The sequence below is a fragment of the Telopea speciosissima genome, chromosome 10 (assembly GCF_018873765.1).
Source record: "Telopea speciosissima isolate NSW1024214 ecotype Mountain lineage chromosome 10, Tspe_v1, whole genome shotgun sequence".
In the NCBI taxonomy this organism is placed as follows: Eukaryota; Viridiplantae; Streptophyta; class Magnoliopsida; order Proteales; family Proteaceae; genus Telopea; species Telopea speciosissima.
The window spans coordinates 58,764,932-58,836,407 of record NC_057925.1 but is presented as its reverse complement, the minus strand read 5'-3'; the positions used below and the strand labels follow the sequence as shown (position 1 = coordinate 58,836,407).

Below are 71,476 nucleotides of genomic sequence, written 5' to 3'. Positions count from 1 at the left end.
AAGCCTTTTTCCACTATTTACGGTAAATTCTATTCCTCTAAAACTATTTTTTTGAAAAGACTATGTACAAATTTTGTTGGATGGTGATGATATTAATATATGTTAGACACTGGAGGCCGATCTATATCCTCACGGTGTCGAAATTTTTTTTCCATATGTATTTTTTTTTTTTAATTTTCTGGTTTTAAAAATTCATTTTCCTACAATTAAAATAGGAAATAATTAGGGGTAATATGACTTAGATGGTAATGAATTAAATATATGTGGTAGGCCAGGAGGCCCAGGATACGGCGCCTGTAGAGCCACTCCGATTCACTGGAGAGACACAGTTTGATCATGCCACACAAGATACGGACCACGGAGCACGTGCCCCCGCACCCCCACCCTCGAGAGGCCCCCTACATACATACAACAGGAAGCGTAGGGATCGACAAACACAGTTGCAACCTGATCACATGGACATTGATAACCTATCTAGCTCTGTTGGTGGTTTGAGTATGGGTGATAGGGAGGGAGGACCGACTGGACATTGGCGTGCCCCATCTTTTGACGCACATACCACTCCATTGGCATCGGATTATGGTGCATCACAACCTTACGGTGGATATGGATATGGATCATCATCATATGGGCAGTTTAGTGGGGTAGGGGACTATGACTACCAGTCCCAGTCCCAGGGACATACTGGATCATCTTTTGTAGATAACATCTTTACATACCCTAGCGGACCTAGCTACCAACCTCACCAGCCATACATGCAGCCAATGCCATCGCCTCTTGCGTCGGCGCCAACATCATATCACAGTGGATCATCTTCTTCACGGACTGGATCGATTGGTAACCCTAGTTTATATCCTAGGATAGGTTACCTACAGTATGTTGATGATTCCATTTACGTGACACTTGTGGATGACTACACTCGTTTCTTCTCCGATTCTATACCGTGGTCCACATATGTCCTTCAAACAGAGAGCAATGGACGTCGACTCCAGCAAGGCATGAGTGGGATTGATCCAAGGAGGCACAGCAACTACTATTAGCAGTTTAGCACTTGTAATTTGTAACTTAAGTTGTGATTTCATTGATCTATGAACTTGTGAGTTGTGACTTGCGAGTTGCGAGTCTTGTGACTTACTAACTTTGACACTTAGTGTATTGCCTTTAAGGCTTTAAGCGAGTTATTGAATATTATGGAGTTTATGAGAATCATGGTACTCATCAATGTGTATTGGCTTTAACTTGATATGTGATGAAGTTAAACACTATTATTAAATATTAACTGCCTAATCTATGTGTATTTAACTATTTATACATTAGGGTCGGCGACCGTATGTCAATCAAGGGTGCAAGCCCAAAACACCAATTTGAATTCACATTTTTATAATTTTATGGTTTAAATGTGTTTATTAAGCTTAAATATGGTTGTCCATGAAGTTTCAGGCCTAGATATGGCCAAATACCCCCCGAGATGGACCCCCGAAATATTGCAGAAAAAATGCAATATTTCGGTCATATTTCGCGATATCTCGGATATTTCAGATATCTCGGTAGGCCCGAGATACCGATATATCGCGAGATATAGTACTATGACCAGTACAGGGTTAATGAGGAGACATACAGGGGGATCAACCAGGGGGGGTTTTCATTTTGTAGGGGGCAGGACAGTCATTTCACGGGGGCTGCGTCTGGGTGCAGGCTGCATGCGACATGCGACATGCGACATGCGACCAGGCAGTGTTCGTTTTCTAGTAAAATTAATACAAATTCCAGCCCTTACTCAAAGCCCAGGCCTAACCCAGCCTGGCTCGGAATCCAGTGGGCCAGGCTCAAGCCCACAAATCCCAGCCCGAGGTTAGGCCAGGCCCAACCCAGGGGATTGCACCTCATACGATAAGTAGGAGAAAAATGGAATAACCAGGCGAGGGGAGTGATGCAGATACATCACCAAAAGAGGCTTATTTTAATAGGAATAAGTCTAAGGTTAGGTTATAAACATGTTGGGTTTCCAATGTAATAGGTCACTTTTATCTTTTATGGACCTAAAATATGGGTACTAGGGTTGCATACGGGATTAGCTGTTTAATTCCTTAATTTTATTGTATGTAATTAGTGGTCATGCGATCACTTAAGTGATCATATGACTTGGTTTTATGTAATTAGTAGTCATGCGTTCACATAAGTGATCATATGACTTGGTTAAGTGGTCATGTGACAACTTATTAGTCACCCATAGAGAATCGGCTAGGCTAGTTTTAATTTATTTAGTAATTGTTGAAATAGGCTGCTTACCCGATTGGGGTAAGCAGTCCTAGTTGGATTGGGATTAGTCCTACTAGTCCTAGCTGATTAGGATTAGTCCTAGTCATGTTAGGAGTAGTACTAGTCAGATTGGATTCTTTTCTTTTATTTTATTTTTATTGTTTTATCCTCAGCTGAGTCCTATTCTGGCATTCCTAGTTGTATTAGGAATTCCTAGTAGGACTAGGACTGAGGTGTTATTATTCCTATTTGTACTTTGATCAGTTTACTTCAAGTTAATATAAATAAAGGGGCTTGGGTGATCGATAGAATCACTCAAGCATTCAGTTCTAAGGGCTGTTAACATGGTATCAGAGCCAATTCTGATCTAAAGAGCAGCTTTCTCAGTTTTTTGTTTTTTATTTTTCCCTTTCCCCTCCCCACGATTTCTGGTTTTCTCTTCTCCACCACTCTCGGCTCCTCTCTCTCATTCAGGGCAGCAACTATGAGGTGATCTGATGAAGATTTAGATGCTGCCCTCAATCCTACCTCATTGAAGACTGAAGATTATTGGTATGACCTAATTCTGCCGGCAGATCTCCTCCATTCTTGAAGATCAAGTTCTTCCTACACTTGAAGATTGATCTTTCCTTTTTTTTGGAGATTATTTTCTGCTATTATTGGTGCATACCTTCCCTATTTGAAGACTGCAGGTGGATCAAGTATAATTCAGATCCGGACTGCGGATTCTCCAAACACAGTTTTTTACCTAATTTCATCAAATTAGGATTTCTTATTGGCTCATCGAAAGAGCTATTTTTTGGAGGACTTCTTCCCCACTCTGGAGGATCACTCGATCTATCTTTCAGCCTATTGAAGGCTGAAATTGCTGCCACTTCAAAACCCATACTTGATCTGATTCAGTTTTTTGAAGATTTGTGTTTTTTTCAATTTTGTGGATCGGTTTCTACCTGAACTATGGGTGATTCAGAGACAACTACTGCTACTTTTGGAGGGGATGGTCAGACTAGGAATGACTTCCTTCCCTATGCTGCTGCCATCAAGCTTGATGGTACGAATTATTTAATCTGGGCTAGATCACTATCCTTGACTGTGGCTGGTAGGGGATTCACTGGCCATCTCATTGGCACCACCAAACAACCAGCTGAAGAAGGTGCTGCCCGTACTAAATGGCCTGCCAATGATGCAATGGTAATGTCCTTTGTTCTGAACTCTATGACCACTGACCTCTCTAGTCGTATCTTCTCCTTGACACTGCTACGAGATATGGACAGTGTCAAGGGCACTTATGGTCGTTCGGAAGTGGTGCTCAGGTTTATGAAATCAGGAAGACACTCCAAACCACTACTCAGAAGGAGATGTCTGTCACCAAATACTATGCTGCCCTCAAATGTTTATGGCAGCAATTGGATCACTATGCTCGGTTTCAGCCTACTACTACTGCTGATATTACTGCCTACCACACCTATGTAGACCAATTCCGTGTCTATGATTTCCTGACTGGCCTCAATGATGACTATGATCCTATTAGGGTGCAAGTCCTTGGACGGGTTCCTTTCCCCACTTTAGAGGAGACTTTTTCTTATGTTCACAGTGAAGAGACACGACGGGCTGCCATGATGATTACTCCCAAAGTTGAGAGATCAGCCTTACAGACTGCTGGCCCCACTCTTGTTGCTTCTTCTGACAGTGTTGCTGCTTCTACTACCAAAGAGCCTGTTAAGTGTGAGCATTGTCACAAACCATATCACACTAAGGCTCAGTGTTGGAAATTATATGGAAAGCCAGCTGATTTTGAGGCCAAACGTGGTCGTGCTAAGTCTAAAAACAAAGCCAATCATACTGAAAGTGTAGCTCCAACTCCCACTACTGACATTGGTTTCTCCCAGGAAGAACTCCAGGCTTTGCGTCGTATGTTGAACACATCAACTGCCTCTACTATGTCTGCTGCCAATTCAGGTTCCTTCTTTGCCCATACAGGTATTTCTTTTGTTGGTCATTGTGCATCAGTAGTATCCACTCCATGGATCATTGACTCCGGTGCTACTGATCACATGACAGGTTCTTCTAGCCTTTTTCATACATATTCTCCTACCTCTGGTAAGGATAAAGTCAAAATTGCTGATGGGTCCCTCTCCTCCATCTCAGGGAAAGGATCCATTGGTTGTTCTCCTTCCCTTACACTGTCATCTGTGTTGCATATTCCCAAATTTACAACTAACCTTCTTTCCATTAGCAGTATCACTAAATCCCTAAATTGTAAAGTGACCTTTTTTCCCACTCACTGTGTTTTTCAGGACCTGGACTCGGGGAAGACGATTGGATCGGGTAAAGTGCATGGCGGATTGTACCTGCTTGATGGCGATCCTACTCCGGCTTTGCCTTCGGCATCTTTCTCTTCTGATTTACATAAATGGCACTCTAGACTAGGCCATCCCCCCTTAGGTACTTTATCCAATTTATTTCCAGCATTAGTTAAAGACTGTAATAAGGAAGATTTTTTTTGTGAGCCTTGTGTCTTGGCTAAACAGACGCGTTCAACTTATCCTATTTCTAATAAACGATCCTCTTCCTTATTTCATATTGTTCATACTGATGTGTGGGGGCCTAGTAGGAAAGCTTCCCTGACTGGCCATCGGTGGTATGTCACTTTCATTGACTGCTATTCTAGGTTCACTTGGGTTTACCTTCTGCACACAAAGAGTGAAGTTTTTTTATGTTTTCAACACTTTCATCAAATGATTAAGACCCAGTTTAATGCCACTCTTCAAATTTTGAGGAGTGACAATGGGAAAGAGTATATGGAAGGTCAGTTCCAAAAATACCTTGCTGCACATGGAATCCTCCATCAGACCAGCTGTGTCGACACTCCAGCCCAAAATGGTGTGGCTGAGAGAAAAAACCGCCACCTCCTGGAGGTGGCTAGGGCCCTTATGTTTGCTCGCACTGTCCCTTCCCTTTATTGGGGGGATGCTGTCCTTACTGCAGCCTATTTAATTAATAGGCTGCCCAGTCGGGTTCTTCTTTCAAAAGCCCCTATTGAGCTATTACTTGGCTCTTTTTCCTTTATAGTCCCACCTAAGGTGTTTGGATGCGTTTGTTATGCTAGGGATACAAGGTCCCCTGGTAAACTTGACCCACGTAGCCTCCGCTGCATTTTCTTGGGTTATTCTGCTACCCAAAAGGGGTACAAATGTTACTACCCTCCATCCCGCAGGACTTTTGTCAGCATGGATGTTGTCTTTCATGAACATGTTCCATATTATGTGTCCCCACCTCTTCAGGGGGAGAGTGTTAGTGAAGATGTGCTGACTATTGACTCTCCACCTCCACTTCAGTCTGTTTACCATGAGTCTGAACCAGTTCGGCCTGCCCCTAGTACTCCCCCTGCGGCAGGGGAAGAGGTTCCTACACAGGGGGAGACCATTTCTATTCAGGGGGAGCAATCTACCCCGGTCCAGACTCCTATCCAAAGGACTATTAGTGATTTTCAGAGGAGGATTGATGCCAGTAATGTGAAGACCTATGCAAGGAAACATAAGCAGGTTCAATCAACTGTTGCTCCAGTACCCATCCAATTGCCGAACCCGGATCCAGAACCTACCTCTCCACCTGGTAATGATCCTGACTTACCTATTGCTCTTCGCAAAGGTGTCAGAACTTGCACTCAGCATCCCATATCTCATGTTGTTTCTTATGATTCCCTTTCCCCATCCTTTCGTGCCTTTATTTCCTCTCTTTCTTACATTCGTATTCCTAACAATTGGCGGAAGCTTTATCGACGGAAAGTGGAAGGCAGCTATGATGGAAGAAATGGACGCCTTGAAGAAAAATAACACATGGGAGCTTGTGGTTCTTCCACCTGGAAGAAAACCGTTGGATGTAAATGGGTGTTTGTAGTGAAACGAGAAGGTGGATGGCACTTGTGGATAGGTATAAAGCACGACTCGTGGCCAAGGGGTTCACTCGGACATACGGCATTGATTACCGGAAACTTTTGCACTGTTGCAAAGTTAAATACTGTTCGTGTGTTATTATCTTGTGCAGTCAACCTTGGATGGGATTTGCAACAGCTAGATGTAAAAAATGCCTTCCTAAATGGAACACTGGATGAGGAGGTGTATATGGACATTCCACCAGGGTTCTCTTGTGATGAAACCAAGGAAAAATATGCACGGCGACGCGCTTTATGGGCTGAAGCGATCACCTCGAGCATGGTTTGGCCGGTTCCACAAGGCCATGATTTCGTGGGCTATAAGCGGTAATGCTGATCACACACTCTTTATAAAGAGGGTTGGTGAAAAACTCACTGTTCTTATAGTCTACGTTGATGATATAGTGGTTCTTGCAATGATGGTGATGAGATCGGGCTTGAAGACCTTCCTTGGACAAGAATTTGAGATTAAAGATCTAGGAAAACTACGATACTTTCTTGGGATTGAAGTAGCGGATCTTCTAAAGGCATTTTTCTCTCCCAAAGGAAGTATGTCCTAGACTTATTGGCTGAGACCGGGTTGCTAGGCTGTCATCCTTCAGATACTCCTATGGACCCTCTTTTTCGACTCAAGGAGAAAGAGGGTGAGCTGTTGATAAAGGCCGGTACCAAAGACTTGTAGGGAAGCTGATTTATCTTTCACACACGCGTCCCGACATTGTTTGTCGCCGTAAGTCTGTGAGCCGCTTTATGTATGATCCCTACTCTTCTCATATGGAGGCTGTTCTTCGTATCTTGCACTATTTGAAGTCGGCTCCTGGAAAAGGAATTCTTTTGTCTACGCATGGTCATCTACGGATAGAAGCATACACCGATGCCGATTGGGCGGGTTCTGCGATCGGAAGTCTATTTCGGGTATTGCTCCTTTGTAGGTGGAAATCTTGTCACATGGCGTAGCAAGAAGCAAAATGTGGTTGCTCGTTCTAGTGCCGAAGCGAGTTTCGAGCTATGGCACAAGGTATTTGTGAGTTACTATGGCTTAAAGGTTTGCTACAAGATCTTGGTGTTCCTATTCGTCTTCCTATGATGTTGTACTGTGACAATAAGGCTGCCATCAGCATAGCACACAACCCAATACAGCATGATCGTACCAAGCATGTTGAGGTGGATAGGCATTTCATCAAAGAGAAGTTAGAAGCTGGGCTGATTTGTATTCCCTTTGTGACATCTGCGGATCAACTTGCTGATATTTTCACCAAGGGATTGTCTAGAAAATTGTTTCATCCTAATCTAGTCAAGTTGGGCATGATCGACATCTTTGCTCCAACTTGAGGGGGAGTGTTGAAATAGGCTGCTTACCCGATTGGGGTAAGCAGTCCTAGTTGGATTGGGATTAGTCCTAATAGTCCTAGCTGATTAGGATTAGTCCTAGTCATGTTAGGAGTAGTACTAGTCAGATTGGATTCTTTTCTTTTATTTTATTTTTATTGTTTTATCCTCAGCTGAGTCCTATTCTGGCATTCCTAGTTGTATTAGGAATTCCTAGTAGGACTAGGACTGAGGTGTTATTATTCCTATTTGTACTTTGATCAGTTTACTTCATGTTAATATAAATAAAGGGGCTTGGGTGATCGATAGAATCACTCAAGCATTCAGTTCTAAGGGCTGTTAACAGTAATCATGTGGCCACTTTAATTAGTCACACGACCTTTGGTTGGCTATGTAATAGGAATCGGCTAGGGGCTTTTTAGTCTCCTAGGCTGAATAAGAGTATGGCCTTTGGCCTTATAAATAAAAATAGAATTCGTGGGGCTCCTTTTTACCTCACAATTTTGAAAATTAAACTCTTAAGATGTTGCTGCAACTTGTCTTCTCCAAGTAGAATTCTCTTGTATTTGAACAAGGCTGGTGGGACTGGTGTTTGATCCGATTGACACTTTGCGGTGTGAAGCCCGGGTGGTTCGTTCTAGCTCTCTTTGTTCTTCAACATTGGTCAAGTTCTGATTTTTCAAGGATCTTTCATTCAAACAAGCTGCTGTCCAAGTACTGCTTCAACAACTAGTAAATTTGAATGATCCCAAACCCTAGCCTTTCTTCTTCAAATCCTCTAAACATCCAACCCTAGAGTCCCCTCCATTGTTTAACCTTTTCCCACACTCCACTCACTGCCCAGACCAATCCAACCATAGGAACAGCCCCAATAATTGGATCGAGTTCTCCCCTTTCCCTATAGGACACTCGATCCAAGTTGCAGCCTATTCTGACCATCAATCCCACTTGAACTCCTCACAGTTCCCTTGTCAAAACCCTAACCCTAACCACATTAATCACCATAAAACCTTGCTGCTGAACTTGTTACAGCCCCAAAATTTTGAGTTTTTCTTAACGTAATCTTCACTGGAAGACTCATAGTTACCTAACCCCTAAATCTAGACACCATCAAACCCTAACCCTAATTGGCCTATTTCACCTATTTTAACCTAGCCAATCCACCTTTGGAAGCAGATCCTGGTTTTGGCTTCTAGTTGGATTATATTCAATCTAGGACTACATTAGGGAGTTGTTTAATTAAATGCCCCATCAGTGGGAATTCGTTACACAACCAAACAGTAGTCATGAACCTGCACTATTAGGACCCTGTTTAACCCACAAAATGAAATTGCAGTTGTTGGGTACAAGAAGTCAAGAGTCATATAGATCAATGTACAAGGACAAGACCAAATAAACACTGCCTCGATACCATTGGATACTAGCCATGTCATATAACATATACAGGTTAATGTTTGATTATAGAGGAAAGACACTGACGTCATAACCCAAGTTGTTAGTTAGTATAATACCTTAACGAGTGCCACAGGGTATTTTATATAATTACACCAAACCTATTTATGGCATAATTATCGCCATGTCTAATGGCTTGTCATGAGATGTCTCCATAATTATTTTTAGAAAGTAATGGTTACACTAAGAAATAGTTCTGAAATATTTAACACTTTAAATATAACTGTTTACTGTCACACTCAGAAATAGTTCCGACATATTTATCACATTAAATATAGCTGTTTACTGCAAAGGGATTGGAAGCACAGTCTTAATTACACAAATGATCTCACCTTCTGTATTAGTGGAGTGCAACAAGGGCAAAATAGATATTTTAGGCACTCCAAGTTGTACATGTCTGCAATAAAAATTAAAAAACCTGCCCATACGGAGACAAGTCAGAAAAGCAGCTTTCTAAGACAAGCGCAATATATTTAAACAATAGTGAGGATACTGCAGATAAACTAAAGCAAATAAATCAGGCTAGGCCAAGACCAATTTGCAGCACCAATGATCTTAAAAAATCACCATCAACCATAACAAGGACCCAGATTACCATCATAAGTTCATGGCATACATACTGTGCCATCAGTTTTAAGTATACAAGAGTAGATTTGCCCTTCACATTCTGGCTAACACATTTGACAGACAAATGGAGAGAAAGAAACAGGCAAAGCAGAACACATACTAGATACAATACCTTGGAAGCTTTATTCGGTAGTTCTCTTCACCTTAGACGCAAATTACTAAGGAAATCAGAAAGCCTGGAATAACCATAAATTTCAGTAAAAAAGAAAGGACAACAGAGTAACAAAATCACCAGCGAACTAAGTGGAAAAGGGAGCATGAAGTAACACAGACCTTATATCTTTAGCAATTACAGTGTCTCCATCTTCAGCTCCAAGATGTCGCAGAACAACTTCTTCCAGGCGGCCATCACGATAAGCATGCTGCAGAAGAGAACATGAATGTATTAAATCATTAATTACATGATAATGTCTCCAAGACAAACCATGGCACAAGAAAGGGGGGGGGAAATAAACGATAAATGGACAAGGAGTCAGTAGAGGAACAACAAGGAATTCAAACGAGAAGAAAATTCAATAAAAATAAGAATCAGTTCTGATATCATTACTTCACAATGGGAAAAAAACATGATATTTAGTAAACAGCTAATATTTGCCACAGTTATTACATCCTTCTCATTCATTATCCTTACATAAACCCTGAAAGCTGTCTAGCGTAACAAAATGGAACAGTTGAACCGAATCATTTAACAGAAAATTTTCCTCCTAAAACTTTCCTTGTGCTTTGAACCCTGCTTGCAGCCAAGGAATTTCCAATATTCTAAACATATTTTGAAGCCTTAGCAAATATCTATAATCTATTCACGTGGACCTACACTAAAGAAGTTTATCCCAAGTATCTCCTGCATATAAAAGAAACCATGCTTTAATTATAATGTAATTTTCAATATTCCAATGAACGTAACAAATTTCCCCTACAGTCTTGACCTTGATCTCAGTTTTCCATCATTTTTAGTTTATCAATAGCAAATTCCATGAACATGGCATCAGACATCCATCGTATCAGTTGAACATGAAGTAACGTTGTCATCAGAAGATAGTCGAGAGAACTTCAACCACAACCAAAAACTGGGAAAGTAGATTCGCTCCCCCCCCTCCCCCAAACAGATCAATAATTCTCACTGCACTTCAGTTTTGCCAAACCACTGGACTATGTTTCAGTGGGATACAAACAAAAAAATCCAGTGCCTCATAGTATTTAATCCTCCTCAGTACTTGACGAGCCACGCATATCCAAATCCAGCTGCATTAGTAGAAAAGTCATCTCCTCTGGTGTCAAGCTGTAAAATTCTATATCAGCATCACCGTCATCGAGAGAGTTGAAATACTCCTCGCCAATATCAAATAAGTGTGGCCTGTGCATGTGCCCAAACAAAATAGTCACGGCATATGTTTTCACACAGCTTGAGCAGTATGAATGTGGCATATATTTGAAATGTCTGTTTGTGTCTGGCTTGTAAATGTGCTGGAACACAACAAACATGTCATCCATCAAAACCATAAAGCTTCTCCAAGAGTTAAACTAATTCAATCAAATATTCACTGATACACAAGATGCAAACTTCTGAGAGGTGTGCAAAAGTGACCTGGTTGGTCTTGTTTAGTATTTGGCCATCAGAAAATACCAAAAACTTAAAAGACACACATAAAGGTTATGCTCTTCCACAGGAATATAGCTACTAATGAAAAGTAACAAAATATGTTGGGTGTTGGACCCATAAAAAGGTGGATTGATAACTCCTATCGTGATGGACACCATAATATGTTAATTTTGGGTGTCCATTATGAGAGTAAAGCAATTCACAAAATAAATAAAAATATCCGAAGTAGAATACTGAACAGGGCTGAATTCTTTTCACACCAGATTGCTACTTTGACTATTCCAGGAACGGTGGAAATATATATGGGATTAGCCACCCAACTAAGAACACACCCAAATGCGGCACTCCTAAATGCGATGCTAATCCTATGTACAAAGAACCCTTCAAGCAATCAAGCATAGTCAAATGAAGCCATTGAAACTCCCAAAAGTCAAGTACCCTAATGGAATGTAAGTTATATGCATTCAAAACCATAAGGAATACCATATATTAAGCAGAGTCATAATTAATTATGAGAACTAACCAAGTTAAAATTGAAGTCTCATGGAGAAATGAGATTCATTAATGCATCCAATAGGATCAAAATTGTAGATTGAACATCGAAGGAAGGACAATAGTTATGTTCTGTTGCAACAAACCTTGTAGAAACAACTAGTCCCAAAGGGGCATGTCCCATTTCCGAAGTCAAAGTACCTGCAGTCAATAGACCTGCAAAAGAAAAGGCATATTAGTTCCAAACTTGATACCCAGTGATGCAGGTACACTACTTTGGATCTATCCAAACCCATTTGGGTATCCAGATGGAGATGAACTGGGTCCAATTGGGATTCGGGTCTAGAAGGATATTAGTAGTTTATTTACTTTGGTTTGTCTTGTAGAGGTTGAGTATGATTCTTTTTGTGGTTATCTTTTTTAATATTGAGTGGTACATTACAGTAGGAGTTATTAGGAAAAGATTGAATCACTTTTAAAGTCTGTTCAGTTTTAGATTTCAATTAGGATTATGGGTTGTTTGAGTCTTTAAATACATGGTTGTAAGTTTGTAACTAGCAAAGTTAGATAGAATGGAACGGAATGTTGAGTTTCTGTTTGAGTAGCCCGGGTGAGCTCCCCCCCCCCCTCTTCCTCCTTATTTGATTTCCTCTCCCCCCTGCAACTCTAAGTTCTTCTCAGATTTCTTCCCTCCCTAACTGGCCACCACCAATTTGGTATTAGAGCCAAAAAAAAAAAAAAAAAAAAAACACCAATCTCTTTCTTCCCTCAGGTAAGTTTCTTCTCTCCTACTAATTTTTTGGTAGAAAGAACGCTACCTGGGTGTGTGCAGTGCGCTGCCCCTGCGCCCAGACACAGGGGCACACGGAATGACCTGTTAGAGTTATGTGTGTAAAGGTAGTTCTGTCATTGTCTTATTATAAGACATGACTTAGTTGTTATTTACTCTTTCTTTTTATTTCTTCTTTCCTCCCTAGGGAGGCTTATGTAATTTCCAGAAGTTTATTAATGCAGTTATAATGTGTGTTGAGAATAACACAACACACATGGTCGCTTCTCTCCCAATCTCTCTTCTCTTCTTCTCTTCTCCTTCCCCTTCTCTTAGCTGTTAACCCTTTGATATCTCCTTAGAATCGTGCCCCCATGGAAAGGTCGAAATTCCCGGGGGCACGGAAATCATTCCGGACGCCCATGTCTAGGCGCAGGGGCAGCGCACCCAACGTGCCTAGGTAGCGTTCTCTTTCCCTTTTTTTTTTTCCTTTTTTTTTTTTTTTTGTTAATGTGTAGTAACATAACCCCCCCCGGGACTGTTGCAACACCTCCATCTTCCTGTTTCTGCCCAAAAAAAAACCCCAAAACCACCCTCTTCCATCTCCCGCAGAAACCCCAACCCCCCCCCCCCTTCGATCCCACAGGCAAAACCCCACTTCCCAACACCCATCTTCCTGTCTCCACCACCACCCCCCTCGTTGTGACTGCCATCTCCTTCTAGGGCTTCGCCAGAGTGGGGGAAAAAATAGAAGAATTTATTCCTGGTTTCAGATGACACCACTGCTGGTACAAACCTCTAACACTAGCAAACAGATTTATTAAGCCCAAATTACCTTTCCGTCGAACTGGACACTGCCCTTGTCAGTTCGTTGGACTGCAGTTGACTCCACTCCTCTCCTGCGACCAGAAATCCTTGGTCGATCAGGTTTTTCCGCATGGAAGAACTCTTCAAAGAAACCAAAACCACTTCTGCTGGTTTAGTGTCCAAGTAGAAGACGCCGCCCTTCCCATTACTTTCGCTTTGGTCAAAGGCAACCCAAAGTTCCAAGTGCACAATAAGTTTCCCGTTTTATCTCCCCATTTTCCAGAATTACCCCTCCCCTCCATTCTTATCCAACTTTGTCCCCTTTTTCTTACTTGCTTCCAAGTTTACCCAATTACCCCTTCCCCCATACATAGAGTTGCCCGTTTCCGACCTGTGCTTATTCAAAAAGGACTACCTTGTGGGCATAAACAGAGATATCTCCCATTGCAGAATTTTTTTAGAGAGAAGTATGCATAAATAGGTTCTGCTACAACTGTTTTCTATTTTTCAGCAGAAATAGAGAAGAATAGACAGAGATTTTCTTTGGGCTGCTATGAAGGAGAAAGTGCAGATTCGGGTTCCATTCCTTGGGCTGTTATGAAGTTCAAGTTGTTTATTAGTTGATGCTGCACTTTAATGGTTATATGTCACTGCCTATAGAGACAGAGATCTGAGAGGAGGGAGTCCTGACATCATGTGCATCATATTAAGAGAAGTTGCTGCCATGGTGTTTTGAAAAAAAAAGAACATCAATAGAAGGAAGTTGCTGGTACAGATCAAGTGCCGCTGCCATCCATTATTGTTGCAATCAAATAGAAGTTCTTATATCTGATGCAAAGAGTAGAGATCAGATTGAAGGAGAAACATCAGACCTGGGAGAGAGAGGGAAGAGGGAAGTCGAGTTCATTTCACTCGTCGGACGGGTAATATCTCAACCCAGGTTCTCTAAATGGGTATTTCATTTGAAATGTGCCAAAACAATCTGAAACGCACGATCTTCCAGCGCCACGTGGCGCTCTATGGAACCCGCACTGCAAGATTCACAAACAGCAGAGGATGTTTATCCATATGTTTGTTGATTTGAAGAGGATATTATCCAGCAGCATTACAAGTTAATTTATTTCCAGAATTAAAGTGGATTTATATCCAGAATTAAAGAGGAGATTCTTCAGTTATTTAAGGAGATATTTTCTATTCTATTTCCTCTTATATTGAGCAATTTATTTCCAGCACATTATGAGGCGAGATTAGCTTTATTTGAAGACTGTCATTAGCCATCGCCCAGCCTGTCATGAAGGTTTTCTCTTTCAGATTTGATGAGATATCGTTCAACTCTATTGGAAGGAGATTTCGCGATTTCGCGATAAAGAGGGCCCCAGAGCCAGTTAGCTATTGAATGCAAATTGAAGACTCAATTGCCAATACGTGGAGGACTCCTACAGCTGTTATAATTAGTTTTATTAGACTACGGAGTTTCTATTTTATAAGGTTACTTTATGTAATGGGTTTAATATAAAGTGTATGTGGCTGAACAGAAAAGGGACAAGATTGAAAGAAAAAAAGAGCTATGGTTGAAGCTGTGAGATGCAGTGACGGTGAGAGGCCCTGGGTGAGATCTCACCCAGGACTAAGAGAGTCCCTTATCCCCCTTCCATATCCCCTTCTTCTTCTTACTATCCTTTTATTTTCTTCTTTCATATGTAAACAGAAAAAGAGAAATTAAAATTTAAAAAAAAGGTCAGTTTTCAATTATGTTCTTCCTTATTTTATTGATCCTACTGCAATAGATCTCCCACTGGTTTTTCCCTGGTTCGAGGTCGACCTTGCATTAATATATATATGGAATCGAGAGGGAAGAAAGAGTCTGGTTTCAGAGGCTTGATCAACTTTGTAATCATGGATCATCAACAAATCCCTAAATGCTTCTATATACTGTCGCCACGGATAAGGTTCAGGTAAGGAAAACTCTTAGATTCTCAAGTTTTATATAGTCTTTATGAAAATCCATCTCCACCTATGCTGTGCCCTTCCTCCCAAAGCATTCCGTCTGATATACGAACTGGTATCACCCTGTGAAGCAAAGTCGGACAAGGGGTAAATACATGGAATTGATAGGGAACCGTAGCCAAGTGACTAAGGCATGAGTCTGCAAAACTTCTATTCATCGGTTCGAATCCAACTGGTTCCTACAGCACCGCACCATTCCACCCATAGCTAATTTCCATTCCAAGCTTGAGGGAAGAATCCGATATGGTCAGAGGCGAATTGAAAGCTAAGCAGTGGTAATTCTAAAGATCCCCTGGGGGAAAAATACAAATGTCTCCTACCGTAATATGTGGAAGTATTGATGTAATTTCATAGCCATTTGGTTTGAATGCTACATGAAGAACATAAGCCAGATGACGGAACGGGGAGACCTAAGATGTAGAAGATCATAATAGAGAGAGAGAGAGAGAGAGAGAGAGAGACAGGGTGCTAGCGAGCGTACTCTCCCCCAGCGGCCCAGAGAACCTTTTTCCCATAAAAAGAAAAAGAAGAAAAATTACAGACACCAAAACAATTCCCCCCCCCCCCTCTAGTATAGATAAAGACTATGCTATACCCCTATCAGCGGGACAGGAGTAAGGAACCACTAATCTCGACAATATTCATAAACTGGGTTCAACCAGCAAGTTGACAACTTGCTTCAAGTTCTTTACCATTTGAATTCTTGTTTTATTTGTTAAAGATTTGATTGTTAATGCTCACTTTCTTTTGTTATTCACTACTTTGTTAAACGACCTGTGTTCCTTCTTCTACATTATTGTCTCGTCTATCATTGTATGTACGATTTGATATTAGTGAAGACTGTCAATACTCATTACATCATCTCCTAGCCATCAACTAGTCAATGCTTCATCACAAGAGACCTAAACACCTAAGCATCTGAGTCACCACTAGACAATCTTGCAAGTGAGACATTCCATGGACAGTTACAAAATAGTCCTAATACAATAAGGGTTCAAGTAAACATTTGAAAGAATTCATTAACCATCAATATTCCTAAAGACTGTATAAGAGTCTACTCATATATTATGGATCCTTTCATAAGAGAAAAGGACTGGTTGGCTACTTCCAGATCGCAAATTACTCAAAGAAGTTCAAACCAACATAATGAGATTCAGGTTTTGGTGGACTCACACCCCACAAGCAAGTTTTCTGTATCGTTTGCATCTTGTAAAGGCTTTTCACAACCCTGCAGTCCCCAAATAAGGGTTGGACAGCCCAAATCTTGTGGTTGAGAGTCTTGAAAATTTTGGCCATAATTATAAAACTGAACGAGTTAAAGAAGTAGGCCAACAAGAACTAGCAAATCTAACCAGACACAGGGGTAAGGGGGAAGGTCTGACCCAATATCTCCTTCCCAAAAAACCACTTCTTTCAAGAGAATAATCGAGAAGACTGCAATCTACAGGCCACTGTGCTTTATATAAACCCTCCAAATCAAATCCTATCTTCCCTTTCTGGATTTCATCACAAAAAAATTCCTGTGAAAGATTTTTCATTCTTCACATATGACATGCTTTTTGGGATCAAGATTACGTTGAGTCTCTCTCTCAGGATGTGTTTGTTTGTGCAGTAGCTAAAATTATAGTAGAAAAAGTAAATAAAGAACCTAGTCTAACCAATGAAACATAGATACTAGTAGGAACATATGGTACCTGAGTTTTTCTTTATAGCTGTCAATGATCTCCTGCTTTTCTTCCTTTGTTGAATACCAAATTACACTTGGAATAACAAAGTATGAAAGCTTGCGGCATATTGGGCAGGCCCTCAGTGCAGTATTAACATCCATGCCAGAGGACGGGGAACTACTACGCCAATTTCTTATACAGGATATGCAGAAGGGATGATCACACTCTGATAGCAACCCAAACTTCCGTTCAGCAGCAGTAGGCTTTGAAAGCACACGATCTAAACACACATTGCACTCTATTTCTTGACTATGTTTCAATGCCTCAAGGTGTCTTTTCTTTCTTTCACATGTTATTATGTGCTCATCTCTTTCATCAGGTCTATATGGATTCAAGCAATGTTTTCCACACGTGGCACATAAGTCCCCATGAATATGTGGGCATTTTTCCCCACGAGGACAGATACCAGCAGCAGCAAATGAACATATAGGCCGATCAACAGGTTGAGTGATTGTGGAGTCCCCACCATTCCCATCATAAAAGAAGTTATGATCTCCAGTGTCTTGAATCCATGCAGGTCTATAGGGAGGAAAGAAAGGTCTGCTCAAAGCTGATAGCTCTGTTGGAACACTAGGGACTTTAGTTGTTTCCCCACTCAAGGAAGTTCTAGAAGGATGAGTCACTTCAACAAAATTGGAAGCTAGGTTCTGGCGAGAATTTGTTGACGATGATGAAACTGAAGTTTGCGGACGAGAAACTTTAACATGATCATACCTGCATCGACTACCATAAGAGCACACTCCTCTCTGATAGAAGGTGCATATCTGTGACGATAAACCATTATGAAACAATGGTCAGGACACTAAATACCATTCACCAAGAAAAGTTATCGAACGATGCAAACAGAATAAGAGAATTACATTGTTTGGTTGGTCCTTCCAGTCATGAGAAAATTCACAGTGTTCCCCTTTCAAACATGCTCCATGTGCATAGAACTTGCAAAGAATCCTGAAGGCATCAAAGACACAAACATCGATTGTAAGGAAACTATAAACTAATAAATGTAGATATCTGATAAGATGTACAAGAGAAAATATTAGGCCTTGTGGGGACCAATGGTGGCAAAGATCATAACTTTAGAAATCCTAATTAAATGAAACTCCTGAATATTTTACTACTTTACTTCTACAAAGGCTACACCCCCTCCCCCCCCCCCACCCAATAAAAAAAGGGAGAATTACTCAGATCCACTAGATAAGGAAATTAATTACAAGATAAGTAGGTTTAAACTTTGTTTCACATCCACTAGTTTCAATTTTGTAAAAATTTACTTAATCCCCAAAGTTAGTTATTGATTATGGATTCCAAAAAAAAATACAAGATTGAACTTCCTAAAATACCCCAACACTTCATCTTCTCTCTCAAATTTTTATTTAATTCTTTAGTTTTTAATCACACATATGTGGGACCCACCACCTCCTCCTTTCTTCTCTCCACATGGCCGCACCATCCAGCCACTGCAATGGTGTAACCCTGCAGCTCCTTCCCCACCTGGAACACATCCTACCTCTCCTGTTCTCAGTCTCCCCACCCCATCCCCTGCTTTCCTACCCTCCCTCAGCACCCCCGCCCCACTCCTTGTTAGTGGGATATATCGGATGTTGCAGAGCATGGTATGTCAATGGCTGCGAGAAGCTCCGCAATGTCTGATGTTTTGAAGCTTCTTCCAACGGAACAATAATCACCTCAGGTTAATGCGGGAAGATCATGTTCTTGCAGTCTGATCCCAACTATCTTTTCTTTCAATTCTCCAATGTGTTGCTAGCTACAATACAATCTCCTCCATGCATCTTATTTACTCTCTTTAATTAATTGCCTCTTCAGCTGTAAGTGGTTAAAAACCCTGAAACTTCTAAATTCTATAAATGATCAATTTTTGTTTCAGGAAAAAAAGAGTAAGACAGGAATGGCGGACCCCAAGGTTCGATCTTTGGCTCAAAGTGTTTCAGAATCCCATAACCTTAGGTGCTTAATCTCTAGAAATGGCGGACCCCACGATCCTCTTCTATACAACCCATAATCCCCAAAACATATCACGCTTGTTGGATCGTCTTCCAAAAACCAAGAACTGAGGAAGCTTTGATATTTACAAATGGGGAGGCATCTAGGACAACCTCTCTTTGTTAGAAGCTGCAACGGCCTTCCAAGTGCACTGTGAAACTCGTAATGATGATGTTACGAGGAACCCAAATTGCACAATTATATTACCAGATGGTATGTCAATGGCTGCGAGAAGCTCTGCAACGTCAGATATATCCCACTATTGTCCAGGTTATATCCCACTCGGATATATCCCTTTTTTTTTCCGTTAATACCCACTCGGATATATCCCACTAATGGGTGGAGCAATGGTGACGGGGAGGGTAGGAAAGCAGGGGATGGGGGGGTTGTAGGGGAGAGGAGTTGCAGGTGGCCGGAGGAGGAGTTGCGGGGTTCCAGCGGTAGGAAGGTGAGGTCTTGTGGGGAGAAGAAAGGAGGAGGTGGCAAATCCCACATGTGATTAAAAATTTGAGAGAGAAGAAGTGTAGGGGTATTTTAGGAAGTTCAATCTTGTTTTTTCTTGGAATCCATGAACAATAACTAACTTTGGGGATTAAGTAATTTTTTTCAAAAATTGAAACTAGTACATGTAGAATAAATTTTAAACCTACTTATCTTGTAATTAACTTTCTTATCTAGTGGATCTAGGCAACTTCCCCCAAAAAAAATCATCACAAGCCTAGATTTGGGAAGATTCAATCATAAGCCAAAACAAACAAAAACAAAAAAACGTCATCCTAGTATTTAAAGAGAGGTAGAACAGAACATCAGCCACAATTATACTACCAAACATTAGGAGCATGACATATTAATGCTTATGCATCTCTCTAAGAGAAAAGAAAACTTCGATTGAGAGTTTCCTTCTTCTCTTCAACTCAACTCAACTAAGCGTTTACCAACTAAACTAGGTCAGACACCCATATCCTGGTTTGTCATTCAATTCTATTTAAAACCATCCTTCTTTTCTTCAAGAACAAGGTAAATATTTTTTTCAGTTAACTGTTGCCATTGTTTCTTTCAAAACACATCGTATTAATCAAATAAAATTATGACCTGCACCTGCTCAAATTTACAATTAACCATAACATTATGTTGAGATAAAAAGAAAGAAAGCTCAGCATGCAAGTAGAAATCCAAGGTAAAAATATAATAAGATCATTAAGTAAAGGATAATCGGCTCGTATTGAATTTTCCATCAAAGACCACTTGGCATTCGTTTTGAGTTTTTAAAAAAAAATTATGCAGAAACAGTAATTAAATTGAATAATTAAGAGAAATGAACAAAAGATTTATAAGAAAACAAAAGAAATTAGCTCAATTGCACAAATCACAATAAACGTTAGAAATTCTCTTACCAGTTTAAGAAGATGAAAAAAGGACAAATTCATCCAGCAGATGCCGTTTAATTACTACCAGAAACTCAGGTAACACAATCGGTAAACAAAACGACACAAAGTTAAAGCAAAATTAAGAACCGAGAACCAGATTGAATCTCTCAAAAAGTGTCTCTCCGTAATAAATTTAGGCCACGTTTCAGCTACAAAGAATAATGAGAAATTATACCGAAATGTTTACCTCTTCGACATGGAGAGTATCTTGAAATCAAAGCTTCCAATCTTCCCACAGGTAAACGTATAACGAAATCAAACTGAAATGAAATGGAAACTGTAGGTGAATTGAGGGAAAGCAATTCATGGATTATTATTAGCTTCAAAAGAGAAACCACCGAACCACCTGCTTCTCCTGAATTTCTAGGGTTTTGGGAGGCTCATTAAAAAAAATTTTAAGGGGATTAATAAAGAATAAAAGAAGAAAATGGCCATTCATTTATTATACGTTAATACGAAATTACCCTTAACTAATGTACCGTTCAGAGTATAAAAGGGATATTTACGGTGGAGGGCTAATTTGTAATTAAGATGTGAAAACCGGGGTCATGGAGCTTCCGATATTCATGCCTTCCCGTCGGGGCCTGTAATGAGCGTGTACGGACTTACAGTGGGCGAGCGCCGTAGTCGTGAGTCGTGACCGGTCACCAACAGTCACCAGACACAACCCTTTTCTTTTTGGTTTTTTGGGTGGCTTTTGAGGAAACCAGCTTTGACCTTAGTCTTAAAACTTCGAGCCGTCCACCGAAATTCCACCGTTCGCAGCTTGGAAGTCCAAATGTGGGAAAGTTTTGGGTTAAGACTGTTTAGAGGGTCTTTGGATTTAGGAATGCCAAGCATGAGAATCGGCATCGTTCCTGGCGACGGATTGAGGTATCGGTATCAGTATCGCATCGGTTGGATTGTATTGATATTGGTATTGGTCGAGATTGATATTTCGTCGATCTTAAATCGAATATTAATATCGGACCAAAGATAAAATAAAAAAATAAAAAACTCATTTTTTAATGAAAAATAAAGGTAAAATTGACCGATGCGGGGCCATATCAATATCTCAATTCATGTTCCCTATTGGCTAGTGTTTAGGTTTTCTTTAACAAAGTTTTACTTCCGATTGCTATGCTTAGTGAGTAGTGAAGCACGATGCTTCATTATTTGTCTATGCATTTCAGGCAAGAACACTATTTATGTGGCAAATAGGGATTAAAATTCTCTCCAATTTCCTAAAAATGCAATTTGGGGCTCAGAACTCAACACATGGAAGATGCTAAATCCAACAGTGCCAAGCTCGATTGAACCTTTTTTGTTTTTTTGTATCTTCTCAAGCTCGGCACCATTGGATTTAACATCTTCTACATGTCGAACTCTCAGCCCTGAACTGCACCGGGATGTTTTTTCGGCAAATAGTGAAACATATTCTTTGTGAAGAGAGTGTTTCCCAATAATGTGGGAATCTCTTTTCTTTTACCAATCATGGTGTGGGAAATAGTTTCGTCCAATAAAGACCTACATGATTAGGATGACAGAAGACGTGGTAAAATCTCCCCATATTTTAACGAGGAGATTTTTTTCCCTACTCTGTAAATTGTAAGTCTATTTTTTATTCGATGGAGTTTTATCTTTTTTTCGTCCTAGGAACATGAGACCACATAAAATTTTACATCGGGTCCACTATTTTACAAATTTTGTTATGTAAAAATTTACGCTCAAATAGAATTGTACTAATGAGATGTTTGTCTAGTCATCTATCAGATAGACTAATCTATGTACTGTCATGTAGAAAATAGTAACATTATTGACACCTCAACTGAAACAAACTTCTCTGTGGACAAATTTCCATGATCAACATACCATCCACCATGAAAATGCAGCTGATTGTTTAACATCATCTGAGTGATGGTAACATAAATTTCCTTCAATAAGGTTTCTTTGGGTGTGGCCAGCATGTCAGTTGTGCATTGCACATCAGGCATGATGCCAACCTGATCTATGTCGTGAATTAAGTGCTGGTGATAAGTATTTTGCAACTTTGATAAAAAGAGCTGATCCATCATGCAGCTCTGTCACACTCTGTATCAACGAAGAATAAAGCAACAATCACAGATTGAACACAGAGCAACAAACAAGTTCATAGTAGTAGCAAAGACTAAAGCATTGTATCCGTATAACCTGCCAGAGTTGGTAGCCTAGATCTCCAAACTACAATCTCAGGAAATTAAATAAAATACTAATAGATGGTTTTACTTTGTCTTCAAGAATTGCAACCATCACTTTCAAACCTTTCATGGAAATCAAGAACCACAGCTACTTTGTGTGTAGTAAATCACACAAGTAGATAGAGCAAAGACATAATTGATTCTGGTTTGCTGGAATTTATCATATTGTTGGCCACAGCTACCTTCTGAGTATTTTTATTGCCTAAATTGTATCAAAGATCATTATTACTTATCACTTGATTCTAATCCAACGATTAACAGGTTAATTGCGTGGAATATACACTACCTACGAGACATATATATATATATATATATATATATATATATATATATATATATGAGAAGCAGTTCTATGTCCGGGAGTGTGGCCTATGCCATCATTCCCATGTGTCTATCTCTCTCCTCCTTAAAATAAGGAGGCAGAGGTGTCTTTTCACATGGGGAGGAGAGAAATAGACTCATGGGAGTGCTGGCATAGACCACACTCCCGGAGAAAGAACTTTTTTCCTATATATATATATAAAGAAAGTAATTTTTTGTTTGAGTGTGGCCTACGCTAGTACTCCCATGTGTCTATCTCTCTCCTCCTTAAAACAAGGGTGCAGAGGTGTCTTTTCAAATGAAGAGGAAATAGATAGATTCATGGGAGTGTTGGTATAGAACCTTCTTCCATATTTTTTTGACAAAACAAAACTAAAAAGAAAAGGTACGAACCTACCTACAAGACATATATATTAATAGGGAAGCAGTTTTCTATATGAGAGTGTGGCCTACGCCAGCACTCCCATGTGTCTATCTCTCTTCTCCTTAAAATAAGAGGGCAGAAGTGTCTTTTCACATGGGGAGGAGAGAGGTAGAATCATAAGAGTGTTGGTGTAGGATGCACTCCCAAGTAGAGAACTTTTTTTCATATTAAAATTAATATATGGGTATCCATTGTTACATATTTTTCATTAAATTAAAAAAAAAATAAAAAGGGAATATGCAACCAAGTCAAATTCAAATCTCAAAAGGTGGAAGCCAAGATAGTAAGGGGGTAAGGAAATCCAAAAGGTAATCAAGCCAACCGTTCTCTTCTTCTCACCTTTTCGATCTCTTTTGGATCGACAAGTTTTTCAACAAAGGCTTTGTGGGGGTTGGGTGGAACTTACCGAGGTAGGTATGCCGATCGAACCTTTGCTTTTCTTCTTTTCTTCGCTCGAGATTTTCTTATTCTTACCGAGACATTGATCTTTGTAATAATTCTCTCTATTCTTTTCAGAGATTGGTAAAAGCATTTGTTGATCGTTTTTTAACTGCTTTACTCTGGAAATCGATGAGTAGTTTTTAATTTCATCAATCTATCTATGGTGCTCGATGATCGGTTCTTTCCAGTGATTTATTGTCACTGGAGGATTTTATTTTTTTTTTTTGTTTCCTGGGAACGAGTATCCGATCCGACTGTTTGACAGGATTTAGTCTTTTTATTTTTTCTTCTCCGATCAGGTTTTCTTGCTCCGTCTTCCTGCTTATTGTGTGCTTGCTTGCTATCTCTTCTTTTTTGTAGGTCTCTTTCCTGTTTGTAGTTTAGGTGGTCTGCCTCTTTGCTATGATAAAATGTCTTCTTCTAACCTTTAAGCTGCTGATGTACAGGAATGGCCGAACAAGACCAGCCAGACATTAATGAGCAACTGGACAACATTAATGAGCAACTGACCAACATTAATCAGCAACTGGGCAATATCAAACACAGTTTAATTAAGTCTGAGTTCAACGCCAGGGCTATGGTTTGTAACTCAAGACTTGCGGGAATTCCATCAGCAACTATTAATTGGCTTCGGAACGATGAAGGTGTAGTTCCAGATGAGCCCGCTAAAATAGTCAAAGATGCGTGGAGTGTTGAGGGGCACAGACTCGAAGATCTGCTCAGATTTTATGGTCTGGATGTTGATGGGGATCTTGCTACTAGGCAAGGTCGCCTTTTAGAGTTCTTAGGCATTTATCAACCTTAAATACTCAGATTTTATATGGTCTGGATGTTGTTGATGGGGATCATAGACGAGGTCGCCTTTTAGAGTTCTTAGGCATTTCATGTTAAGTTTTTGTTATTAAGTTTTTTCTTTTTGTCAGTCTTTCAGTCTTAAGGATACCCATGTTGTTTGAAACATCGACTGTCAGAGTGGCCATCCATATTGCAGAAATTACAGTGATAGTGAGGCCGGTTGTTGCCTTTGGAACCAGTGCGTGGAGGACGCTTGCTGCTGTTGTTGGTAAGAGAAGAAGAGTGCTGTGCAGTGATGGCGGCTTGATTGAGTGGAACAGCACGAGATTCATGTAATGAACGCTGTCGTTCCTCTCGTAGAAGTAAGGAATATGCTTTGGCCATTGTTGGCAGGGGATCCATGAGAAGTATTTGACTTCGAACAGCAGAGTAAGAGTCATTGAGGCCTTGAAGGAAATCGATGAGAGCATCGGTTTCAACGTACCCATTGATGGTGGTCATGGTACCGCAAGTGCATGTAGGCAGCGATCGGAATGAAGAAAGCTCATCCCGGAAGGCTTTGAGGGTGGTGTAGTATGCTGAAATTGAATCAGTCCCTTGGGAATGATTTGAAATGGAACGCCTGATCTCAAATATGCGGGGTGAATTTTGTTGAGAAAAGCGATCGCTGAGATCGTTCCAAACATCCCGTGCATTGGTGGTCCATAGAATGCTATTGGCAATGGACGGGATCGTGGAATGAATAAGCCAAGAGGTAACCATGGAGTTGCAACGCCTCCAGGCAGGAAGATCAACAGAATCATCGGTAGGTTGTTCGATGGTGTCATCAATGAACCCGAGTTTGTTTTTCGCTTGAAGGGCCATGGTGATAGCACGACTCCATGTTGGAAAGTTGTCACCTGTGAGTAGTTGGGTGACAAGGGGGGTGCCAGATTGATCGGAATTATGAAGATAGTAGGGGGAAGTAGGATCAGAGGTTGGAGGTGGGGCTGCCATTGGAAAAGAGAGCTTGGATCGTTTTAGGCTGATACCATATTAAACTAGATTTGAATGGAATAGAATTGAATATCTTTCATTAAGGTTGGAAGGTAACTATATACAAAATAAGAGAGCAATTAGCTCTACAATTAGCTCCTAAGATTGAGCAATTATATCTACCAATTATCTCTACCTTACCTAAAAGAGAAGATACAGATATGGATACAGGGTGTCCAAGGACTAATTGAGAAACAAGATAAAAACATATCCGGATTGACTCAGCGCCATCTCATAGACAGCTAATAGGTTTGGGGGCGTTTAAGGGGGTTTCTTCTTTATGAACCCAATTTTAAAAGCTAATATAATAATTTTACCTTTACATGTTTTTTATGTTTTATTAAAATTTTTAATATTTCCTGGACAATCTGGACCTAATCCCAATTAGTAAAACCCTGGCTGGCTGGCCGTTCTTAATCGACATCTTCCTCATCTCGTCAAATCCAATATGAAAAATTTACTAAAACCCTAGCCCCCCCCCCCCCACCCCTTCTTGGTCGACATCTTTCTCATCTCATCAATCCAATATGAACAGCACAGGTGGGGTGGGTTAGACATGGATGTGTCCTGTGGCTCGTAGGCTCGTAACTTACGACAGAAAAAGGGGAGCTTGGCCTTGATTTGGTCTAGAATCTCCCCTCCCCTTCTGTCCAGAAAATTGAGTTCCTGTCAGAGATACCCAGTTGTTCAAATGCCTCCCCAAACATGATAAGAGAACCCGCACAAGTTAATCGCTTCTACCTCGATCATCGCTTCTTAAGTTCTCTACTTTTAGTGTTAAATATTCTTCTGCAGCAGAGCACCTCCAAGTTTTTATTTCGTGGCCCCAAACCACCCCTTCAACGAAGAACCTAATCCGGTCTCTCTCTCGGATCTTCTCTCTCTCCTGTTGAGAATAGAACCCGTACAAGTTAAGCGCCTCTGCCAGGCAGTTAGCTAGCCTGAATTTGGAAAGGCCCGGACAAGCCTGAACCACTTAGAATGGCCTTGGGCTGGCCAATCCTGGTTCAAATAGTGATTGCTATTTATTTGATTGGTTGCACTGCCCTAAATCTGGATTCTTTCTAAATCCGATTAGATTAGTGCATGGAGTCCGCTCGTACGCTCAAACATTCTTACAATTAACTGGAATTGAGACTAGTGCTGGAGTTCGCTGCTACGCTCAAACTTGTTGCAATTAAATGGATTTGATAATGCTTGGAGTCCGCCCAAACCTGCATCTCCTGCACAGATAACTTCTATGAAATGAGAAATACTATTATGGGAAGCAGTTCTCTGTCCGGGAGTGTGGCCTACGCCAGCACTCCCATGTGTCTATCTCTCTCCTCCTTAAAACAAAGGGGTAGAGGTGTTTTTTCACATGGGGAGGAGAGAGATGGACTCATGGGAGTGCTGGCGTAGGCCACACTCCCGGACAGAGAACTTTTTCCCTAATATTATTGTCTTAATGAAGAGATTACACGTATATATATAGGAGATAGGATTCCACATTTTGGAAACTCAATCTCCTAATCCCAGAATGGATATAGCTATTATGGAGAGAGATGTTATACTATACTGAGGGAGATTGACATGTGCACCACCTGACCTGACATAGATCCAATGGTTGTAATTAATCCCAAAAAGGGAAGTAGTTTTCTGTATGAGAGAGTGGCCTAGGCCAGCATTCCCATGAGTCTATCTCTCTCCTCCCCATGTGTAAAGACACCTGTGCCCCCTTATTTTAAGGAGGAAAGAGATAGACACATCACACATGGGAGTGCTAACGTAGGCCACACTCCCAGACAGAGAACTTTTTCCCTTAAAAAAATTCAAATTTTTTTGAAAACCTCATGACATCTCCTGTTTGAACCACTTTAACCCCTAAACCAAATCCACCCATGGTTTCAAACTCACCCAAACCAAACCCAATCTTAACCCAACCCCAACCCTAACCTAACCCATTGTCTCTCCTCCCCACTCCTCCCCAAACCATGTCTCTGACGATTCTCTCCGATCACCATTGCCTCACTCTCATCTCCTCTCCAACCCCTCTCCAGTCCCCACCCTCCTTTGTTCTTTCTCCCCATTCACTCTTTGCAACCGCCACCTCTTGCATAGAAACGAGAGACAGCAGCCAAGTGAGATGAGATGGGTTTTTTTTTTCTTTTTTAGGTGAAGGTATTCCCGATTACACGAGAAAACTGGCTCGTTGCTCTCAAGTTCCTTTTATAGTTAGGGTTTTATAGGTGAAGAAGATATTCCTCTTTTTCTTTTTTTTCTGTAGAAAGATGAATTTATTGTTAGAGACAAGAAAAGATGTCTAGCTCCATTTCACTTCCATTAACGTTCTCTCTGATTTCTCTGTGATCTCTCACAGTCTCAATTCCTTTGAACAATCGGAGCTCTCTAATTGAGAACTCTGGGATTCTCAGTTCAAATTGCAAAAAAGGAGAAAATAAACCTTCTATGCGATTTCTCTGTAAATCTCTCACAAACTCAATTTCCTTGATCCCCTTTCAATACAATTAGAGATTTGAAGATGAGATCTCAGAGATTCTTGAGTTCAAATTGCAGAAAAGATGATGATATACCTTGGCTGTGATTTGCCTGTAGTCTATCATAATCTCAACTTCTTAGAACAATTGGAACGGTGAAACCAAGAAACTTTGAGACTCTAAAGTTGCAAAAAAGGGAAAATCTTGAAAGAGTTTAGTGAAAGAAATGGGTAGCCTTGTTTGACAGACGAATGTCTAGATAGAGAGAGTAGCGATGAAAAGTGCGACAAGGAATGTTGACGCCGGCGTAGTATTTTACTCTACAAGCTTTCTCGTTTCTGTGCAAGGGTGGGGGTTACGAAGAGAGATTGGGGAGAAAAAATAGAGGGGGGGGTTGCAGAGGAGATAAGAGTGGGGCAATGGTGATCAGAGGAGAGTCGTCGAAGAGATGGTTTGGGGAGGAGTGGAGAGGAGAGAGAATGGGTTAGGTTAAGGTTGGGATTGGGTTAAGGTTGGGTTTGGTTTGGGTGAGTTTGAGACCGTGGGTGGGTTTGATTCGGGGGCCAAAGTGGTTCAAACAGGGATGTCTGTTTTTTAAAAGTTTTGAATTATTTTAATGAGAATCGTTGGTTGCATATCAAGCTTTGGATGTAGAAGATGTGGATGAGATTATAGTGACGAAAGCATGCTTGGTGCCCAAGTTAGAGCAAATTAATATGAAAAGACCGGATATGAAAAAAACTCTTCTATGAAAGGGAAGTTGTTACATCTACAGTTGTTATCACTGCTGTTCTTTTCAGTTTCTTTTTCTACCTCTCACCTTTTGCCTCTCTTTTGTTTTTCGTCCCAATTTTATTATTTTAGCCTTTGATTTCCGATTCATTCTGGTGAGAATTTACTTACTCTTGCTTTGTCTTTTATATTATCGCTTCTGTTCTTTCCAGTTTCTTCGTCTCTCTCTCAACTTTGCTTCTCGTTTATTTTTTCGTCTCGATTTTATTGTTTTAGTCTTTGGTTACCGATTCATTCTAGTAAGGATTTTTTTTTTTTTTTTTGGTAAGATTGGGAGGATTTACTTACTCTTGCTTTGTTTTCCACATTATCGTTGTTGTTCTTATCTTTGGTTACCGATTTATTCTGGTGATTTTTTTTTTTTTAGTAAGACTGGTGAGGATTTACTTACTCTTGCTTTGTCTTCCACATTACCGCTGTTGTTCTTTCCAGTTTCTTTTTCTCTCTCTGCTTCTCTTTTGCTTTCGTCCTAATTTGATTTTTTTTTTTCTTTGGTATGACTGGTGAGGATTTACTTACTCTTGCTTTGTCTTCCTGCTTATTGTAGGGGTTTTGTTATGTGCCTAATGGGGCACACTATAGTGTATGGGGGCTAGATTGGGCCAGCCTAGTATGGGATAGGTTAAAGGGCTTGATTTAACGCGCTCTATCAGCTTCGGAGCTTTTGGCATATTGGTCAAGTACCTAACATTTGGTATCAGAGCTGGGCACAATGTCACTGGTTCGAGTCACGGAAAGGGCTACCTAGGAGAAGGACTACCTGGAGTAGAGTGAATGTCATCAAAAAAGGGCTACCTGCCGCCAGGCAAAAATCTTGGAGCAGAGTGAAGCCGCTTGGAAAGGGCTACCTACCGCTAGAGTGAAAGCTACCTAGAATGAGAGCCACCGAGGGCGACGGCTGCGGAAGCATGGTGGTCTGTTATATGCCTAATGGGGCCCACTATAGTGTATGGACGCTAAATTGGGCCAGCCTAATATGGGATAGGTTAAAGGGCTTGATTTAACGCGTTCCATTAGCTTCGGAGCTTTTGGCGTATTGGTCAAGTACTTAACATTTGGTATCAGAGCTGGGCACCACGTCACGGGTTCGAGTCACGAAAAAGGCTACTTAGGAGAAGGGCTACCTAGAGTAGAGTGAATGCCGTCAAAAAAGGGCTACCTGCCGCTAGGTAAAAACCTTGGAGCAGAGTGAAGCCACTTGGAAATGGCTACCTACTGCCAGAGTGAAAGCTACTTAGAGTGAGAGCCGCCGAGGACGACGACTGTGGAAGCATGGTGGTCTGTTATGTGCTTAATGGGGCCCACTATAGTGTATGGACGCTAAATTGGACCAGCCAAGTATGGGATAGGTTAAAGGGCTTGATTTAAAGCGTTCCATCAGCTTCAGAGCTTTTGGCGTATTGGTCAAGTACTTAACATTTGGTATCAGAGCTAGGCACCACGTCACGGGTTCGAGTCACGGAAAGGGCTACCTAGGAGAAGGGCTACCTGGAGTAGAGTGAATGCTGTCAAAAAAGGGTTACCTGTCGCTAGGCAAAAACCTTGAAACAGAGTGAAACCGCTTGGAAAGGGCTACCTACTACCAGAGTGAAAGCTACCTAGAGTGAGAGCCGTCGAGAACGACGGCTGTGGAAGTATGGTGGTCTGTTATGTGCCTAATGGGGCCCACTATAGTGTATGGATGCTAAATTAGGCCAGCCTAGTATGGGATAGGTTAAAGGGCTTGATTTAACGCGTTCCATCAGCTTCGGAGCTTTTGGCGTATTGGTCAAGTACCTAACAGGTTCCTAAACAGATGGCAGAAGAAAATATCCCAGAGCTCCCAGGGGTTCCCAAACAACACATGGCAGAAGCAATCCCAGAGCTCCCAAACATGGAACAGATGATAAACTTTGCTAAAAACTTAGCGACCAACTGGCAAGGGATTGTACAGAGTATGCGTCGAATCCCCAATCTCCCTGCATTTCAGATAAATCAGAAAATCGTCAAAATTAATGCGACACTAGAAAGAGTTGTTCAAGATCAAGGTCTCATCAACCAAACCCTGGGGAGACTTGCGCAACTTCAGAACATTAGTAGAATAAGGGAAGTGGCTCTTCAAAATAGTGTCAATAACCACACCAATACTATCAATGAACTCACCAACACTGTCAATAACCTTACCAACATTGTCAATAACCTTAACTTTAATACGGTTGCCAGGTTTTACAACTCTCGAATTTGGATATCTGGACGTGCGGATATCTGTTGGCTTCGGAACAGGGAAGGCAAACTTCCAGAGTTCAATCTTCCCTCAACTACTGAATTGTCAGATGCAAATGAGGAGATGCTTGGTGTATTGTTGGATTTTTATGAGATTGATACTGTTGGGGTTAATTTTGCAACACAAAAAACACGTCTCGTATGCCATTTAGGTTTATCTAACGGTAATTTTTAAGCTTTTTTTTTTTGTTGGTTAGGAAGTTTTTTTGAAATTGGAAGGGGGATGTTGGTTAGTCGATCATTTCAGAAGAAGAAGAGAATGTCAGTCCCATTTTTTTTTTACAAATTAGTTTTGACGACATGGACATCCTGTGTGTTTGTGTTTGTCCTTAGGAATTTCAATTTTTTTTTTTTTGGTGAAAGGAAATTTTATTAAAGAAGGAGTTGTGTACAAGCCGAGGCATCTTCTTCACATAACTGAAGTAGCCAAGGAGAGGAAGGAGGCCAAACTGTCTTACACAGAACAGACAGGCCTCTCCGGGTAAGGTTGTTGACAATGCCATTAACAGACCTTGAAACATGAGCAAAAATATGTTGTATAAGGTTGGAGCTGATGAACTTGATGTCATCAATGATAGGAGCAACTTCTAAGGGGGGACTAGGAGAGCCCTCCGAAAGGAGGTTGATCACTTCCAAGCAGTCAAATTCCACTATAAACCTGAAGAAACCAGCTTCAATGGCATTAAGGACGGCCCACTTTATAGCTTCGGCTTCCCCACAGAGGCTGGATGGGAAGGACTCAAGAGCAGAAACAGCTACCAGAAGTGTGCCAGTATGGTCCCGGATGGGAAACCCGATGCCCCCAAGACCATTGCTCTCCTTATGGGAAGCATTCGAATTAATCTTCACAAAGCCAAGAGGAGGAGCCTGCCAGCAGGGTGGAATGAGGCGTCTTGGAAAGAGGCTTGAGAGTGTGAGAGAATTCCTAGAAGAGAGATTCCACCTTGTTGATGACTTTCAAGGGTAACCAAACCTTTTTGGTGAAGATAAGGGCATTCCTAGCCAGCCAGAGAGACCATATGATGAAGGTAGCAAGACTAAAACTGAGCTTAATTTGATCCTTGTTGTTTCTGGCCAACAAACACCATTGATTAATCCAGTCGTGAAAGAGGAGATCATTGTTGTGGGGGATACGGTGGCTGAGGGAGCTTCCAAACCACACAGCCTTTATGAACTCACAATGGAGGAAGAGATGGTGTATTGTCTCAACTGCCTGTCCACATCGAGGGCAAGATGGATCGACTGGAAGCCGTCGGTGATGAAGAGCCTCTGCAGTGGCTATACCATTCGAGCAAACACACCATAAGCAAGATTTAATTTTTGGCAAGGTTCTGCTGTTCCAAATGAAGTTTCAGATATGAAAGTGAGCCCAGACTTTAAAATTCTCAAGAACCATCTGCGAAATCTCATGGGAGTATTCGGACTAAAAGTGAGCACAGACTTTTGATTATTTATTTGTTGCCCACTAGCTTTACAAAACAGGTCCAGACATCCTTTAAGATTAAAGATTTGATCGAGTTTGGCTTCCGAAAATAGGACACAATCATCGGCAAATAACAGTGTAAAATCGAGGGGCCTCTATTCTTGATCCGGATTCCATGAATAAGACCTTCTCTTTCAGCTGTGGAAAGGGTAGAACAAAGAGCGTGGGAGCATAGGGCAAAAATAGCTGGCGACAAGGGGTCACCCTGCCTGATACCATGAGACGGAACAATAGAGCCACATATAGAGCCATTGAACAGAAAAGAAAAGCTAACAGAGCGGATACTAGACATGACCAGGCTAATCCACTTCTCATGGAAGCCCAACCGATGGAGAACACCCTCAATGAAACTCCACTCCAGCCTATCATAGGTTTTTTTCACATCAAATTTCATAGTTAGGAATTTTGTTTTGCCTTTCTTCCTGCCTCTTATATAATGATAAGCTTCATGGGCTAGGAACACATTATCTGAGATAGCACGCCTAGGGATGAAAGCCGATTGTGGAGGGGCAATAAGAGCATCAAGACACGTCTGCAATCTGGAAGCCATTATCTTAGAGATAATTTTCGTAGCAACAGTACACAGGCTTATAGGAATTTCAGTTCATGCAGGTGTCCCTGGCCCATTAAGTCTTTATTTCTTTCCATAGACCCCCATTAGCTTTTCATATGTTGCACGCATGCGTCTCCTACTTTGACGTGTGTAATGTTGTGATTTGGTAAAGAATGCTACTGATCTTCAACCATTGCATTAGCATAAATTAAGAACACCCTCACCAGACCTGAACTAAAGACTCTTATGGTTCCAATCCAAGTTTATTAATAAATTAAACCTAAATTAAAAAAAGGCATTATGGATTCCAAAAGTGGTTTAATTTTATTTTTTTTTTTAAAAAAAAAAAAAAGGTCTTAGGCGAATTTTGACATAAACATACTTGTAAAGAAGAAGATCAAACAGGGAGTGGCGGTTTCCAATATAGACCCTCAAAAAGCGGTTTTTCTAAGGTCTATAGTTGTTTATGTGCTTCTGGTCTTACACTTACATCCCTATCTAAAATACTTTGGTTGGTTTTTCATTAAAAGTCATAAGGGGTGAGGGGAAGAGAGAGATAGAGAGAGAGCAAAGAAGCTTTGTCTTTTGCTACTTTGCAATAAATTCAATTTCATTCTATTCTTTCTTTATAAGTTATCTTTCATTAAACTCTTCGATCAAAACCGACTCTTTTTCTTTCTTTCTCTCCAGCTTTGATGATGAAGATCAGAAAATGATCACCATGGGAGAAAATAGAAAGTTGTTTTGGTTTTAATGGAGTTAGCAAGAGCTCCTGAAACAGGGAAGAAAGCTTATTGGGGTCCTCTAATGGCTGCGAATAAAGGCAACAACAACTACAACAATAAGAAGAACACCAACAACAGCATTTGCAACAGCATTTGCAACACCAAATTTCTTATGGGTTGATGCAATCGTCATCATCTTCCATCAATGGAAACTTCATGTAATCATAGCAAATATAGCTAAAAAGAGCAAAAAGAAGAAAACCCATTTCTTGATTTCTTCATTTTCGATCAAAAAAATCAAGAAATGAATTAATTGATGATGCAAAGCTCGACCCTTATTTCTTCTTGTTTGTATCGGCAGAAACAAAGATACAGGAGCTTATGACTTGGGTGAATTAGGCCAAGCACACTTTCTCTACCTTGAAAACAAGAACAACAACACCCATCATTTCAAGAACAAAGACGTGAGTCTCTCATTAGTATCTTATTTGAATATTGATACCCTCTCTCTTTCCCCCCCAATTTATATTATAGGAATCAGAACCCATCAGATAAATGATTCACTTTCCTGCAAGGATAGATTGCCGTTGGAACTTGAGATTCTTTATGGGTCATGAGAGAATCGCGGTTACCAGATCGAATCTTTGGAACATCTGAAACTTTATTATACGATATAGGTTCAAGTATTAGATGTGAACCGTATGAAGAAAATGCTCGCTTGAACCCTTAAACACCATAAATTTGTAATATAGGGGCATTATGGTAAATATATCAATTCGAGAAAATTGAGTACTGACAACGTGCAATAATTTATAGAATCAATAATTATTAAGAAAACCCTTAAAATGAAACCTATACAATTAACGGAAGTCGATTCCTGGGTTTCCTAGACAAAATTCCGATCAAAATAGTAAAAAAAACAGATAGGGATAATCTAATTTATTCTTGAGAAGTTAACAAATTAGTGTCTTAACCCATTGGTTGTTGCATTGAATTTTTATATTAGAAGTCTCATGTATATTTTTACATATACACAAAATTTTAAATAAATTAATAAAAGACAATGATGAACTGGATTTTCAACTTTTAAAACAAATAAGCATGTGGGGCCCAGCTGATGTGGCGGCCACATGGCACACTCAAGTATGGTGACCTATGTTGCATGTTCTATACATACAATAGTAGGATGCTTCTACCAAAAAAAAAAAAATAGTAGGATGCCATATAGCATTCCATGTGGAAGGACCCTATTGGTTAGAATTAAGAAACTTCAAAATTAATAAATATGTGGTAAGTTGAGATAGGCTAGATATAATTGAAATAAAATTTAAGACTAAAAAGTAATTAAGTCTTTTCACTTTATAAAGGTCCCTTAGTCAAAGAAGAAGACTAAACACCATTGGTGAAAAATGGAGGCAAGGTATAGCCTAATAAGGGTAAAGGGATCACTAAGAGTGGAAAACATTCCCCTAATCTTGCTATATATATATTTTTTTGGAGACAAGAGGGGTATTCGACTTTAGGCCGACTAAATCCCCCCTTGGGCTCGTACATGACCCCCGTGCCACGCACGAACCGGGAGCTTCTGGGCCCTAGTGAACCTTAGGCGGGTGGCCCCAATAAATTATGCAGCGAAGAAGGTTTAATCACGAGACCTCGCTTCCTGAGGCGGAGTCTCATGTCCCCTCCAAGCCAATTGATCTTGCTATATGTTGCATCCTCTGATCTCAATGGAAACATGTCCACCATTGTTTGTTGTAGTTTCAGGTCCCAATTATGAGATTAGCTACTTTTGGGTTTTCATTTACAAAACTAACCATCCTTTCTCTAAGTTAACAAAAATAGACAAAAACAAATTTAGTTTTACAAAACTAGACAAAACAGTGACTCTCCTTCATCTTTGTCTTCCACCCTACAACTTGCCCCCACTCCCTCTTATCGTTCCGGATAGAAGTTGCAAAGTCCCTGAAATCCGATTCTAAGCCACGAAGCGTAGCAAGAATAAGATCTCCGTCAGAAATCGGCTGATCTATAGCGGCCAACGTATCCGCAATAGAGCAAACAGCCACAAGGTAATCAGTGACAGAATCAGTGCCTCTTTGGATCCGAGAGAGGCGATCTTTTAGATCAAGAACATGAGTGCGAGATGATGGCGCAAACACCCTCGCCAGAGTCTGCCAAGCCTCATAGGATGTAGAGGCACCAACAACATGCGAGATCACCACCTCAGAGAAGGAAGAGACAATCCAACTCAGAATGAGTTGGTCTGGCGATCCCAAAGATCAGCAGTACTCACAGAACCAGCCGGAGAAGACAGATCTGATGAAGAATCAGTCGGTGATGGTCGCAGAAACGATCCATCCACATATCCCAGCAGATTATAGCCACGCAACAGTGGCAAAAACTGAGTGTGCCACAGCATATAGTTTGAAGCAGCGAGCTTCAATGGAAGCTAATGTGAAACGTTAGCCATAACAAGCAAACTTGTACCAGGCAGAGGATCAGTAGGAGACAAAGAAGCCGCCATTAAAGCCAGAACGCAAGGAGAAAAACTAGGGGAAAAGAAAGCAAAAAGAAAACTAAAGAAAAGAAGAGCTCAGTGGAACAAAAAGTGGCTCTGATACCATGAAATGGTTTTGGATTTATTCATTCAATAACAACATAGTACAGATATTTATAATATATTACATAAGAGTCTAACTGTCCACGTGACTATCCTAACTGTGCACATGATTTGTTATAGATCTAACAACCTCTGATGACATGGTCCTATCAGATTGCGGGTATCTGAAGAGGTGCTGCGAGACACTGACGGAGGAGAACAGAAGACTAGAAAAACCGTGTCAGAGAACAGACCTAGTGGTGGGGATTCGTTCTCGCAGTTTCTGAAGCAAAGAAAACCCTTGGACAAGCAGTTGGAAGATGTGAATGAAAAATCAACAGTTGGGTCGATGACTAGTGTTGAGATTAAGAAAGAAAACAATGAGCCAAGAGGTAAGAGTTGGATCGTTCTACGGCATCAATGAAAGGGGATTTCCGTAGCTCAAAAGCTGTTGCAGACTCATAGCAACGCCTTAAGAAAATTGGGGAATTTGCCCATAGTTTCCAAGACTCAAAAGAGTTGGATCGTGGATGAATTTCCATGATTAACATACCATCCAACCATGAAAATGCAGCTGATTGTTTAACATCATCTGAGTGATGTAACATAAATTCCGGGGCTCAACCAGTTAGTTGTATGATGCATGATGCAGGCAGAATTTTATGTAATTTGTGGGAAGTTCCATCGTAGTTTATGATATGGAAATTCTGAAAAGGTCATTTGATTGGTCTTCATAGAAGATCCATGAAGTTGAAAATCAATACAGATCATTGCTGTAACTGGCACAGTCCACAACTACTGTGCAAATAATTGTAAGAGAAGCAGTGAAGATATTTTCAAAGAGGACACTTCCCATCTATATACATTCATTTGCTATGCCTATGAGTTTCCTAAACAAATATTTGACATACAAGCAGTAATGGCTATTTTACAGATTGTTCTTCCCATTGCACATCCATTGACTTATCTGATACAGGTTGATTCATTTGAGGCAATAGAGATGTGTTTATTTCATGAAGCAGATCCTGTGGATTCCTGAATGTCCAACTCATGCTCTGCTATCATGATACATGAATCTGCTTCAAGAGATGAGATTGTTCCCTTTTCCTTCAATAAGGTTTCTTTGGGTGCGGCCAGCATGTCAGTTGTGCATTGCACATCAGGCATGATGCCAACCTGATCTATGTCATGAAGTGCTGGTGATAAGTATTTTGCAACTGTGATAAAAAGAGCTGATCCATCATGCAGCTCTGTCACACTCTGCATCAACGAAGAATAAAGCAACAATCACAGATTGAACACAGAGCAACAAATAAGTTCATAGTAGTAGCAAAGACTAAAGCACTGTATCCGTATAACCTGCCAGAGTTGGTAGCCTAGATCTCCAAACTACAATCTCAGGAAATTAAATAAAATACTAATAGATGGTTCTACTTTGTCTTTAAGAATTGCAACCATCACTTTCAAACCTTTCATGGAAATCAAGAACCACAGCTACTTTGTGTGTTGTAAATCACACCAGTAGATAGAGCAAAGACATAATTGATTTTGGTTTGCTAGAATTTAAATCAATTTATCACATTGTTGGCCTTGTGAATAACCTAAGCTATCCACATGCTTCAGATAGAGATTTCTAACTATAAGTGGACAAAGAATATTATAAGATACGAATGAAGCCATTCACATGCTTCGGAAGGAGAGTTTTACCATTCACAAGTCATTGGGCATGTAGAGATGTAGACATGCTTACCCATCATAAACCAATGTGGTATCCCAACTAGGAGTAGCAATCAGTAAATATCTTGGGCTAGTGAATGAGGATACCTGAATTTTCCCTTTCCCAAATGTTTTGTGCCCAATGAGGATAGCTCGGCCGTTGTCATGCAATGCCCCCGCCAATATCTCACTGGCACTTGCACTCCCTTCATTTACCTGATTTTGGAAGAGAGATTTGGCACTTGAGAGTTCTAATATTCATAACTTTAACATGCCATAACACATCAATTGCTCACCAAAAGATTCAAGATATTACTTGGATAAATGATTATAATGTGATCAACCAAAATAGAAGATTATTTTGGTGAATACAGGAAACAAATGAACTAGGGAATAAAAAACAATAGATCAATAAATTTTTTTTTTAAATGGGAGAAAGAACGCTAACTAGTGCTGGTGCCTCGGCGTGTACCTGTGCCCAGAGCACCCTGGTCGTTTCCGCCTTTCCAGGGGGTTGCGCCGGTCTTTTCATGCTGGACTGTGTCTGGGCGCAGGTACTCGCCGCGCCCAGTGACCGGTTAGCGTTCCTTTTCACTTAAAAATATTCAAAACACTGAAGAATTTTAATTGAAATTCAAAGAAACATTATAATTTCTTAAACAAGTATAACATGAGAACAACGAAGAATATGTCATTTGGAGATATCTCATACATTAAAGGTTTAAACAGGGAAAAAAAAACAAGAAACAAACAAAAAAAATACATACTAATGAATATACTGGAGCTTGGAGAAATAAAAGCTTGAGCAAAGTTATTGAGCATATCGGCTACTGGGGGCATAGAAAATAAATTTGTTAATAGTCATCTTTTTTTATTAGCAGAAGGACCATCACTATGAGATGCTTTAATAAACTGGTTTAAAAAATCAAATACCCAAAAAAATCTGGTAGCCACTTGATTGAATATAAATAGTTTAAGTTTGTTTCACAGGACCCAAATTACATCATCTCTCAATATTAACAGAAAAAAATATATTAGAAATCAAATTTTCCGCTCAATGTAGCATATTGAATTATTTATACAATGTAACTTGGTGGTTCAAATTAGTGCAAGTAACTTACAAGCACAACAAGAGGGTCATGTGTTAAAGCATGACCATTCACCATATTAATGGGCAACATATTCCCATCCCGATCAATCGTGTTAACCAGAATCTCATCTCCATCTAGCCACATTTGTGCAACATCTAGTCCAGCTTTTACCAAACCCCCCTGTGAAAAAAAAAATTTAAATATTGAGCTTAATTCGGATTTATCCCAACTAATTCTGGTTGGAAAGATGCACTAATTCAGCATCCCACTCTAAAGTAGGCTGAAAATTAACAATTCTAATACCAAAAGAAAATACAATACAGAAGATATCGAGGATATTTTAAGACATCAATTTGCAAAAATGAGAGATGCAATCTTACTGGATTGTTACGTAAATCTAGTATGTATGACTGTACACCCTGGTCCTCCATTTCTTGAATGGCACTTTCCATTTCAGCAGCAGCAGTCTGATAAAGAATAAAACCAAGAAGCATTGGCTCACAATGAAGTAGCAAACATGTCAACCAAGTACCAAAACATTTTTCTTCTTTTTATTTTTATTTTTTTTGAGGGGGGGGGGGGGGGGGGATAAGAATCAAACCTTATTCCAGTATCAAAACAAATAATTCTTCAAATTTTCCTGACTTACATGATAATTGTAAATATACAAGGCCAGTTAATAAATTTCAAAAATAATCACCTGAGAGAAGGCCAACAGCTTCACATATCCAGTTTTGGTTAGATGACCATCAGGAGTTCTGTGAGGGATGACAGCAAAGGATATAGGGGAAAGCTTAATGAACTCACGAGGTAGTTTGACCTAATAAGTACAAATGGCACGTTCACCATTAGGTTCATCAAACAAACTTATGAGAAAGAAAACAGCATCAATGTAATCTCAACTGCGCATTGGGTCATATCAAAACTCTGTTGACCCTAAATTTGGATAGATATCCAACATATAGCAAACAAAAGGGATACCTCTCTGAAACCCGAATCACTTCCCAAAGCTTTGCCCTTAAAAAAAAAAAATAAAAGGAAGAGAAGAAAAAGTTAGCCATTGCGTTACATGCCACATTAAGTTCTTGCTCATTACTTGCTAATTAAGTAGCTCTCTCCTGTAGGCAATGAGCATTCAACTATTGGAATAGAATCAACCAATGAACTGAAATTGCTAATACATTTACATTCCATCAACTATGATGCATGACAGTAACCCTCTTAATTATCATTTTTAGCTTGGGGTTCGTCTGTTTGTACTCAAGAAGACTTCACTTTCTTTGCCCACCATACAATGAATGGCACTATGATGGAAGGTCTAACGATGCTCTGTTTCTGCTCTATATAAAAGGGCATACCCAGTGGATGAGGCTCCCACCACTGCGGGGTCTGGGGAGGGTCATAATGTACGCAGCCTTACCCCCGCTTCGTTGAGAGGTTGTTTCCCAACTCGAACGGTCGCAATGGAGCAACCTTACCCTTGCGTCGAGGTCCGCCTTCTTGTTTCTGCTCTACATGTATAGAGTATATTGCAGCCAACACCATCACTCAATCTTAGTCTTGATTCTTAAATGACGGACAAACCATGATTTCCAAAGAGAGGAGGGAGATTGAGGAGGAGTGGTCGAAAGGAAGGCCTAGCAACCCATCCAACTGGCCAACAGAATGATCCAACCACCCAGCAGGCCATGGCCTCAGAATGAACATCACCATGCACAATCAACAGCCCTAAATAGACCCTATCTTTGTGAACCCCAACTACCATTTTTAGTGCATCCTGTGCTTTTAAGTCCCACCAACCATTCTCACCTCCTTGTGCATCATTATCTCCCCATTCGTAAGTGAAAAGGTGCGAGGAGGCTCTGCCACTACCTTCTCTGTTTGTGTATGAAAATTGCTCATGGAATCAAAAAGATAAATTCCACAAAAACAACGCAGTTTGCAGAGCAAAAAATGCAGCTTCGAAGAAGATCACGGTGAAGAGGAGAAAATTAAAGAACAATGATAATCCATCATCTTCATTTGGTTATCCTTTTCAGAACGGTTTGGTAAGGTTTGTGGAGAAAATCTAACCTCGTCAACTTCAGAAAAATTGAGTTGCAGGATTGTCTTGACCCAGGAAAGGATTTTTGATCTTCCTAAAAAGGAAGCAAAATCGACTAATCAGAGAAGGATGTGGTGTAGGACAAGACGGAGACAACGGTGAAGAAGAGGAGAAGGATGGTGGTGGTGGAGGTGGAGGAGAGGGTTCAATTCTGAAGAGAGAGAGAGAGAGAAGGAAATTACAAAAAAAATGACCTCATTTTAAAGAAGGTGTAAGTGATGTGGCCAAGGGCAAAGAAAAGTGGTTACAAAAATCTGCAAAAACCAGCTCGGTTACAAACAGATTTACCCTTTAGTTTATATTGACTCTTACCATGTTAAGAGGTCTCTAGGTTGTGTTGGTCCACAAACCCAACAGAAACATCCATGTCAGATATACAAGTTTTTTACTGGACCATTCCATTTAGATATGCTCAGCGGTTTTTTTTTTTTCAGACAAGATTATCCATTAAAGAAGTTGGTGTTTAATGCTTTAACTATCCCATCTTAGAATTTTGGGGTTTTTTACAGAGGACAGTCATTTTGGGACATAGGAAGCAGTTAACTACCAAGTACTTCCGCTAAAGATAGCATAGATCTTATTCACATTAAGGTAACCAATGGGGCTTCGTCAGTGATAACAACCTAATTAACCCTCCCTGGAAGCAACTCTTAGTTCAAAAGCATCATTACTTTTAAAAACAAAGGAGAACAGAATTGTCATTTACACTGTGAACTTTTACAGTAACAGTTGTTCCAGCAGTCCCTCGAAGCTTTTGTGCTGCTGCTTCTCCATCAAAACCATCAAGCTTCTCTCCTGAAACACCAGAGGTCATAATTAAGATGAGTTATTAGACATTTATGTTTCACTAATTTGTCGGAATTTTCTATGCATTACCTGACATGTCGTTCCAAACATTTTGAATATAAAAAATTTAAGTCAGGAATGGCATCCTACAAGTTTTTTTCACAATAATCCATCACAAACTAACACTGCAAAGCCAGGAATGGCATTCTATAAGTTTTTTCAATAATGGCGCACTTTTTGGTACGTCAGTCATAGAGCCTTCATGGAACTTTTTTTTCTTATGGCTCTATATGGTGCATCAAAGTCTTACGATAATAAGAGTTTTGACAGAATCTCCTCAATCAAAAAGATCCCATGAGGTGGTCGTCATTGTACAAGCAGTGGGATCCACTGTCCAATGAATTCAACCAAAAAGATCCCATACACTAAAATAGGGCAAAGTTTTCCTTTACCCATGGAGAAGGAAGAATCCCCTCACCACTGGTGATTTGACCTTGTGATTGGACTCCTCTATCATCATCAACTCCTACCCCCTATTGTACAAGATCAAAAACACCCTTCCCTAGTCCAATCAGACAGGACCAATGACAGTGGTGAGGGGATTCCTCCTTCATACCGTGGATGAAGGAAAACTCTGGTCTCTAAAATATTACTTGATTGACAGATCATAATTGTAATACAGTCATTAATCAAACCAGCAGCCTGGGGGGGGGGGAGATTTATAGATCAGATTTAAAATTTCAGTTTTAGAGGATCCAATACATGGTGGGCCCTATACACATACATGGGAACACGGATAATCTTCTTCAGGACTTTGCTTTCCATGGGGACTCCAGATTTTACTAGAATATAATAATTCCTTTCATCTAGCAAAGAGAATGACCACCATAACAGTTGATAAGCTAGCCATATAATACAATCGCTACTACATAAGCTAGAGTTAATTTGCGGAAAGCATAAAGGAATCATAAGAATTGGCACACCATGCAAATAAATTGACGCAAAGTCTAAATGGTAACTAAGATTCAACACTGGACTTGAAATTCTTAAAGAAAGATTTGAAAAAGTCTGCATTAACCTACCATCGATCTCAATTAACTCGTCTCCTTCATGTATACCAGCTCGCGCAGCTGGGCTGCCCTCTATACAAGACATAACAACCTGCAGTTGCAAATTTACATGAAACACATATGTATGCCAATTATATCTTGTGTGAGTGTGTCCCATACAATTCTGACTCAACAATAAAATATGGGGACTAAAACAAATAACTACGTGGAAACAACATATGTGAGGCAACTATAAACCATTCACAATATGAAAGTCATGAAGATCAAAGAAATGTAGACCTCCAAAAATATCCATCAAAATCTTCAATGGTACAACATAGCTACTTGATCTTCTGAGAACTTGTGAAGTTAATAAAGGAATATGCGAATCCCAATGGAAAGATCAAGAACATTTCTACCTTGAAAAGGGTGAAAACTAGCAGCATAAGGTTATGAATTATCAGAGTTGTTTTGGAAATGGAAAGAATATCCCATAAATCATCAAAATACATGTTAATTTTTTAAAAAGAAAAAGTACCACCAGATACATATCGCTTTGTCTTTTGTAGACCTGAACCTTTTTTCTTTTGGTAATTGTCCTTTTAGACCTCCACATTTAGGTGGGAAACAGATTAAGCAAATCAAGTAGGGAAGAGGTTTCTCCTAAATCTTGAGGAGTGAATATTCACCAATTGCAAGAATAAAATGAATTGCTTCTGGGAAAGAAAGAAGAAAAAACAAAGCAAATAAAACAATGACACCCCTTCCCCCCCCCCCCCCGGCATTTGGGATATGGTAGCAAAGACTGGTATATCCAGCTGACATGCATATTTTTTCTGCAGCTATTCTACCCCATCTAATGAAAAAAAAAATTTATTCATTCATTCAGGAGAGTTTCTTTTTAACCTCATTCAGAAAATGGAAAAAGTAAATGCTTACCCTAGTAATTGCTTGCACCATATCATTATTGATTTGACTGAAATGTTTTGCACATATAAGCACCAGGTTGTAAACCTCATCAGACCGTTCCATGCATAGAGACACACATCCTATGGATATTTTTCACTCAATTGATTGATCAACACCTATGACTGCTCTTCCATGGGCACTATGAGTTAGGTCATCCATCGACAAAGCCTATTATCCTCTCTTTTGGCATTGCTTGTATGCATCAGACATGGCATGTAAAATGTCCATGAATCATAGGTTTAGAACAATATGAAGGTCATGCTCTGTAAATAATGAAGAAATTCCTGGTAATGCCTATTTATTTTTTGGAGAATGCACATTGTAGTCGATTCACTTTGAAGGAAAATACTAGTCTTTGTACTCACAAACTTCACAAGTTATAAAGGAACTAAGAGACATGTTTGGGGGAATGTTTCAAGCCCTTAGATATTCACAAGTTCATAATACAGCACATAATTTGCACAGTTTCAAAAAAAAAAAATCTTGAAGACAGTTTCAACATGATTCCTTTGAATGGAAATTTACTCTTAGTTCCTCTATATATAGACTTGGTTGATAGAGAAGAAAATGTGCATCCATGTAGGAGGGTGGTTCAAATGCACAACCTAGGGTACCAAGTTGCAGTTTGCACTGTTAGGATCTTACTTACAGTCATTTGAGGTTTTAAAGGCAAACAGTTGAGGGGATAAGATGGACAGGCAAAAAATACCAGGAAAGAAACTAGTATCAATGCATAACAATTCCAGGCTAGTTTTCAACTGGATTTTGTACCGATCATGTCAGAAGAGGTGGCCCATTGGGATTACAAGCAATTAAAATATGACATGCACTATATGTAAATCATATGGCTGGCGGGAGGACTATAATTTTGCCCTTCTAAATATGTATGAAGTTCTTAGTTTCTCACATACCAAGCTCCCAGAACGTGGATCAGCATTTATGAAAAGACCAACTCCTTGCAAGTTTCCATCACTTCCTATTCTGAAACTTTGATATTCCTGGAAGCCCCCAAACCCCCCAAAAAAATTAAAAAGTTGGGGAGAAAAAAGAACAAAAAAGTACAAATTATTAGGGAGCTTTCATAGAAGTCTCTAGCCTAAGCCATCTATCTAAAGCAACTTAATAAACATAAAGTATCAGGTGAATGCTGCAGAAAAAGAAGGGAAAAAAAGGTCATAGTTAGAAAAAGAAAAAAAATAAAAGTGCAATGGTTAGGAGAGAAAAAACAAATAAATCAGGGAAGGAAAAAAGAAATCAATTGTGCCCTTACAAAAAGGAAAAAGGGATGGGCAAGATCAAATATAACTTTTATGGTCAAGTCACCTTTCCGCTTCGCCCTTACAACTATCTCCATCTTTGTTTGAGTCAATTAAGTATACAGACTAGCTAATTCCACAAACCTTTGGGCTTATAATCCGGGTAAAGGGATCACCAAGAGTGGAAAGCATTCCCCTGATCTTGCTATATGCTGCATCCGCTGATCTCAATGGAAACATCTCCACCATTGTTTGTTGCAGTTTCAGGTCCCAGTCTACATATGTCAAACGAACAGATTCTTTCTGTACTTCTTGATTTGAGTTTCTCTATACAAAATAAATTAAGAGAGAGGAAGAAGAAGAAAGACGGTGTACGACAAGAAGATATTTGGTGGTGTCTGGTTACCTTGATGATTAAAAGTTGGATCTACGAAGCTTTCTCGTATCAAGCCCCATGCCTCAACAAGAGTCCTCTGAACGGTATTTACCTGACCATAACCACATAACCAACAAGAAATTTACATTCTCCAACAGTTCATATTAAATTCAAGGTATATAGTCATTACAATCAACCAATTTAACGCAGAAGCGATTAATCACACTAAGAGAAAAAGTTAAGTAATTAAATGCACTACCTCACGAGCTCGAGAAACGGGGAAAGCAACAGTGAGAGACTCAGCAAGAGCAGGAGAATCACAACAGACAGAAATAACAGCAGTTACCGCAGCAGCAAAACTAAAAAAGCTTCTTCCAACTGATTCAATCAAACTTCGATCCAATTCATCCCTCTTAACTTCAACAACTTCATAATCCCTATCGAGACACCTTTTCTCAGAACAAATCCTAAATCCACCGAACTTCAATGGACTGGGAACAAACGATCTCCTCCGACTCTTGGAGATTAAGCAAGAAAACCGGTATGAATCAAAAGATCCAAGCCTAGTTGATGAACATTTGCAAGGAATGGAGGAGATACGAGGGGCATTGAGATCCAGTTTAGGGCACAGAGCTTCCATTTTAGCAGACAGTAGTTCAGATTCCTAAGCTCACAGACATGCTCTGAAGACACTGAACAACTGCAAAGAAGAGACGATGCTTCAGAGCTACAGAGTTCGTAACTTAGAAGGAAGAAATAGAAGAAGAATCCGTTCCAGGCTTCTAGCACAAAGATTCTCGTGGGGCCCACTTGAATCTAAATGATTTGTGGCTTCAAATGCCTTGAGATTGGATCTTTGGAAGTATAGAGGAAGACGTAATAGAATATTACACGTGTGCGATGATCGGAGCCCGATGAATGGTAGAGAGTAGTCGAGAATTCACGCCAACGGCGTAAAGACCACTTCATCGGTGGTGGCGGACTGGCGGGAGCGGCCGCATTTCATCGTTTGAGGATGACTGGTGTGTGCCTGATGTGGATTGAATCTCGTATGCTGAAGTATGATCTACGGTCCACATTCAAAATGACAAGAAAGTGGAATCTTGAACTTAAACTTGGAATCTAGGTCGAATTAGTTCCCAAAAACCCTAGAATCGGTCCCCCCAGAATATACAAAATCAGGATTGATCATGACCAATTTTGATCTGAATGGGCTGACTCAATTGAACTGATTCCCATTTTTTTTAAAATGGTTCCCACTCAAGGTTTTAAAGCCTAAATCAGACATGGAATTGGAATTGATCAGAGATTGGCGGGATTTTATCGAAACCTTAGAAAATGGAATTGAGGAGAAGAAGAATCATAAATCTTTGATCTTTTAGATCTTTTTTATTCAAAAGTATCGTAAATCTAGATATAAGAGGTGAGATTCATTGATTTTTTTGTTATTTTACAGACTAAAAGATTTTTTAAAATGATTTAAAAAAAAAAAAAACTAAAAATCAAAGAGCATTCATGGTGGACTCCAAAAATATTTAAGTTGTTATTCTTTCTTTTTCTTTGTAATTTTCTTTGATAGAAAGGACAAACTCTCTTTGATGAAAATGGTACAATTCCATAGTAATAGTACAGAAACAGCTAAATGACACTGAATTGAATGATTTTTATTAAAAAGTCTATCCAATTCAATACTTGCAAAATGCCTCACATTCCATGTACAAACTATAAATGTAAATACCATAAACCTCTATCCTTGTTCAATGGATAAATGGGTGGGCTATGAATGTTCTTTGCATGATGAGGGATTTAATAATCCCTCCAGAAAACAAAGTAGATGCCTTTTCTCTGCAATGTGAATTATCCGTTGGACTGTCATGGAAGCTTAAAAGCATTGAATGTGTTAAGTTTTCAATGAAGTAAGCAACTGTTTGATGAAAGCTGGTGTTTTGGACTTCAGACTTAATCAAAGTTGTTGGAACTCCCACTGTCACTCACCTTCTCTTGGATCACTTCCCAGCCTAGTAAATTCAAGTGATCAAAGATACATTCATGTTGTACAAGCCGGGGAAAGGGTTCAGACACGAATGGATTTCAAATGCTTCCAAGGGATAAAACAACTCCAGGAATGAAATACATTAAAAGTTGAAGCACATATGTGATGGAAACTGGACAAGAGGAGAATGACACTGTGCAAGAGAAAAATGTACATGATTTAATACGTATAAACAGCATTAGCTTCTGATTCATCATGCAATGAGTACGGGCTGCTGCCGCTGGAGCTAGTAAAGGGTGAACCCATCATCATAGGACACATGCCATCCTCGTCGACAAGGGGCTGCATTCTCATCATACTCAGAACAACAGCTCCACCTCTTCTTCCAATTTGCACTACCAGTGTTTGGTCTGTTCCCCTTGTCATTCCATTTGTAAACAATCACTCCACTACGATCACTCCACTCGCCGTCGATCCCTTGGTGTGGTGGGGCCAGCGAGAACAACCCCTTCTCTCCTAAAATCATATAATGAAGTTAAAATTTCATAAGGATGTTAGAATCTGATGCAGACATTCTGGGAGCAATTCTGGTTGGCTCATAACCTATGCCCTCCCCATAAATCAAAGCCAGGTTCAGCTAAGCCCATATCTCTAGCAGACAGCACATCAATTAGACAAAGGCTTTCACTTTCCCTTGCTTTCTAATCCATTCTGTCATGCTATCATGGTTTTCAATGTTGGGTAAATCTTGTAGTTATTGAAATAAGCATGGAAAACATAAACTGCATTAGGAGTCAACACAGCAGTTAGACAAAGGCATCTACATTCCCTTGTTTATGACCGTTCTTTAGTCTACCATGGTTCTCAATGTTGAATAAATCTTGTAGTTATTGCGACATATCCAATTCATAATCAAAGCATGACAAATATGAGTTTTGTCTTAGAAGTCTGCAGAGCAATCAAAAAATTTGTTTCCCATTCCCCTGATTACAACCATTCTATCCTGCAAGTATGGTACGAATGTTTGATAATTACGTATATATCAGAACATAGCCAGATTACGAAATTCAAACAGAAGATACAGAAATTTTATGGACCCATTGCTCTTAGCTATCAGCTAGACAATTAGACAAAGATTTCTCCATCCCTCACAACCACTCTTTCCGGCTCCAATGGTTCTCAATGGGTTAAATCTTGAAGTTAACAGATACTCAGAACGGACCAAGATTTCAAAATACACACATAAACGACAGAAAATTTATGGACCCGTTTCATTTTGGCCGCCAATCTCAACATACATGATTCAACATGGCCAGGCTACTTCCGGGTTTTGTAAGCGTAGGAAACATAAGTTCTATAATGTCTTGTAGATTGAAGAAAAACACCCCAAACAACCCCCCCCCCCACACACAAAAAAATGTGTTCTTTAGAGGAAAAACATCAAGCACATAGCACGCAAGTAGTGAAGTGTAATCCATACCATTGATGTGGCCGTGGAAAGAGCAGGCAAGGGGAGAATTATCCTTATCTTGGTGAAGGGTGTTGCACCTAAGGCATCTCTTCTGTACAGGTATTAGCTTCACTTGGTTAGAGAGCGAAGACTTCAGCTGGAAAGCAATCAAAGCATTTGATTTCTTCAAAATAAGGTTTTGAGGAAGACCATAACCCAAAGCCAAAGCCAAAGCCATGTGAAGTTTGCTTCACTTGGATGGACTGGGATGCAAATATGAACTTGAATTGGCGCTACTCTTTTTCGATACTTCGCAAGAAGTAATCAAAACTCAGAAAGTCCAAATCATGATAGCAGAGCAACCCCAAGCTCCCATTGCCGTCACCTTCGGTTGAAATTTTTAATGAATCCGGTCCAACCTCCGGTTCTGCAGTATCTTTTTGTATTATACTCCATATCATTGTATTTTGTCATTGTTGGTGTATATTTTACTTTAAGATATATAATTTTAAGGCACAATTTAATAAAGTAAAATTGTATATAGATAGATATATTAATACGGAGGAAATCTCATTTGAATGGCCTTGCTTTGGAAAGCTTACCAAATTGGCCCATCTTCATTATCCATGTCGAATGATGGTGTGGCAAATACGATCGTTAAATATGTATTACTTGGTCTGAATTGATCACGTATCAAATTTTAGAGTCAAATTCAGCATGCATCCCATGCATGTACATGTATGCTTACAGTACTCCAAGCATTATTGTGCACTATTTCATGATCATAAATGTTCTGCTAATCTCAAATTTGTTATTTAGCAAACTTCATTTGAACTGAAATTTTACAAATGAAAAGAAAATCTTAGGATCTAACTATCCACAAAATTCAGGATCCATCCGATATACCACATGGCAATTTAGGAAAGTTTACCCTTTCGATGTTATCTTTTCCTTCAATGATCTTATGCAATTATGTTCACATCAAGTACTGTATTTCTCCTATACTAACTTTACCATGAAAAGATTTGGTATTGAGCAACATAGGAGAAGATAGGAGTTAATTAACAAATGAAATACAATTTGGGAGACAAATTTATAAAAAACCTGTTTTTAAATTAAGAAAATCATCTAGAGAAGACACGTACACTAGTGGTTGACTGATTAGTGGGTTTAGGTTAGGGGTGTAAATGAATCGCCGAAATCCGTTTTCGTATTCGTGTCCGTATCCGTTTAGCACTATCCGAATCCGTCCGAAAGCTAAACGGATGTGGATACGGATATGCTATAGCTATCCGAAAAGTTATATTTATATGTAAACGGATAAAATATCCGATCCGTATCCGTTTAGCACTATCCGAATCCGTCCGAAAGCTAATCAGATGCGGTTGCGGATATAGTACTACCCGAGCCGAATCCTATCCGATTACATCCCTAGTTTAGGTATTGATTTTGTTTTTTTATTTCCTTTTTTATGCCACTATATAGGGAAAAACAAAACAATAGAATTGTTTGAATGTTTGCAGGTGGAATCTGATTGCTATAGACCTTTAAATTGGTATTTTAAGTAGTAATTGATTATTGTATGCTAACATAAGTGTTCTACCAAAAAAAAAACAAGTTAAGTGGATTCTTACCCAAAAAAAAAAAAAACAAGTTAAGTGGGTCATATAATTTGATATGTTCTAAAAATAAGGTAGAAATCGATAATAATGACAAGAACTAATATGATTCAATTTGATTTAACTTGGACATTTTTGTGATCATTGGGACATTTGCCCATTTTTGCATCAATCAACAATTACTACACAATAATGTCAACATAGTAGAACAAATAATTCGTTTCTTCTTTAATACATGCAATTAAATATAATGTAGTAACCCCCCAAAAAGTTGAATCAAATTGAAAATGACACAATTGATTGAACCTTGAAATAAAAAAGGTTTTGAGATAAATAAAATAAAAACATAGTATATGGTGTGTAATTTTAGTAATAATAGGACTAAAACTCTGAAAGGGAAGATGTTGCATAAAGAAATAGAACAGAGTAGATAGAGTGGAGGAGTGTGTTTGGAGTGTTGTATGATTGACGTATTCGTTTTATATTTAGAAATTTTTTTTAGGATAGTTATACGATTAGTAATGATACGTAGATTACCACCAATAAGACGAATAGAGGATGATGTTATATAAAGAAATAAAATAGAGTGGATAAAGTGGAGGGGTGTGTTTGGAGTGTTGTATGATTGACGTATTCGCTTTATACTCAGAAAAATATTTTAGGATAGTTATACGACTAGTAATGATATATGGAGTTGAATGTTAAGCTGTAAAATAAACAATATGTAAACAAATTCAGTGTAGTTGAAATGAGAGCGTTGAGATTGATGGGTAAAACTAGAGAAGATAAAACAATGAATGAATGGATATTATAGATAATTTAGGAGTAGCTCTAATACATGATAAGTTGTGAGAAAATCGTTTGAGGTGGCACAAACATATGCAACTGGGCTTTTGGATGATTTGATTCAGATTGATGTAACTAAAAAGCAAAAGGGTAAACCTAAAATGACTATTGTAGAAGTGTTGAGGAAACATGCATGGTTTGGAACTAGTAACTTTGGATGGTGTTTATTGGAGAAAAAGAATCAACGTTTGATGACCCCATTTAGTTGAGATAAGACGGAATTGCGTTGTACAATTGCCCGAACGATATGGATCACAGTTACTTGTGATTGATCATTCATGCCACTTGGATGGTAGAAATTATCCTGTGATTGGGCACTATGTGGTCTAATATGCCGATCTTTCCCCTTAGAAGATTCAAAAGCTTCTCAAGAATAGACAAAGTAAGCAAACACCATCAAATATGAGTGAAAGGAATTTTTAGATGTAACATGTCCATTTGTCATGAGCTTCAATACAATCTGAGTTTCTTTACCAAAAAAAAAAAAATACAATCTGAGTTTACCAAGTGGCAAAACAAGGTATTGAAAGAATGATTACCAATGAGAATACAATTGGGTGCATGAACGTAAGAGTGTCAATATAGAACTAGAACCGAAAAACAGAATTGAAACTGACCGTTTAAAATCGAACCGAAAATATTAGGTTCAACTTTGAAAAACGAAATTTTATTCGATGCAGTTTTAGCATAAATAATGTTGGTTTGAACCCCGATCAAATAAAATATAAATCTTATAAACCCAACCCAATCTAAACATATTAAACTCTACAATCATATGTCTTTGTTGGATTGTGTGAATTTACCCATTATGAGTTTTGTTTTTTTTTTTTTTTGTTTTGTTTTTGGATAAGATATGAGTTTCTTGTTTAGTTATGTAAAAAAATGTTAGATTTGATATTGTGAGGCTCTATTTTCACGAGGCTATAATTCCGTTCTCAACTTTAATTGTTTCAAAAGGTTATTTCCACTTAAACCAAATATACGACACTATAGATGAACCAAATGAAAAGGTTATCAAAGATATTCACCTATTCTGCAACATGATTGAATCTTGGCAGTTGTTTGACTTTGGTTCTAATGGCTCGGTTTATAGCTGAAGCAATAAACGTACTGGTTCAACCAACATGATTGAATCCTACCTGCTACTTGATCTTGGCTCCAATGGCCCATTTTATACTTGGAACAATAAACATATAGGATTGCTAATATCAGAATAAAACTCGATCGAACCTTATGTAATTTATACTGGAGAGAATCATTTCTGGAGGCATGCGTTTTTGTTCATCTGGCCCTTGCCTTCAATTGCAACCATCTACTCATTGACATGGACAACAAAAACAACAGGTGTAAACGTTCCTTCCACTTTGAAGCCATGTGATAGCCAACAAGTTTAAATGAATAGTTCCTGTTTTAAAAAAATAAAAATTCGGATAAGAACTGAATAAAATCGAAAGTTTGATATTCATTTGATTTTATGAAAATTATCGGTTTGAGGATTCGGGATCCTCTCCAGCGAGTCCATTGCCCAAGGATTGCCCAGTGAGCTTCCAACAGCTGAACTGGTTGCATGCGGGCTAGGATGAGTGCCGGCGCGCATGCAGCCGACCCAGCCATTGGATGAATACTATTAACAAAATATATAATAAAATGGAATCTCGTTCGGGGTGACGTGATGGAATCTTTCTCCAGATAAACAAATGGGGACTTGGAGGGGGAGACAAAACTTGAGGATGACCATCAAACTATCTCTTTCCTCTCGAGTACTGATTCTCTCCTTCAAAACAATCTAAAGATTCTGAAGTCTACACAGTAAACGTTTGATTGATATCAAATCAGATGTTTTAAATGGCGACATTTCATTCGATTGAAACTTGAAAGGCCTGTAGAGTGGCAACTTTTACTCTCTCAGTCTTGTTTTTGCTTCGTCATTGTCTTCATCGTACCGCTCAATCGACCAATCTTCCTCTTCTTCACTGTCTCGCCGTTCTCTTAGAACCCTTATTGAATCCTTTTCGCAGGATTTGTTCGGTGATCACTGACTGTCGTTTCGAGAGAAAATCCTAATGGATTCTCAGGTTTTGGTCGCTCTCGCTCTTTCTCTTGTCGGCGGATTGAGCACGTCGATAGGTATGAGAAGCCAATGTTTTCTGCGTTTATTTAAATAAATTTGCTGTTTTTGCTGATATTTAGATAATTCGAAATTTCATTTGTTTCTTGTTTGTGGTTGTCTTGACGATATTGGATAATTGGGTATTATTTTTTATTTTTTAATTTAATTTCTTCTTCCTCGTATTCTCTTTCTATGGGTAGTCAGCAGTGCTGCTTGATTACGTTTTTCCCCCCAATTGATTCTTTGATGGTTTAACGGTTGGTTTGCTTGCTGTTCGTTTCTGATTCTTATGAACTCGCAAGAATTAGCTTCCAGGTGCTCTTTCTCTGAAATATTATTTTAGTTCAATTATTGTGAGGAACAGGGCCATTTATCATGTACGAGTAATCTTAATTTGTTTGTTGTATATGCAGTTTCTGGTTCTAATATTCTAGTTCTCTTTGGTACTTTTGCCTTCACTTATTTATTTTTTGTGAGTGCAAGATCATTTGTGATATTGTTGGGAAGTTTCTCTCTCATTTACTCCATTTGGTACTCTCTCGTTCAATGATTTGCTTCCAACGGTAACCCGTGTTTTTCACTTGTTATAAGAAAAGAAATAAGAAATAATGTAATTTTGTAAGGTGATGAATTAAACATATATGCGAACTCGGGTAGTATGATCCTTTTTTCTTGTCTCAAAGGTGCCTTTAGATGAACTGAGGGTTTGTGATACCACTAAGGTTTTTGAATCAAACACAAGAACTACCCAGTGATTGTTTCTTTGACACCTGGGATGTTCAATGTGAAACTTTGGAATTTGTGCTGTCCTAAGTTGAAAATTATCCTAATCTTGTCTGCACCTTGTATCGGTCCTATTATACTGTATCTTACGTGTACCTATTTGATCCTACTCCACCTCAAGGACTTTGTTTAGTCGTGATCGATGGCCGTCTCTATCTCTCTCTCTCTCTCTTGATTGCTGAGCTGGCAAAGGGTGATTAACTTCCATCCTATTGGCCGGGTACAAAACTTCTCCTGGATCTTAAGGAAAGGGTGCTCCAAAATAAGCTTTGTTTATTGGTTATTGGTGACGCCTCTCATTAATCATCTATTGACTTCCATTACTCCATATCTTTCCATCACTCTTCCATACTCTCGAATTAGAAAAAAAAAGGAGTAAATTTTCGTTAGGTTGTCTCAAATTACTATTTCAGCAATCATCTTTTTGTGTTCAATAATTTGTTTTTCATTTTTCTAATTACTATTTGATGTATAAATACTCATTATTTTCTTCTTATTTCTTGTTTTGACAAGTTTTATGAAAATTATGAAGAGAACAGGGAGAAATGGAGGCACTAGGTTTTTCAATCAAACTCAAGAACTACTCTGTGATTGTTTCTTTGACACCTGGGATGTTCAATGTGCAGAACTTTGGAATTTGTGCTGTCCTAAGTTGAAAATTATCCTACTCTTGTCAGCACCGTGTATGAGTCCTGTTATACTTTATTTTACTGGTACCTGTTTGATCCTACTCCACCTCAAGGACTTTGTTTAGTGATCTTTCCATCACCCTTCCATATTCTCAAATGTCATGCCCCACGAGTTTGTTGGGAAGTGCCCCTAAGGAGGACAGTCTATGACAGGATCGAGATGGAGCCTAGGGCCAAACCCCTTGCATTGGTTGGGTTTTGCAGATGGCCCCAGAAAAGAATAAACCCCATGAGCGCCCTAGCTGATTTATAATCAGCCTGCGGTCGAGCTGATTTACAATCAACCTGTAGTTTTCTTTGCAGGAGGTGCATCTGCACACTTCCGTTTTCCCTTTGTCAGTGGGAGGATGGACGAGATCCTACTTCGAAGATTGTATTCTTAATGTATCAAAATAAAACATTCCAAATTAAAATTTCTTACAGGGTTCATACGTATTTATATACAATGTGCCGTATCAATCCCAATGTCCCAAATGCCCTAGGAGGACATCGTTGTTTCCTTATTGTGCTTCTTTATTGAAAAGGGTGGTGTCTTGTGGGATAATTTTTTGTTCATGCATTATGGCTGCTACAGTTGCCTGAAATTAATCACAAATTTCCTTCAGTAGTTACGTCATCTGATTGTGAGTGTCGACTTGTGGAACAGGTGCACTCGTTGTAATTCTTAACCCAACCCCCAATCTGAAGATGCTTGGTCTTTTACAGGTGATGCTTTGGTCTTAATCACTCCACTATAGTAAAACATATGCTATCTGTTTATCTAGAATGCCAGTTACTTATTAACGTGGGGTAATGTTAGATAGGCACTCTTATAGATACTCATGGAAATACATGGTAAATTATTTTTTCCCATGAGGTGAGATCCTTCACAGGCTGTCTAGCGAAGCTGCAACAGTAAATGAGCTTTCTTCTACTTCAACAGATATATGTGTCTGGTGTTTCTATAAATGCATTTGATTTTAGTCAAATATCTATTTTAAAAAGTATTATCACAGATCACGTTTCTTTCCCTATCATTTTTCTCATCATTTTCATCAGCAACATCTCAATTACCTTCATTGTCAATCTTATCGTCATCATTATTTCGCCATTGTTATCATTGTCGTGACGTGTCATCATCGTCACCATCATAGCATCAGTATCATCACCATAACTGCAGGGTGTACCGGCTTCCTGTGGAAGTCTAACTTCATCCAGATGTACATCTCCAAGTAAATTACCTAAACATCCGAATACACCAATGGGTTCATGTGGAGTCTAACACCATACAAATGTACATCTCTAAGTAACTTACCTAATCATCTGAATACCAACAATTTCTGCATGCAGGGTTTTGCTGCTGGTCTTATGCTGAGTATTTCTTTCTTTGACTTGGCACATAATGCTTTGAACTCCATTGGCTTCTTGAAAGGAAATCTTTGGGTAAGATAAGCTTTCAGGGTATTGCTAATTAAATGGTTTACAGCTGGGGCATGACTTATTCATATTTCTTTTATTACTTCGGTTTAAGTTCATGTGGTCATGCAGTTCTTTGCAGGTGTTATATTCTTTGCTGTTGTTGCAAATTTCATCCCTGAACCAACCCTTGCTCCAAGTACAGATGTAAGAAGTAAAAAGGTTTGTCCCACCATTTATCCCTTATGACCTTATTATTATTTTCTAACTATGTAGGCACATTAGGAATTAGTGATTGCCAACTAAATTTCTGATGTTTTAATTTGGTATTTCTGAGGATTTTAGAACAATGGTGATGATGGAGGTAAGGATCTGATGAAAAAGCATCGCCGCCAAGTTTTATTTAGTGGAATTATCACAGCAATCGGTATGTAGACATTATAATCCATTTCCATAAATTGCCTCCCCAGTTAGTTTGCAAAACTGATAATGATTTGTTGCACCAATTGGTGGGATACCTAGATAACCATTGCATCGATATGACTAGGTGTCTGGCACAACATCTGTTGTGGAAATTGTAGTGGCTTAGGTAGAAAATAAAAATGACTAAGGTGTCCCATACATCAAATTTTTGGAGAAAATGAAATCTCCTTTTCATGTAGATGCATATCATTGGGTGTTTGTTTGTTGTTTGAGCACTACACGTACTGAATGATGTTTAAATTGCTGGAGAGGTTGACATGAACAAATGCTTCTTGCTTTCGGATCATTCAAATTAATGGTGTTGAATCTAGTAGAAGTATAGAAAGTTACTGTAGATAATGGGTTTACACCTCTATGCATACTTTTGAATTTTTTTTTCCTGAAGATAATTTCTTACACACCTGATATTATATTTTTCTTAGTTTATATTTAGATAACCTGTTATATCAATTTTTGGAGCAATACTATTCTCCTTTTTACTAAATCTCTGCATTCAGTAACTGTTTTTTGGGTACTTATTGCTTCTTTACATTGAAGGTTGTTAGCGAAGAATTTCCTCTTGCCATTTCTTCTTGGAAGTTTTTAACTGTCAGTAATCATATTATGGTGACATTGGAAATATACAGGATAGAGAATTTTAAATCAATATTTTGTCAAAATTGTGGATGTTGGAAAAATCAGAAGAGCTTGAGAATATTTGGTAAAAAAAATAGAAGAGCATCCCAGTGCATGAGGCTCCCACTACTGTAGGGCCTGGGAGGGGCAAATGTACGCAGCCTTACCCCCTGCTTCGCAGGAGAGGCTGTTTTCAAGTTTTGAACCCGCAACCAATAGGTTGCAATAGTGCAACTTAACCATTGCGCCAAGCCTCGCCCACTACTTGAGAATATTTGGTATCTCCAGAAATAGTTAAAGAGGCATCAATGCATACTTTCAAGTTGCTTATCCCTGTAAACTCCTTATAAACTAAAATATAGGGTGATGAAATCAAGTTAAAAGTTCTGACTCTTGCCATTGCTCTGTTTTGGGGGCTTTTGGCCTGACATTCAGGTTCTAGTTGTTCTCAAATCATCTAATAAAAGTCATTGTTTATCAAAAAGGGGGAAGCAAAAGAGTTAGAAGTTAAAACAGACAGTAGTCCTTCCCATCTCGCAGTAAAAAAATCCTACTTAAAATCTTATGCTGCAATCTAAGTGAACATGTAATAATAGCCATACAAACTGACAACCAAGATGTATGAATGCATTTTACACCAATTAGCAGATCTATCCATGTGAATAAAGATGTTATAGATCAGCATTTATGCTACTGAACACATGTAGATGGACTAAATAAGTGAAAAACAAAGATCAAATTAGATGGTTAAATGGTAACATTGTTAGCATTAGATTTGTGTCAACCCTTTCTTGTATTTAATATCAAAATTTTAATTATTGTTGTTACAATAGATAACCTGGTAATCAACAGTAACCTAGCTTGAAGATGTGAGAGAGAGAGAGAGAGAGAAAAGAGAAGAGAGATGAGGAAAGAAGAGGAAGAACAGAGAATCTCCAGAAGCACGATAGACTCTGAATAGATTGTCTATCGTGGGCAGTACTTTTTTTTATAAACCAGAGATATGAATTGTAATCTAAGTAGGAATCTTACTTAGAATACAACTCTAATTACAACTTATCGTGATCACTAACAAGAACTCCTAGCCGCCAGCTATTCCATAGGGAGAAGGACAAAACTACCCCTGCAGTATGTACAGAACTTTAACAATCGTAAAAATAAAAATCCTGTGTAATTGTTTGGATGTGCATGCATAGAATATTCCAATGAGCTATTTATATCCTAATCAAACCCTTAATGTTTTCTTCAATTTTATTTTTTTTTGGTGGGAAAGTCTTATTGTCTTTTGCTTTTGGAATAAGAGTTGCTGTCATGAGAGGGTGAGTGCTGTAAATCCACACAGTCCATCTATAATAGAGATAGGAGCCAGCTTCAAGTGAAGTTCTATTTGCAAAGCTCTTTCTTTGAAACAAGCAGTGGGTTTCTTCAGAGGGATTTTTAGGTTCTTCCTGAACTTTCATTTCCTACACAACAAACTTTTGACAGATGTCAATATCCGTATTTGAGTAAACCCGCCGTAATGCTGGAAATCCAGATCTAAAGATTTGATTGCTTGTTGGCAGTTGAATCATAATGGCTGAATTGGGACTGCAAGATTTGAGATGGTTTATTCATCTGTCTCTCTCTCTCTCACACACACACACACTCGTCTTCTTACTTCTTTAAGGTTGAAATGGCTTATGAATTTTTGTGCATTCTTGTGGAACAAGTTGAAGATTTCTTCGGGTTTCAAATGGGATTTGGGGAAAAACTTAAAATAAGAAAGCCCTGTTTTTCCATGGGTATGAAGAATGAGGTTCAGAATAAACTGGTCGGTTTATTCAGTTCTTCAATGAATCATGAATACCAGTTGGTTGGACAGGGCTCTATCATGCATCTTGTTTTTAATGCAATAAATCTGAAATGGTCTCTGGTCAACTGTCTGGTTTTAAGACCATGGAAGGCATCATTTATTTGTTTTAGCTTCTCTACGTAGCTGCCTCATATGTTTTCTATAATTTTTTTCTCGGAAATCAATGTCTCCTATCTGCTATTTCAGTTTAATCTCTTTGCTTGTCTCTCTCCCATGCTCCGCAGTCCTCCCCCTCCTCGCCTCCCCCCCCCCCCCAAAAAAAAAAAATCCATTTTTATTGAAGAATATTATTTTCTGCGATAACCTGTTAAATATCCAATGGACTATAAGTCTTTAATGAAATAGATATGGATGAACAACTATAGTAGGTTTACTAATGTCTGAATCTTCATCTCATTTAAATATTTGTATCTGGTAAATTTATTTATCGAACTCATAAATTTTACTAATACCTTAATCTTCATCTTCATCTAAATTCTATATCTAGTAAATACATTTATTTAACACGTAAATCTTTGGAAATGACATATGTTCATTAATTTCTTCCCTCTCCCCCCTCCCCCCGAAAAAAAAAAAACTCTTAGCTGATCTGTGAATATGCTTTTCCAGTGTTTCAATATATTACTATGTTTTGGTGATGTTAAGTTAGATTCTTTGGTTGCTTGAGATTGTTTGATCATGTTCAACAAAGAAAAATATGCACCTGTGAGGAGTGATGCGGTGTAAGTTGAATTCTCTGAAAAGACAAGGAGGGTTGGAAAGGATGTGAGTTGATGTAATCAGAGAAGACCTGATAATTTATGATTTGGCAGAAGTTATGGCCCTAAATAAAGTGGAATCTTTGAGAAGGATTCATTTAACCGAACCATATGGTTAGGCTGAGACTTAGTTGAGTATATCTGAGTTGCATTAAATTGAATTTTGGATCAGAATTTGTGAGCAGTCCCATGCTTATGCTGATTCTTTGTGTGTTACCTGGGATCTTCCTTTTGGAAGTGTATCAACACCGCAATTGTTGGCTGAAATTTACTGAGCCATGTTGATTTTTATCACTTCTTTTTATTTTTTTAATAAATTGTCCTGAATTGTACGTAGATATGTATTTCCAATTATTAGATAATTTTGTGTAACGGATTGATGGGCACATCAGACTGGTTGTTGAGAACTCAAACGACTCCTCTCCTAAAAGTTGTTCTTTTCCTTTCCTTGTTGGGTCTTTCTCATGTGGTACTTCTTCCAAATTGCAGGAATAAGCTTGCACAATTTTCCAGAGGGAATGGCAGTGTTCCTTGGATCAATGAAGGTGCTTCCTAAGTTCTGTCTTGAAACTGCATCCCCAAGTGATATGCAGTGGTTTAGCGTGGTTCCTCTTTGTTTACTCAATACAATAATTTTCTTTTGTCTTTGTGTGGCTTTATTGACAACTGAATGGCAAAGTACATCCTTCACAGTTGATAGAATGACCACCTGTTCAATATTACATTGATATGATCATGCATTCGTTTCTTTTTTTGATCTGGTGTTTCATCTCTACTGTTGCCCTGTTTGTGTATTATACCAGGGGAGTTTATTTTACTTCATTTCCTTTTTCCATGTGCACTTGTGTTGATTAGTAAACTAGTCAGAGTTGAGCTAGCTTGGAGTAGCAAAGAGCAGCCAGTTGTGATTTGTTGTTACCATCATTGGAAGATCTGGTTCTCTAATTTAAGTTTTTTAAACCGGATATCCATCTTCCCCTACATTATACCAGTTTGGTGGTATCACATAGGAACTTATGCCTGGTTTATGTTATGCCATATATATCTTCTAAGAATTTGCATGTGTAAGTATATCCTATATTTTTTTGAAAAAATTATTTTCTTCCTTTTTCCGATATCATACCTATGGGTTATAATGCGATTGCTACTTATTTTGACCAATGATCCACACTATGGACTGCAATCATTGGTCACCCTATCAATGAATTTGAACTTAAAAGACTTCTTCTATGGGAAAAAATGTACTTTGGAGAACAGTCTGTTCAAATCTATATTATTCCACTAAATATCACTTTAACATCTAGTTGTATTCCATAATGAGTGTATGTTCTGCATTTTTAGCTTTGAGAAACTATGGTTCACATATGCTAATTGCTAATGGTAATTCAGTTTTTCTGTTTGTTGAATGCTTGTTTAGGGACTTCGTGTTGGTCTTAACTTAGCCTTGGCTATTGCTTTGCACAACATCCCAGAGGTACCTACAGATGTTGTCCTTTCTCTAAAACATGAGATGGTAGCAAGTTATTCCTGAATAGCATTCTGGTTTGTTTTTGTTTCACATTGATCTACTTGTATGATTTTCTTTTCAATAACTGCAGTCAGCAATACAGTATGTTAGTAATTCTTAATTGTTATTATAGTTCACAACAATCTTCACAGAAAATACAGCAAGAAAGGGAATACACACTTTGGGATTGTTGTAATTTCCATTAAGTTAAGCCCTTTCAGATTTTTATTACAGGCTACTATAATAAGTGGCAAATGTAAAACATTTGCGCTAGATATAACTAAAGAATAGAATGCTAGAAGCGTGCAGGTGCCATGGTTTTTGCCCGATGTCCATAATTAAGCACTGAACAATTCTTTCTTAAGAAATCCTGCAATAGTTTCAAGCAAGTACTTGATTAGAAGATTATGTTATTAGTACTTGTAACATTTTCAGGCTCTTTAAAGTTTATTTTTGCCTCACTGGGGTTTCCCGTTTCCAATACCCATACTTCCCGCATTAGATAAAAACGGATGCTCTTTTGGACTATTTAAATCTCATATTCATTTGGGTTATAAGTCATTTGAGATGCTCCACCAACTTCCAGAATTTCTGTAATTGATGGTCCATGCCTGAGAAATGTCACACATTTTTGTGCTAAAAACATGTCGGAACTGCTGAATACTGACATTTTGTGTAATTTTGATAAAACAATGGGAGTATGTTTGATATTTTTGAAAATTCAGAAAAAATACTTTTTAAATAATACTACCATGGGAAAAGTTATGGATAGTTGGATACTATTGTAAACAATATCTACAAACAATCAATGGAACAAGGAAATTTTGGAGCTAAAAATACTTGAACAATATCTATAGAAACCATAATGGGGTTCAAATCAATACTATTTTAATTACTACAATGTACTAATAATGCATAGCATATCCTAAAATAATGAAGGGTTCAGGATTTACAGGAAAGAGTGGTTTCTCCTTTTCTTACTCTAAATTTGAAATCTAACCTTTCAACTTACTGAAATTGCATCATTGATTTGCAGATCAGTGTAAACTTGGAACAAAGGGGGAAAAATTAAATGGGATTAAAATCAAGAAACACTCTGTTTGAGCACCAAACCATTTCAGTGACCATCTCAAATTTTATTTGATGCCCTGTGGTCCTGAAGAAATTTAATGAGGCTCAATGACGTAAAAGCTATGTACTGTAGTTTCAAATTTCAGGTGAAACATCTTTAAGTATAAGAATGCATGATATTTAGACAAGAAAGCAAAATATCTTTTTTGCTTAATACTGATTTATATTGATACATGTTGATAGTCATGGTGAATTTTTAGAACTAAATTGCATCATATTGTCGGATATGATGGTTAATATTATTGTAAAATAGTATAATTAATACAGAGATAACCCTGAACTAGTGTATGCCAGTGGGGGATCAGCTTGCAAATCATAAGTATAGAGAACCAGATTGAATGAACTAAAACTGATATACAACTGCGGGGAATAAAAGAAACAATAGAAAAGGAGGATATGATCATATGATCATGAATCACCACCTCATTTGCAGGGCTAGAATCACCATTAGTACCGCAACCTTGGAATCACCACCAAGGGTTTCCTGAAATCACTATCAGGAACCTACTGAATCACCACAGAATTAAAGGCAAAACCCAAACTTTTCATTAATCAAATCATTACATTACATAGCCACATCAGACCACTAATTTTATAGGCTAACTAACCCTTCAATGTCCTATTTTTTAAAACAACTTACAATTTAGAAACTTTCCTAACTTCCTAAACATGAGAACCAAGGAATCCAAAAATAGAAACATCTTAGAGCTTCTAGAGTTTCTAAAATCAGATTCAACAATTCTTTAACAAAACAGAAACAATCCAAATTAGTAACTCAATATGGATCTAATCCAACCTAATCTTCTAGAAAACTAAAAACAGATATTAGACACTAACACCCAATCCCGTATTGGACTCTAGTCCCTTATACTTGGGCTTTATAGAATTGGTCCTTTACTTTTTCTGTTGGAATTTTACATCAACTCTCCTTGGCTTGGCAAAAAAACCGGACCATAAGTTTTGTAGTGACGCGGAATCAAACCAGCACACTCATCTTTCAATATCAATTGAAATTCGGCAACCGTTGGTATCATACTGTCAAAGTAATGACTCTGCAGTCCCTCCATAGCTCTGATACCAATTAATGTAGAGCTAACCTCAAACCAGTGTATGCCAATGAGAGATCAGCTTGTGATAGGATCACAGGTATAGAGATAGAACCAGATTGATAGGAAACTAGATAATTTGATGAACTGAAACTGATATACAACTGTGAGAAAGAAAAGAAATAAAAGAAACAATAGAAAAGGAAGCAAGGATCAGGAACACCTGATCTGCAAGTCTGGAATCACCACCAAGGGTTTCCTTAAATCACCAGCAGGAGCCTACTGAATCACCACAACAGGGAGCATTCGGAGTCACCACAGAACCAAACTTTTAATTACTCAAATCGTTGCATTACATAGCAAATCAAACCACTAATTTATAAACTAACTCCATAACATTGTATTCTTAACACAACATACAAATTAGAAACTCTCCCAATTTTCTAAACTTGAGAACCAAGGATTCTGAAAATATAAACATTCTAGAGATTCTAGAGTTTCTAAAATCAGATTCAACAGTTCTTTAACAAAACAGTAGTAACTCAATGTAGACCCAATCTATAACCTAAATCTTCTAGAAAACTAAAAACAGAAAATTAGAAACCAACTCCGAATCCTGTATGGGATTCAAAATCCTCATACTTGGGCTTATAAAATTGGCCTTTTACAATCGAAATGACCCATATAACCCATTCAAAACTTAAAATTGAGTCTAATCAGAACTGAACAAACTCTGAACCGCAGGTTCTTCTTCTTTCTTCTGTTGGAATTCTGCATGAATAATACACAGATCAGTGATGCTGTGATGTACAATGTTTGACAAGGCAATATCTCCAGTTTGGGGCCTCATACCTGTAGAACAGTCTTATGGTTTTCTGAATCTCTCGTAATAAAGGTGTAGGAGATTATCTAGAATTTAATTAAGCACTGAGAAGTGATTACAGCTGTATGTTTCTTATACATTATCCAATGAGTCAGGAGGAATTTAAATAGTTTCAGAAATCTGCAACCAATCACATTTAGATTAGATTAGAAATAATCAGATCATGCTGTTTTTTTTTTTGGTATGATCTTTAAGGTCAAACATGTTAATGGATGGGTCAAGAACCTCTAAACTTGGGAGATATAGCATGCTAATGGGGCTCCACAGCTGTCTACAGGTCTTGTAGCCTCATACCTGAGATGTTTTCCCTTTCTTAAAACATGCAAAAAACCTGGATCTCTTGCAGTCAAACATTGATGAATGAACTAATTCACTCCTGATTATGGTTATAACTTCTTCAAGATTTTTATTTTTATTTTTTTGCTTTTCAGGGTGTTGCTGTAGCATTACCTATCTATTTTGCAACACAGAGGTAATGCTTTCTCAAATCTAATGAAATGGTATTGTTGGCTCAAAAATTACGAATGGCATTGGTGGCGTAGTGAATGAGAGTAAGACTAAATGGTCAATTTCTCTCTTGTGAACAGTCAGTTAGGCCTTGGTGCATTTTTGTAAAGGTTCCTGCATTTTTTAAGTAGTTTGAGATTAAGATACTTCAAATTTTCAATTGTGGAAAATTCTTAGGTGATTTGAGTTTTGATCCTGCCTTTCCTCTTCTTTTTTTTTTCCGTCATTGTTTTACTTCTATTTTTCTTTTTAAATCTCAGAAAAGAAATGAAACTTTTTGTTTGAGATTGGAGAATTGAATTTATCCCATAATTAAATGAAAAGTGTTAAAATGAAATTGTCATGGAAGTTTTTCTGGTTGTTCCAAGAAAAGGAAACACAATTCATTTCAGGATATTTATTTATTATGAAAATAATTGTTGGGATGGCTTGAAGATTTGGCATTGAGCCAATTTCAATATGTTATGATGTATCATATTTAAATGGCTACTTTGTCTTCATGCCACAGCAAATGGCAGGCCTTCAAACTGGCAACGCTTTCTGGCTTTGCTGAGCCCCTCGGGGTGGTTATTGTAGGTATGCCTAACTATATCTTATTTTTTTCTCCCCCAGACTTCCTGACTCAAATCCTGCTGCTTTTAAGGAGGATTTACTTTATAAACCTTACCTAATAAAGATATTTAAACAATTTCTAATTTGCTTGAGATTTATGATGTGTGTGCCCTAACATCATTGTGTTTCTAGCCCCACTAGGTAGCTCCCAAGGATGGTTGCATGCATCCTCTCTATATCTTTCCTTCAGAGCCTATGCCACATGCACACATGCCCCATATAGAGAGCTGTCCAATGGATGTGTTGGATCAAATAGTTAGTCACCTATCTGGCTGTCTCTATTGATTATTGACCTAAGGGATCTCATAGCTCCGATCCATCAGAGGATGAATACCTGTTTGGATCACATATCTACCTGATTTCCATGCATATGCCAAAAACTAAGATACACCTTTTAGCTCTGATGCATATTTCAGTATTTTTGATAATCCACTTGTCTATCCATAAGTGGGATTTTTTATCTATAGAGGCCAAGGCTAATAATTATCACCTTATGATAATCATGGTGATGACCAACTTAGACCCATATTTAACTGATTTGCATGCATATAACAAAAACTGACATACAATTTTCACCGTTGCTAAAATGTCATGGATGTCTCAGAATATTTGGAAATCAGAAATCATCTACTGATCCAGGGCTTTGTCTTATAATGGCAGAGCAATCATTGAACTATTTTTCTTTTTTTTTGTTTTTGTTTTGGTTCCTTGCAGCTTACTTATTCCCAAGCAGCCTAAGCCCTGAAATTCTTGAGGGCCTACTCGGATCAGGTTCGATGTACAATCCATGGCCCATTCCTTTCAAGTCATTAAACGAGAACTAATATATGTTACCAACTCTCCTTTTCCTTTACAAATTTTTTTGTTTCCCATGCAGTTGGCGGGGTAATGGCTTTTCTCACTTTGCATGAAATGCTGCCATTGGCATTTGATTACGCGGGACAGAAGCAAGCAGTCAAGGCTGTGTTCCTTGGAATGGCTTTCATGTCTGCAAGGTAATCTAGTTCATTTTGCAATGGTCCATAATCTATATTATACTCTCTCATATGCTAAGATGTTCCTTGTTTTTAAACTTCTTATTTGAAAGTCTATCATGAGTCATGCCATCTGCTGCTATTGGAATTATGTTCTTTCTAACTGTTAATGTTGTATGAACACAATCAGACCCAAGGGATTGGGGCCCTCCTGCAGTTTTAACTAAGATTACAATCTTATTGTCATCATACACATCAGGAATATTGGATGGACTTGCTTGTCAAAAAGAAATAATTAGATCACCCTAGATAGATTTTTATATTATACCTTTTTTTGATGAAAGTGTAATCACACAAACCACACACCAATCCCAAAAGGTCGGTTAACCTTTTGGGATTGGTGTGTGGTTTGTGTGATTACACTTTCATAAAAAAAAAGCTGCGCTGTGTGCGCTGGGTGTGTGGGTTTAGTCCCACATTGGGTGTGTGCGTCTGGTGTGTGTTGTGTATATCCGCCATTCCATGGTCCTAAAAGTCGGTAAATTTTTATATTATACCTATTTAGTTGGCTTTGTGTCGGTTTATGTTCCTGGTTGGTTTTCCTACCTACCTGCACTCACATTCATGTTTCTTACACATTTTTCTGCTTTTAATGCAGCCTGTATTTTCTCGAGCTCAGCTTGCCCAAGGACATGAGCTTGTAATGGAATCGTTGATCAGCCCTTCATAGCTTTTTCATGTTTCAAAACATTCTTTGCAGGCTATTGATGTGTTCAGAGGTCTTCCTCCTCTCTCCTCATGTAATCACCTAGAGCTTCTATAATGTGCAATGTTGTCTTATGAGAAACCAACTGTTGTCATCTATATGGAAATGTATTTCTCCAACTCCTGCCTTCTCTATCCCCCAACTCCACCCACCTAAGAGAAAAAGAGGGGGAGGGGGGGGAGGGGGAAGAATTGTATGCTTGTACAACCTGTACGTAAATGATCCAGTGCCAATTTCATTATAGTTCTTCTTATTAAGCTATAATGAGTCAAATTGCCGTCATTGTCTATTGATGAAGAAGCATTTATGTTTTAATAACCAATCTTGAAGTTCAAAGCCACGAATCCACAGAATGGAATTCTTCTTCTACTTAAAGAAAGTGTATTGGTTGAGAGCTTGTTTGGGTGTTCCATTGTCATCTACTGTAATACATTTATACTTGGGTGATCTGATAGAAGCTTGTGGGGATGTTTTCAAAGTTATGGGGATGCTTTCAAGGTTATGGGGATGCTTGAAGTGTTGCTACTGGTTTAAGAACTTGAGCTAGATATATCTGAGTTTATCCTAAAAATTCATTTTGAAGGTAATTAAAGAATCCGTAATCCAAAAGTTTCTACAAGGGTCAGTTAATTTACAAGCCAGTAACGATAAAACGACGCATACTATCTTCTCAACTGTGCTTCTTAGAAGGCTTTTGAGATCATATTTGGATTTGGGACAAGAAGTTCTCAATGTATTTATGCTGTTCTGATCCATTCGGTAACGGATTGGGATTACGTGTTTGGCAAATTCTTCTTCCCTCTAACTATGAATGGAGGATTAGTTCCTATCATCAGGAAAAAAAAAATGAACAGAGAAGTAAAACAGATAAAGAGATGGCAAAGGATAGAAAGTTTCAAATTGTGCTGCACTTATCATGTTGCTGGCCAATTTTACAGGGATTTTAGCTGTATGATGTGAAACTTGTCTCCAAACACTTCCAGAAAGTAATGGAAAGAGTTGTTGTGAAGGGATTTTGTACTATGGAGCCAGGCCCAAAGGCTGACATGTTATCTTTATTCCTTTTTTTTTTCCCCCATTTTTTTCCTCATTTGTTAGCTGTGATGGGATAACAAGTTTGGAATCCTTTCACATATCTGGCAATTGGGTTCCATCTCTTGTAAGTACTTTCTTAACATGCCATGTGCTATCCAAGATGGCATCAACATAACAGAAATCTATGAACAGAAAATACAAAACAACAATATATTGCAGAAATTTATGCACCAACAGCATGGGGATAGTCCACATCAGAGCCTGCCATGGAAACTTTCTTTAAATTCTAGGAAGAGTTGTCTGAGATTTAATTCTGTTACTTTGTGATTGAAAGAAGAGTAGCCCCATCTCCATTACTTCTACAATGTCTTTTTTGAGAACATAAGAATAATGGGCTCTGATTGCTACTATCTCCAAATGGATTCATGGTATTAAAGTGGTCTTGTCCTACCTTCTCTCCATTGAGAAAAAAAGTTAGCTTTTAATTGGATTCTCACAAAGTTAAATGAGAGGATGGATATTGGTAGTAGAGGGAGATAACGACTCCAACACTTAAAAGCAAAAGATAAGAAAAGTGTTTCATCAGCTAAAATAGGGAAAAAAAAAAAAGAGAAGAAATTTTTTTTCTTGAACTTTATTGGGAAGAGGAACCACTGAACCACTTGTTAGAGGCACCAAGCCCACCATGGATTGATTAAATGTACAACTTAAAAGCCACCTACAGTTACCCTCAAGGCCCCAAAAGAATATATGAAATAGAGTAATGAGATGGCCAAAACTGAGAGCAATCCTTAATGGCTAAGTTTGATGCTTAATTTTTTTTTTTTCTTCTTAATTTGAACTACTAATTTCAATTCAAACCAGATTATCTTTCTCTAATTCTAATCATATTTTGAAGCCCCAAAATCTGCAGAGACAAAAATGATGGTAACCACTGAGTTTCCTGATGTTGAAGGGTCACTAGATAAGAAACTACAGGATATTACATAACTTGGTTCATTCATCGGATGATTACAATTGACCGGTCGGCGATTTTGGTTCATTCGTCGAATGAAAATTTACCAAAGCAACTAAATGGTGCCGACCGTTCGGTAATTGCTTGATTGGATCAATCGGAAAGTAGACATTATTCCATAGATTAGGTCATCAATTGGATGATTAAGAATGACTGTTGGTGTTAATTTCAATTCAATGGCTCAAACAGTAAGAATTTTTGAATACTTGAAAACATTGGCTTTTAAGGACTAGTCAGTCAATCCTCTATCAACTTTGAGACTTCCCTCATTTAGGCCCATTAAAGTTTTGAATATGAAGCAACCCTAAAAGCAATACCTAAAAAGAGAAATTAGTGGAGACATCTTTTGTCACTATAATGTAGATGAAAAATGGATTAATGTTTGATCTATACAATTGTGATTCGACAAGTAACCCTTTTTTTTTTTTAGGGTTCATAACTGTAGCCTTTAGAAGACAAGGAGATTGATTTGGGACCCATAGTTCTTCCCATTAAGTCATAAATGTTACAATGATATCTTTTGTGAATGAGTAAAGATAGACTTGGAAGCAATGCTACTTTCCAAGTACAGTGAACAATGTTTCTTCATCAGGCCTTCACTATAGTTACCATTTCTTCACCTAAAAAAACTAGTTTACCCATATGGACTTTGATCTGAATGGGCCATGTGGTTTTGGGCCTGAATCAACTCTCTCATAAACTTGGCCTTTTTTGGTAGTAAATGTAAATCATAGGTTTTCATCATGGGCTTCTTGACTAGCCCACTGTTTCCTTGATCCCAGGCCCATAGTTCAATATCACAATGTAAAGGGTTTCAAAACCCAACTCGAGCCAGTTGAACCAACCTAAACCAATAGGGAATCCGGACCGGGCTTAAAACGAAGCCTTATTTATCAGATGGTTTCAGATTTGAGTTTTTGGAAATCAGTACAAAACCAAAACCAACTGAAACCGGATCAAACCAATAAAATCTTATCAGAATATGCAAATTTTGGGATTAGACCGATCAAACCGGACTGAACCAACCATTTGACACCCTAGTCTGGAAAAGGAAGAAAAGTATTAGAAAATAGCTATGGAATCTAAGAAGAAGGAATCTCAGGACCACTTAGACCCGGTCCCACAGATCGTCCCAAGCTCCAGTAAGGATGGACGAAAGCATGAAATGACAGTGATTAGATGTTTCGATCCATTGGATCAGTTACCTGTTTCATAATGATGGTACAGTTAATTGAATAGTTGATTGATGGAAATGTTGACTAGAAAAAGGCTAACTCAATCAGACGGTAGGTGAAAATTTTAGGGGGGAGTACACGATAATAAGGTGTATCTGCACAGCTTCAGTCCTCTTTATGAGGGTAGGGTCGTTTTCCGGTGTGACGTTTTCCACGTTTACGGCTTTCTCTGCTTTTCCATCTAATCAATCAATTTTGGAAAGAGCTTCGCCATGGCTTGATGGGGGATCTGACTGAGGGGTACTACACTACTACCAGATAAGAAACT

General features: G+C 38.7%; 5 protein-coding genes across 6 annotated transcripts in view; 1 reads left to right on the top strand and 4 right to left on the bottom strand.

Moving 5' to 3' along the window:
* The window catches only part of LOC122642703 (putative RING-type E3 ubiquitin transferase C3H69), a 22,425-nt gene extending 1,652 nt beyond the window's left edge, over positions 1-20,773 (bottom strand). The window contains exons 1-7 of one of the 2 annotated variants that reach the window (XR_006330083.1): positions 20,619-20,773; positions 17,864-17,951; positions 16,971-17,767; positions 11,840-11,909; positions 9,875-9,963; positions 9,714-9,777; positions 9,307-9,391 (exon numbers count right to left, since the gene is read on the bottom strand). Coding sequence is in view for 1 of the 2 variants with exons in the window: in XM_043836261.1 (XP_043692196.1) it covers positions 9,741-9,777; positions 9,875-9,963; positions 11,840-11,909; positions 16,971-17,767; positions 17,864-17,951; positions 20,619-20,629 (1,092 nt within the window). In the remaining variant the exon portion in view is untranslated. The remainder of the gene's footprint in view (positions 1-9,306; positions 9,392-9,713; positions 9,778-9,874; positions 9,964-11,839; positions 11,910-16,970; positions 17,768-17,863; positions 17,952-20,618) is intronic. The other variant, XM_043836261.1, reaches the window with a different exon arrangement.
* Positions 20,774-24,766: 3,993 nt separating this feature from the next.
* On the bottom strand, positions 24,767-25,492 carry LOC122643815. Its single transcript, XM_043837392.1, has one exon. It carries the CDS (start codon positions 25,490-25,492, stop codon positions 24,767-24,769), a length of 726 nt encoding a protein of 241 aa, XP_043693327.1.
* An 11,835-nt stretch (positions 25,493-37,327) lies between these two features.
* Positions 37,328-46,607, bottom strand: LOC122642134 (carboxyl-terminal-processing peptidase 3, chloroplastic). The gene is made up of 12 exons (XM_043835554.1): positions 46,164-46,607; positions 45,935-46,016; positions 45,673-45,803; positions 45,184-45,270; positions 43,337-43,415; positions 42,175-42,263; positions 40,346-40,381; positions 40,065-40,184; positions 39,745-39,831; positions 39,395-39,544; positions 38,382-38,489; positions 37,328-37,817 (listed from the first exon to the last, which is right to left on the bottom strand). Exons 1-12 carry the CDS (start codon positions 46,542-46,544, stop codon positions 37,569-37,571), a joined length of 1,599 nt encoding a protein of 532 aa, XP_043691489.1. The 5' UTR covers positions 46,545-46,607; the 3' UTR covers positions 37,328-37,568.
* Positions 46,608-48,013: 1,406 nt separating this feature from the next.
* LOC122641556 lies at positions 48,014-49,695 on the bottom strand. Its single transcript, XM_043834828.1, has 2 exons — positions 49,378-49,695; positions 48,014-48,413 (listed from the first exon to the last, which is right to left on the bottom strand). Exons 1-2 carry the CDS (start codon positions 49,583-49,585, stop codon positions 48,184-48,186), a joined length of 438 nt encoding a protein of 145 aa, XP_043690763.1. The 5' UTR covers positions 49,586-49,695; the 3' UTR covers positions 48,014-48,183.
* A 4,038-nt stretch (positions 49,696-53,733) lies between these two features.
* LOC122643971 (zinc transporter ZTP29) lies at positions 53,734-68,042 on the top strand. The gene is made up of 12 exons (XM_043837556.1): positions 53,734-53,939; positions 56,041-56,099; positions 56,724-56,816; positions 56,922-57,011; positions 57,135-57,216; positions 60,987-61,042; positions 61,915-61,971; positions 65,496-65,536; positions 66,080-66,147; positions 66,898-66,954; positions 67,061-67,178; positions 67,816-68,042. The coding sequence occupies exons 1-12, from the start codon at positions 53,876-53,878 to the stop codon at positions 67,859-67,861; spliced, it is 831 nt and encodes a 276-aa protein (XP_043693491.1). The 5' UTR covers positions 53,734-53,875; the 3' UTR covers positions 67,862-68,042.
* The last annotated feature ends 3,434 nt before the right edge of the window (positions 68,043-71,476 follow it).

What these genes read in the sequence shown, in the direction of transcription:
- LOC122643815 (XM_043837392.1), bottom strand. Translation starts at nt 25,492, where the DNA reads ATGGCCCTTCAAGCGAAAAACAAACTCGGGTTCATTGATGACACCATC.
- LOC122643971 (XM_043837556.1), top strand. Translation starts at nt 53,876, where the DNA reads ATGGATTCTCAGGTTTTGGTCGCTCTCGCTCTTTCTCTTGTCGGCGGA. An exon ending in AGATGCTTGGTCTTTTACAG is followed by an intron (nt 56,100 to 56,723) that starts GTGATGCTTTGG and finishes TTCTGCATGCAG; the next exon opens with GGTTTTGCTGCTGGTCTTAT. An exon ending in TGAGGGCCTACTCGGATCAG is followed by an intron (nt 66,955 to 67,060) that starts GTTCGATGTACA and finishes TTTCCCATGCAG; the next exon opens with TTGGCGGGGTAATGGCTTTT.
- LOC122642134 (XM_043835554.1), bottom strand. Translation starts at nt 46,544, where the DNA reads ATGGAAGCTCTGTGCCCTAAACTGGATCTCAATGCCCCTCGTATCTCC. An exon ending in TCCAACTTTTAATCATCAAG is followed by an intron (nt 45,804 to 45,934) that starts GTAACCAGACAC and finishes TGACATATGTAG; the next exon opens with ACTGGGACCTGAAACTGCAA. An exon ending in TTGGGAAAGGGAAAATTCAG is followed by an intron (nt 37,818 to 38,381) that starts GTATCCTCATTC and finishes TCGTTGATGCAG; the next exon opens with AGTGTGACAGAGCTGCATGA.
- LOC122641556 (XM_043834828.1), bottom strand. Translation starts at nt 49,585, where the DNA reads ATGGCTTTGGCTTTGGCTTTGGGTTATGGTCTTCCTCAAAACCTTATT. An exon ending in TTTCCACGGCCACATCAATG is followed by an intron (nt 48,414 to 49,377) that starts GTATGGATTACA and finishes ATATGATTTTAG; the next exon opens with GAGAGAAGGGGTTGTTCTCG.